This window comes from Octopus sinensis, unplaced genomic scaffold (genome assembly GCF_006345805.1).
Source record: "Octopus sinensis unplaced genomic scaffold, ASM634580v1 Contig09569, whole genome shotgun sequence".
NCBI lineage: Eukaryota > Metazoa > Mollusca > Cephalopoda > Octopoda > Octopodidae > Octopus > Octopus sinensis.
The window spans coordinates 251,910-323,998 of NW_021831847.1; the positions used below are offsets into that span (position 1 = coordinate 251,910).

The 72,089-nt window shown below is 38.0% G+C and overlaps 3 protein-coding genes across 3 annotated transcripts; 1 reads left to right on the plus strand and 2 right to left on the minus strand.

Annotated features, from left to right (window-relative positions):
• Positions 1–20,911: 20,911 nt before the first annotated feature.
• LOC115228125 lies at positions 20,912–21,970 on the minus strand. Its single transcript, XM_029798785.1, has one exon. It carries the CDS (start codon positions 21,968–21,970, stop codon positions 20,912–20,914), a length of 1,059 nt encoding a protein of 352 aa, XP_029654645.1.
• A 12,891-nt stretch (positions 21,971–34,861) lies between these two features.
• Positions 34,862–35,494, plus strand: LOC115228126. Its single transcript, XM_029798786.1, has one exon. It carries the CDS (start codon positions 34,862–34,864, stop codon positions 35,492–35,494), a length of 633 nt encoding a protein of 210 aa, XP_029654646.1.
• Positions 35,495–49,764: 14,270 nt separating this feature from the next.
• LOC115228128 (14-3-3 protein 3-like) lies at positions 49,765–60,175 on the minus strand. The gene is made up of 4 exons (XM_029798787.1): positions 60,059–60,175; positions 58,265–58,429; positions 57,875–57,993; positions 49,765–50,092 (listed from the first exon to the last, which is right to left on the minus strand). Exons 1-4 carry the CDS (start codon positions 60,173–60,175, stop codon positions 49,765–49,767), a joined length of 729 nt encoding a protein of 242 aa, XP_029654647.1.
• Positions 60,176–72,089: the final 11,914 nt, after the last annotated feature.

Genomic DNA, 72,089 nt, shown 5'->3' on the forward strand with positions numbered 1-72,089 from the left:
GACACGTCTTGGTTAATAGAAAGTCTACGTCCCTCAAATATCTCTACTTTGTTCGCAAATGAAAAGTCTTGGCGAGGCGCAGTCGCCCAAACTAACTTTTCCGTTTTGGGCATCAAGGAAGCCACAAATCTGAGAACTCGACTGAGACGAGATATCCTGGATTTGGTTCTTTCCTCCGTTATCCCAGTACACAACACCTGGAATAATCAGTCGACCACGACCTGTGATCGTATCTTTTCTTAGGCCGACCCAATAAGTCGAATTGTCGTCGATTGCTGCAATACTGTTGGATATTTTTCCGTAGTGGTTGGGATCAGACAGAGAGGCCAGACTGCCTTCACAAATCGAGAAGGCTTCGCTGTAGGTCTTCTTCACTTGGAAAATCCGGTAGCAGACTCCGTTGAACTCTTCGTAGTATTGAGGACATGTGGCTACAGAGATCTATCACACTTGTCTACCGTGGCATCCCGAGTGGTGGGGACCCTTCTTTCCATCGCCAGCCAAATTATATTTACATTTGCACTCAAAGTTGTGTTGGTCGACATTCCGACACTCAGCCAGACTGTGGCATGTCTGTGTGCTGTGGATTGAGCACGGCAGCTGGTCTCCTCTGACTCCACAGAGTACAATAACTAACAATCTAAGGACAGCCAGTGCGAGACTGATCTTGAGCATTGATGTGATTTGGACAGGTTACCTTATATATTGATACTCCATATGCCACACAAATCAATTGATAAAAAAAAGAGTATGATTAGCATAAGTTACATTTTATATTTCCTGACTCTTTGTGTTTTGAACAGGTTAATTTAATCAATACATGCACGACAAATCAAATCTCTCAGTCACAATTTTGCCAAGTACAATTCCCTAATGACACCAAATGTGGAAAAATATCAAAATTACAAAAAAAAGGACATCGATTTTATTTTATATGCACAAAAAACACTCACACGCAAATTGAGTTCAAAAGTGGAATTGACCACGTCAATATCACTACTTAGTAGATGACCTAGAATATTAATGAATGAGACAAGTGTGGGTCAATTAAAATTACCAATATAATTATCACTGAATTTATAAAATGTCATAATTTGGATAGAATGAAATAAATTAGTTCGTGTAGCCAGCGGTGCCTTATGGTGTGTGCGAATTGACTAATTAAATAGAACGTCAATTTTAACGGAGCATCCAAGCCAAAAGCACCAACCAGAGGACAGAACCAAGTCAAGGAGATCATCAAAATTCCAAAAAATAAAACAAAAAGAGAAAAATCTGAGCTGGAAGAATGCAAACAATTAGAGAAGATCTGCGACGTCAAACTGGACATGACTACATCCCGGGATGGGACAATCACCGTCGTCCTCAAAGGAACACCCGAAAAGGTCCGAGACTGCAAAAATGAATTGTCCAAGAGACTCGGGTCGTCGGATATAATTCACGTGCCTCGGAAATATTCTGGATTTGTGATCGGGAGTGGAGGACGAACCATCAAGTCCATCCAAGACGACACATCCACCTACATCACAGCCAAGAACGAGGACTCTGAATTGACAGTCTTCTCTATTCAGGGTGACCATTCGGGAGTACAGAAAGCCCGTCAGTCCATCCTCTCCATTGTTAATGACCACGTACTCTTATTTAGTCTATCTGTAGTCCGAAAAGGTTGTTCGGGATGTGGAGATTCCCTCGAATGTGAGGGCCCTCATATGTGGGGTCGGCCATGAGGGGTTTGATCGGTGGAGGAGTGAATTTGATGTTCGAGTCAAGTCCTCCGATCGGGGGGTCACTATTTCCGGCCGACATGGAGATGTGGATAAGCTTGTGCGGACAATTGAGGATAAATGTGAGGATTTGACACGTTCCTGCTACCATCTTGACTTCCCTCTCGAATATCGCCGATTTAGACAAATGTCTGCAAATTCTGCCAAATTTACTGCATTGAGCAGGGAAATATTCGATCAGTGTGGTGTTGCTATCAGTTGGGGGGACGGTTGTGTGTCTTTGGCTGGCAAATTGACTTGTTTGGGACAGGCAATTACTATTCTGCTCACAAAAGTCAATTCCAATGTTTTTGAAGACATCAAAGTGCCGACCTGGATGCACAAACACGTGAAAAGTCGTATCACAGTCAAATATTACCTTTCCAATGATCTCATTACTTTGGAGGGGCCACCAGACGAGGTCGAAACTGCCCGAAATGATTTGATGAGTGTCGTCGATAAATTGGTACAACATTCTAAAATAATCTCCAGAATTGTGATCTAACTAATGTTGGTGTGGCAATCAACCGCCGTCATCACAACAGGCTGATTGGAAGGAAGGGGGGCACAGTGAAAGATATTTCTAGGAGATTTGGAGTTGATTTGTTTTTCCCCCGTGAAAATGAACGTGATGTGGTTGTGGAAGTTGTGTTATTGTAGGATGTGGTTTATTTGGAAGGCAACAGAATGGACGTCGAGGAATGCACTGCACATCTTTTGGAGTTGGTCGACGACTTTGTATGATTTGTTTATTATTCAGGAAAACGAGACCAGTGCTGACATGGTTGTGCCCCGCCACCTGCACGAGCCACTACGTGAGAATATCCGAGGCAATGAGTGGAGAGTGTCTGTCGACTTTGGAGAGGGGGATAATCTTGTCATACGAGGACGTCCAGTAGCAGTCAACGAGTGTAGGGGCAGAATAAAAAGACTTGTGGAGTCATTGGAGCATATTTATGTGAGGGAGGTGGTGAAGGGGAGTGCATGTCTTATTTCTGCCTTGAATGTGAGCAAGTGGAGACCGATACTACAAGTCCATTTGTGCCATCAATGTAGATTTGTGATCGGACGGGGGCTCACATTCGCCACATCGACGGAGAATTCGCGGTGACTGGGAAGAAGGAGTACGTTGAACGGGCAGTGGCCAAGTTGAGTGAACTGAGGGATTACTATGTTTGACATAGCGGGGTGACCTTGGCAGGACTCGGGAGAGTCTATTCCACTCAAACCTGCTCTTTGGGAAGCGATGATACGAAATGGGGTGATCGGAGAATTGGAGAATAAACACACTGTTGACATATCAATGGAAAACGGGGATTGTCGAATAAAGGGGGAGTCCTCCAAGGCGTGTCTCCTCCACTTGACTGACATTATGAAGGGCGAGGAATACGAATATGCGGAGTACTCGTGTGCCCTCTTGTCGTCTGCCTACTATCGAGAGCAGTTGGAAAGGGCATGTGTTGTGAGTGATGTGTAGATTGGCGAGGAGAGTGGAGTGTGGGTGGGGCATTCCTCAGTAGTGGGGAAGAATGCTTGCCAAGTCGTAGAACGTATCAAAAAACTAGTCAGTGGAGTGGTTAGTTGTATTTGTGATGTGCAGACTAAATCAACCACGATCGAGTTGGCAGACAAATACTGGGCGAGGATATTCAACACTGTTTTGAGGGATAGAGTGGAGATGGAGACGAGGGTGGTCCTCCTAACTCGGGGATATACAAGAGGGAGACAGCAAGTGGAGATAATCGGGGAGTCGGAAGAGGATGTGGATATGGCATGCAAGTATATAAACGATATGTGTCGTGATTTGGTTAGTCGTGTGGGTTATGGGTAGGACAACCCACGGGAGATTATACTCCCGTTGGACAGACAGGTCATGGGGCATGTCATTGGAGTGAATGGGTCGAATATTCGCAGTCTTGAGTCTACGTTTGGAGTGAATATTCAAGTGGTTGAGAAGGGACAGACTCCGCAATTGCAGATCAGGGGATCCGACAAGGATTGTGAGCAAGTCAGGACAGAAATATTAGTATATTCTCTTCTTTGTCACGACAGACGTCACTTCCTGTGGTCAAGACAATAAAAGTAGACATGTCTGTCCATTCACGCTTGATCGGGACGAAGGGCAGTCGAATCGCCCAGATCAAGGAGGATTTCAAAGTTGGTGTGACTTTCCTGTCGGGGACTGAGGATGTGGAAGTGAAGGGAAATCCTGGGGATGTGGACAGAGCAATCAGTCACATCCAGGAACGAGCGAGTCAGATATTGGCATCCATGGAGGAGAGGGAGGCTGCGAGTTATTCCCAGACTCTTCGAGTGAGCAAGTCCTTTGTGGGGAGGATAATTGGGAAGAAGGGCATCCGAGTTGAGAGTTTGCGTCGGAAATATAAAATCACATTGAATGTGGAAGATGAGGGGGAGTATTCCCTGTTTATTCTCACGGGGAGGGAAGAGGGAGTCAATCAGGCGTATCAAAGACTGTGTGAGTCTGTGAATGCAATGGTGGTACTGTCAATACACGTTTTTAGGAGAGTGAAGTGACGGTGTCAGTCAATGTGCCTGCAGTCCTGCATGCTCTACTGATCGGGCGAGGGGGGAGGACGATTAAGGAGATGATGAGTCGATATTCCGTCTCCATCAGTTTTTCGAAGACTGAAGAGGACTCGGTGGAGATTGTCGGGAGGGCGGAGAACGCGAATGAGTGTGCCGACTATATCGAGTCACTCGTCCAGGATAATGTAGATTGGAAATGCTTGTATGATTAGATGGAATTCACTCCGTCCAAAACGACCGCTACTTGTTTGGGTGACTATTTATGATTCTAACATTGTTATTTAATTGAGAGGTATGACAATCAGAGCGAACTACTTCTCCTTCGATTATAGGGAGGGGTCTCCTCCGGTTCCCCCAGTTTAGTAATCCAGCTGTGCTAACACATAATAAAAGAGATTTCACCACGGCGGAAGAAGTACTCTGAAATCGACGCATGAATCCAGCGATGAGATCTTTGATGCCGTGAATGCGCTCTCCAATGGCGATTTGTTTGGCCTTAACAAATCCAACATTGAGATCAGCAGCCGTGCAGCCTCGAGCCATGTTTCGTCTCAGGTAGACATCGTAGTCACGGATTATGCGACAAATCACATCGGTGGTGGATATCCCCTCCGTCCGCTGAGTGGGGATGAACATTCCCCTCGCCTTTATATTCCTGTATACGTCCTCCACTCCCCCTGCCGTGTAAGGAATGTCGTCGTGTGCCACAAAGTCGATCTGTGTGCGACTCGGACAGTACTTTATTCTCTTCCAGAAAAGCGTCGGTGATTTCCCAGGGGGCATCAGTCAACACCTCGTCGACGTATCTGCAGTGACTGACAGCCGTGTATCTTTCTTGTTCGTTCATCACGGTCTGTCCTTTCATTTTCCACGTTAGTTTGTCACTGCAGACTGAGGACATATTTTTTAGTTCGAACCTCCCACAATCAGATAGGCGTTGGGCAGTGCGTTTTTTGCTTGCATAAACTGGCGAGCATGTCCGGAATGGAACATGTCGTATATCCCGTCCGCATAGATCCGCGGTCTTCGGGGAGCTGGGCTAACAATCACAAATCAACATTGTTTGGCCTCCTGAAAGGTAAACCGAATGGAGTAGTCCGTCGAGTCACGTTCTTGTTGTGCTTTGACATCAGTGCTATAGCAGGCAGGTGGAAGGTACATCTGATCGATAGTTTTGCGCATAATCGAATTAATATCTCTGCGGTCGAATGTCGGCAGGTTAATTGTGTCAGTCTTATTATTCATATTTTGTGGATTATGCAAATACTCTTTAATCTTAAGTCAAATAGGTTAACACATCATTCGTCTTTACTTTATTCGATTAGTTTCCCCAAAGAGACCCCTGTACGCCTAATTTCCGAAAGTTTAAAGCATTGCCTTTGGATACGCCCCTTCAGGTCAAAATATGCTTCTTTCTTAAAGCAAGAGTGCAAGCAGAATTCTCTCTAACCAATTTCATTTGAGGAAATTGTATAACTATATTTTCTGATACATATCATGGATTAATATTAAATTATTTAAAATCATAGTCTGATTTATAAAAGTACAAAGATAGCTAAGCTAATTAATGGCCTCACGAGACAACCGGCCAGCCTTAAATTATTTGTGTTTGAGTACAAATACTGATTATAAAAACATTGAAAGAAAATCAATTAGGAAAAATAATAATCACGTTTATTTTGCGTGTCTTGGAGAACTTTTTTGTACACTTCCTTGACCTTTTCCCGTCTCATTTTGACCTGTGCGAGTTTTTCCTGCATACTTTGATGTCTCAACTGAGAAATAAGAACGAGTGTGGAACTTGGAGGTCGTTAAATTGAGCTATAAACATTTCAGCTGATTCTCTCGATTTGGCTCGGCATTTTTGCACTGCAAAATTGTTTTTTGACCTCTTTTCCAAGTATTCAAGGCGACTTTTAGTGGTTACATTAACAAAATGGTGAGACTCTTGATTGGCTGACATACACACTGTACTAAACAACACAAGAAAATAAGCACGACAATTTTTTTACATAAATTTATTTAATAAAAAAATTATTGTACGGCATATCACAAATTTCCCATTCTCTGCCCATTTCAATAGTTAGAAAAGTATAAAAACCAATGATTAATTAAATTGTCGTACTTCGTACCAACACAGCTCGGAGTTGGTGTCCGAGGAGGCGCTGAGGCCGGGGTCCACGCTCTGCGTGAGTTTGTGTTTTCTTCCAAGGATTCCCAACGAATTCTGGCCAAGATCGATTTAAAGAATGCATTTAATTCTGTTAGAAGAGATTGTATTCTTGAAGCTTGTGCCAAAGAAATTCCGCACATCCTACCGATTGTTAATTTGGCATACTCCAAGCCTTCCGCACTTGTATTCGGAACAACAATACTTGATTCTGCCAATGGAGTTCAACAAGGTGACCCTCTAGGTCCTCTTTTATTCTCCCTCGCAATTCACCATATAACGAGATCATGTAAAAATGATCTTAACATGTGGTATTTGGATGATGGAGTAATTGGAGGAACCCCTGAGGGCATCTTGGAAACGCTGAAGTCTCTTGTTTTTAAATTTGGAGCGCTTGGGCTTGAATTCAACTGCGGAAAATGCGAAATCGTGAATGTCAACACGGACGAACTTTCCTTTCGTAAGTGGATGACCGAATTCGACAAACTGCTACCTGGATGCACCTTCCCCCTCAAAGAGGACTTGATTTTTCTTGGATCTCCTATTTTTGAAAGTGGTATCAAAGCTGTTATGAAGGCTAAAATTTCGGAATTTTCCCTTCTCTCTGAAAAATTACGTTGTGTGGATAGCCACATTGGTCTCTTCTTAATGAGGAACTGTCTATCTATTCCGAAGTTAACATACATTTTGAGGACGGCCCAATGCTATCAGGAAACAGATCTTCTCGAAGACTATTCCGATCATATGAGAGCTTGCACTGAGTACATCCTCAACGTTAGCTTCGATACGCAGTCGTGGAGACAGGCGAACAGCCCCTAAGCGGCGCGTGGCTAAACTGTTACCCTTGTAATACAACTGGCTGCCATGCATTCCGAACTGAACCAGATCATCTGTCGATCTCTTCGAACTGCTGGATTCCACACACAATTGGAACATGCAGGGATTTTCGTAGAGGACGGCAGAAAACCCGATGGGATGACCACATTTCCATTCCAAAGGGAAGTGTCTGGTTTGGGACGTCACGTGTGTGAACTCTTTTCTAAACAGAACATCAAATTATGCATCGAGAATCCTGGAGCCCGTCTGAACGGGCTGAGAAAAGAAAAAGCTGAGAAATACGCTGGAATTGGGAACGGGAGAGTGTTTGTCCCCCTGGCTGTTGAGACGTCAGGATACAGGGGCCTTCTACTCGGACCCTACTCCAGCGTATTGCCTCATTAATCGAAAGGGTTACCGGCGACCCGTGTGAGCACCGGTATTTAATCGAACGAGTATCTATAGCCATAGTCAGAGGCAATACTCTGGCTATCTGCCAATGACTATTTCTCTTTTAATTTGAAATAAATTAATCTAATTACTAAAAAAAAAAAAAAAATTAAGGAAAAGTCTAGTTTATGACGGTCATTCTTACAACTGAGGATCCGTTGCTGGATTGTCCTTAATCCAAACCCCAAGCATAACTTGATATATAAATGTCCCAAAAAGACTGCCAAGACAGAGAGCAATTGGGGGGATTATGCAATAAGGGAAGCTCCAAACAAAACTACCGTAGCCGACAATACTGGCCACAATTCTTCCGACAATGTCCAAGTTGGGGTGGATTGTGAGTGACCCGGTGGCGGAAAACGTGAGGAGTACCCCGGCAACCATAAGCCCGAGCATAAGTGCATGGAAATGGATGTTGGTCAGTGGGGACTTTTTGTCAATTATGGTCAGAACTCCAATCATGGTTGTCGCCATCGCCAAAAACTGTTCGAAGAAGATAGTCCAGGCGGAGATGCCTTCGTGTTGGGTTGTAGTCAATATGTGGATGCTGACTTGGTCGGAAATGTTGTTTAGCTTAATTCTCTGGTAATACAGTCCATATACAGTGAACGAGCTTACAAAAGATGCGACAAAATGTATTGCTGCAAAAATTGGCAGTTTTCTCCACTTCACGTGATCAATCGTGCAGAGAGCGAGTGTCACTGCTGAGTTGAGTTGTCCTCCCCCAACTGAATTAGCCACGTAGAAACCGACCATCACTCCGAACCCAATCCCAAGGCAAGACAGTAGCTTTAAATCAGCGGACGAAGTGACATTAACAGCAATGCATCCCTGCTTTGCTACCAGAAAAATGACAGTCCCCAAAAATTCGCCCAAATTGTCCTTGCCCAGTGCATTTATCAATTTTCTCACATTTTCTTGGAACAACATTTTATGAATATTTAGTCTTTAATGAGATTCATGTCACCTTTATTTCGTTTGAATCTTTAGATTATTTTCAGTAAAAGACATTTATTTAAAAGGAAATTAAGTTATAAATCGATTATTGATCTGATTGAATTGTATCTCGGTCATTTTACTCAAATATTAGCAAAATTGATTTTCTATATTTTAATTTGTCGCGAGCCGAGCGCGCGACCGAGCCCAGCAAGCGACTTTGACACCTGTCATACCTGTCATCCACCTGTCAGTCTAATTGATGAAAATCATCATATTCTATAAAATAAAATCATCATATTTTTTTAATAATTTTGGATTATTCTTTACGCTATTCACATTTAATTTATTTTTATTTCATACAAGATGTAGATAATTTTTTGCCGGCGTACCATACTCACCCAGATAAAATATTATCCACGCTAGCATAATTTTGTCTACACTTTTTTATGTCGGGCCAGCGTTTGTTTGTAAAAGATCAAGATGAATATAATTTCCTAGGAATAGGAATAGGAAGTTTTATTGGAAACAGAGAAGGGTTAAAGGTAGGGGGAGTTTGTATAATGAAACAATAGGACTACCCTATCGACTTCTTCCCAGAAAAAAAAAAGAAACCCTCAAGTAAATTTTTTTTTTTTTTTTTTTTTTTTTTTTTTCTTTTCTACCTCTGCAGGTACGTCCCAGTGACAATTGAGTTGGATTTATAACCACTTATAGCTTTTTCGACAGTTTCACCGACCATGGAGGATTTACTTTCAAGCCACAGGGGGATTGGATCTTCAACTTTTTGGTGGTAAGCAAGCTTCAAAGCGAGCCTGCGAGACTTTTCAAATTAGTTAAGATGGTGTCCTTCTTTTTAGAGAAGTACCATCCCTCTTTTCCGTATAGTAGTCCCGGTAGGATCACCGTATTGAAAACGTAGAGGAAAGTATCAGGCTCCAAATTTAACTTCCTCAGGCAGAACAGAGCATTAGTTGCTTTCCTTTTACTTAATTTTGCGTTTTCGAGATAGTTTCCCTTTTCATCGATGAACAAGCCAAGATATTTAATTGAGTTTTGTCGAGGTATGTTCTTGATCAGGCACGGTAATATAATTTCCTAAGGTCTATACTCAATAATGAGGAGGTCGATCTTTCCAAACATAAGAAGTATCGACTCAAAAAGAAAGCAGAAAATTTCCTAATTAAAGAGGGGAAACTATATCTTAAAGATGTAAACGGCCTACACAAGCTCGTAATTGCTTCCACGAGCTTAGAAGAGATGAAATTAATTGCACGTGAGATTCATGAAGCTAATCATTGCGGACATAATGCTTTGGAAGCCTTATGTAGGCGAAGATTTTTTATATTGAGAAGAGAGATCATTCGCCAAGTTGTTAAAGAATGCAATATCTGCAAATTTAGAGTTCCACTAAAACAATATGATGATTCAACTCATATTGTTGCTGATTTACCTAATGAAAGATTTCAAGTAGATTTAATTGATCTTAAACGGTATAAAAAATTAACTTATTTGTAGATTTAGCCCCTTTGAGAGATATCGTAGAATTCCTGGATTCAATACTGTTTCAGGAAATACTGATGTAGAGGCAGCTGAACTTCAATACACTCCCGAAACTAACAGTAAATGTTTTAAATTCAACTAAAGATGAATTCGAATTCAACTTCCCAAAAGTTAACTTGGATTCTCCATATTATGTCACATGCCTCAGGGATTACTATGCCCCACTCGTTACCTCCGAATTATTTCTGAGAAATAATTGATTAATGATTTTTCAATTTTTTAGAAAATCACAACGAAGGAATAGGAATAGGAAGTTTTATTGGAAACAGAGAAGGGTTAAAGGTTAGGGGGGAGTTTGTATAATGAAACAATAGGACTACCCTATCGACTTCTTCCCAGAAAAAAAAAAGAAACCCTCAAGTAAATTTTTTTTTTTTTTTTTTTTTTTTTTTTTTTTTTTCTTTTCTACCTCTGCAGGTACGTCCCAGTGACAATTGAGTTGGATTTATAACCACTTATAGCTTTTTCGACAGTTTCACCGACCATGGAGGATTTACTTTCAAGCCACAGGGGGATTGGATCTTCAACTTTTTGGTGGTAAGCAAGCTTCAAAGCGAGCCTGCGAGACTTTTCAAATTAGTTAAGATGGTGTCCTTCTTTTTAGAGAAGTACCATCCCTCTTTTCCGTATAGTAGTCCCGGTAGGATCACCGTATTGAAAACGTAGAGGAAAGTATCAGGCTCCAAATTTAACTTCCTCAGGCAGAACAGAGCATTAGTTGCTTTCCTTTTACTTAATTTTGCGTTTTCGAGATAGTTTCCCTTTCTCATCGATGAACAAGCCAAGATATTTAATTGAGTTTTGTCGAGGTATGTTCTTGATCAGGCACGGTAATATAATTTCCTAAGGTCTATACTCAATAATGAGGAGGTCGATCTTTCCAAACATAAGAAGTATCGACTCAAAAAGAAAGCAGAAAATTTCCTAATTAAAGAGGGGAAACTATATCTTAAAGATGTAAACGGCCTACACAAGCTCGTAATTGCTTCCACGAGCTTAGAAGAGATGAAATTAATTGCACGTGAGATTCATGAAGCTAATCATTGCGGACATAATGCTTTGGAAGCCTTATGTAGGCGAAGATTTTTTATATTGAGAAGAGAGATCATTCGCCAAGTTGTTAAAGAATGCAATATCTGCAAATTTAGAGTTCCACTAAAACAATATGATGATTCAACTCATATTGTTGCTGATTTACCTAATGAAAGATTTCAAGTAGATTTAATTGATCTTAAACGGTATAAAATTAACTTATTTTGTAGATTTAGCCCCTTTGAGAGATATCGTAGAATTCCTGGATTCAATACTGTTTCAGGAAATACTGATGTAGAGGCAGCTGAACTTCAATACACTCCCGAAACTAACAGTAAATGTTTTAAATTCAACTAAAGATGAATTCGAATTCAACTTCCCAAAAGTTAACTTGGATTCTCCATATTATGTCACATGCCTCAGGGATTACTATGCCCCACTCGTTACCTCCGAATTATTTCTGAGAAATAATTGATTAATGATTTTTCAATTTTTTTAGAAAATCACAACGAAGGAATAGGAATAGGAAGTTTTATTGGAAACAGAGAAGGGTTAAAGGTTAGGGGGGAGTTGTATAATGAAACAATAGGACTACCCTATCGACTTCTTCCCAGAAAAAAAAAAAGAGACCCCCTCAAGTAATTTTTTTTTTTTTTTTTTTTTTTTTTGTTTTCTACCTCTGCAGGTACGTCCCAGTGACATTGAGTTGGATTTATAACCACTTATAGCTTTTTCGACAGTTTCACCGACCATGGAGGATTTACTTTCAAGCCACAGGGGGATTGGATCTTCAACTTTTTGGTGGTAAGCAAGCTTCAAAGCGAGCCTGCGAGACTTTTCAAATTAGTTAAGATGGTGTCCTTCTTTTTAGAGAAGTACCATCCCTCTTTTCCGTATAGTAGTCCCGGTAGGATCACCGTATTGAAAACGTAGAGGAAAGTATCAGGCTCCAAATTTAACTTCCTCAGGCAGAACAGAGCATTAGTTGCTTTCCTTTTACTTAATTTTGCGTTTTCGAGAGAACGGGCTGGATGGCACAATGCAAAATACTCCAAAATCACAACGACATAAAATTCAACCTATATATTAGGTTAATTAGAGTACAATTTAATGATATACTAAAAGATGCTTTAAAACAAATAAATTAAAATAATATTTTTATACAACAAACCATTTTGACTGATAAGCACATTAAAACATATTTTAAAAATGTGAATTGTGTGAAACGCTTTAAAGGCACATAATTTGATAGTTTTATAATTAACTCTAACCAGTTTTTAGATAAAGGTATAAATCATCTGTAGATCTCTTATAAAAAACTCAAACTTTATCCAGTTTTTTAGTTTAAAATCATATATAGATCTGAAGTTTAAAACGAAAAATTAAATTTGTCCTTTTTTGATTCTTTTCATGTGAACAATCTTTGTATCTCCATTCGAAAATTCTACTTTAAATTTTTTCAAACCCTAAACCCAACCAATTCCCTAACCTTCACCCTAACCCTAACCTTCACCCAAACCCTAACCTTCACCCAAACCCTAACCTTCACCCTAACCCTAACCTTCACCCTAACCCTAACCTTCACCCTAACCTATACCCTAACCCTAACCTATACCCTAACCATAACCATGAGATAAAACAGCATGCTTAATTTATTGTTTTTTAATGATAATGGTTAAGCATTGAAAAAATAAAAATCCATAATATTATTAATTTTTAAATTAATAAGTAAATATATTTCAATCATTTAAATATTTTAAATTGAAATTTTAAAAATTTAGAGCAATGGTAACGAGCGGGGCATGGTAACGAACAGGGCATGTGACATATTATATGAGAATGAACAAAAAGATGGGAGTGCATGTGCCTAAATATGAATTAAACATTGGAAACATTGTATTTATTTTATAATTACTTAAAAGGTTCGCATTCAAAAAGATTATGGGACGAATCCTTCTTTGAGATTAACCAGGTTTGAACATCCATACGGGGATCCATTCACTATTGTTGCAAAATTGTCTAACAATTTTGTCAATGTGGAAAATAGTGATGGATCAGTAATGAAAGTACATGCCAAACGACTCAAGAAGTTAGATAACAGTCAGAAATAATAATTAAGTTAATTTATACAAACAAGACAAAAATTACAGATAGCTAAGTTAGTTAAAGGCCTCACGAGACACCCGACCAGCCGCGCGAATGGCGAAGACGTTCCCTCGGATCACAGCAATCGACAGACGTTCCAGGAGCCAAGAAAACTCCCTTGGATCGTGACTAGTCCTTGAAATCCGTCGACCGAGCGAGCGAAGGAAGCGGAGTGTCTTGGGACCGAAGATCCCGGAGGACTCCAAGGCAATTGAAATAATAATTGTCCTTGATCTATCAATAAAATAAGTTATTTTGACATTGATTGACATTGAGTAAATTTGATTGGTCGCGTCTAGCGCTCGGTCGCTCGCTCGGCTCGCGACATAATTTGACTCCCAATTTTAAAAAAACCTGTCACATCCCGTACTGGTTAAGTAACACGAATACTCTTTCTAATTAGGACAAAATTAAATCTGAGCTATTAACGACCACCTGTCTAAAAAGACACAGTTGTTGGTTAATAAAGATGCTTATCATCATTCCCTCAGTGAAAAAATCTTTATTACAACAAAAAAGGTCAGCTGGTTGTACGATGCGTGACATTCGGCGGACAAAATTTGACGATGGCATCTATTAGCTCATCGAAGGAGTTGTCTAAATGACTCACTTGAACTATATGTTTGACACCCACTTTTATAGCACACCCATGTTGTATTCTCCTGCTGTTGGAGAAGGGTCATAAAATGTCTGTTTTGACATTTTTTTTTCTTTAGGAAAGATTCCAACCTCTTGAAGGAAGGCAACTGACTCCATTTCAGTACGGGGAAGTTCATAGTCCTTCAGTTTTGCAAATTTTCGCATGACAACTGTATCATTCATCTCCACAAGTCGGTAAAAATTTTAATTTTTTTTAAAAAATTAGCCATAGATGGCGATTTTCCACTATTCAAAGGTCAAAACTGCTCAAATATTCCCGGAATCGATATCGTCAAAAACTGATGGATGTCCTTTCAGAATTCCTTCTACCCGGATGATAAAGGAACTCTTATCAGAAACCTATCTATCGGTCAGGGTACGAGACAAGTGCTCTAAGACATTTGAAACAACATCGGGGGCATCTTAAGGCGATTCTTTATCTCCGATGCTGTTTGTCGTATATCCGGAAGCTGCATTGAGAGATCTAAAACCATACTATTAAGGAAAAATCAATGTGATGGTATACGCAGATGACGGGCTAATGCCGAAGTGGTAATAAAGTCGATACCAAAGGATTACACCCCTTTTAATGCAGAAAGAGTGCTGGCCGTCCACCCAGACACTCCGCCATCAACGAGATCATTTTGGCTGCGTTACAAGCCGATGAATTCCTTACCGAACTGGAAACTGTTGGCCGTGGAAACGGGAAACGCCCCGGTAGAGTCACCATTTTCCGTGAATTAACGGGAAATATCTCACGTAGGACTCTACGTGCACGGACACCTTCTCGAAAACGAATATGGTCGACTTGCGCTCAGTCCAGGCTCAGCCGCCATAAAGACTAAAGAACTTAAAATCTCAAAATACTTTAACTTGACTGACAACGTGATCTTTTCCCCGATTTCCTTTAAAACGTCCTGAGCAATGACCAACAATCTCTGGATCTCGTTGTGAAAATCGGACAACTGATCGCCAGAAGACGACGAGAGAAGCAATGGCTGTTTCAAGGAATCTCAATTGCAATCCTGAGAGTAACGTCTTCTCGATCATTAGAAGTTTTAAAACGAAACCACCTTAGTTTAACCGTTTTTGAAAATTTGGTTTTCTTTAAATAATAACGGCATTATCTGATAGTTTAGCTGGAGAGGAAATTATTTATATGGATAATGCTCTAATCCATAAAAAAGGAAATTTTGAAAGCGTACGAGTAGAACATACTATACAAAGATTTGATTCACCATATTCTCCTCAACTTAATCCATGTGAAGGCTATTTTTCGATTCTTAAGGCTGGGATAAAGACATATTTATCTAATCATAACAATCCCCATAACGATGTCAATGCAGCAGGAAATGGAACCCTGACCGAATTTCGAGCACTATTATTACAAAATGCGTTAGAATATTCTCTGAAAAATCTAACTTGGGAGAAAATACGGAGTTTCTACAGAAATGCAGAAAAAATCATTGCAAATTGTACGATTGGGATTCAATTAACCTGATTAATAAAATTATCTTTATTAACTCTCATCTTGATTTAGCCGATTAGAAAAAGTCCTTATGAGTGTCTGTTATAAAAATATTTGTCAAATATACGCACTAAAATAATTTTTACACATGAAATGAGACAAAGTTTCTAATTAATCCAACATCAGACAAAAATGGCTCGCAGGATTAAGAGACAATTTTCCGCGTAAAAAAGCCAGCGAGATCCTCTGAATAAGGAATGTAAATTCTTTGGGATCTCTGGAACGAAGTGTAAACAAACTGCCAATTTTGTCAAAATTGATTATCGCATTGTTAAAATTTGTCTCTCTACTATGATATGGTGAAGATATCATACGAAGAAAAACCCTGGGAAACGCGGCATTACATAGGCTGAAAAATATATGGCTAAAACGGAAAGAGAATATGTGACATGGTTTGCGTGATACCTATGGGCCGCGCGATACCTGACGTGACCTTGCAGCTTAACTTAATGTCAATATTGTAATTAATATTAAACTTCAAAGAATAATAACTTGTTAATTATTTTTTAAGTCTGGACATTGGCACAATCGAAATTTCGCTCATCGAATTTTTTATCTATTAAATTTGAATGTTTAAACTACCTCAACGCGATTGTTTGATAAAATACTGATAATTTCTGCAGATGGATAATATGGAGATTCAAACTTATTCAGTCGCAATCTTTTCGGACTTGTAAACGAATAATTACAATCATCTACATATAGAAATTCAAATTACATGAATTTTCAATTGGACTCGGACAATTGTTTGCATCATCGACTTGATCAGGACTCAATAAATCATTACTTGAATTATCTAAGGAATAATTTTATAATTACAACCATAAAATATTGTATTTATTCCACTTATTCCCCGGTATCTTTCAAAAGGGCTCTCATTAGAAGATGAGTGGACAGAAATGTTATAACTGTACACTGCATTTTCTAATTTTTCCAGCCACTTTTTTATATCATTGTCGATCATTTTTGCCATTTTTCTTGTAATTGACTGGTTGAAGCGTTCGACAATCCCTTGTGAGCGGGGATTGTTTGGCCTTCCGTGAATTCGTTTGATATTGAATTCCTCACATAGATTGGTCATTTCACGATTCTTGAATTCAGTCCCATTATCGGACTGAAGAAATTGACACGGACCATTTAAGAAAAATAAGGTTTTCACAAACTTCATTTGAGGACTTAGTGTAGAGCGGCCTCGCAAATGCAAATCTATAAAAATTGTTAAAAAAACTAACCTGCTATATACGTCAATGACCGTTAAAATCCATTTAAAATTTTTATTTATAGTAGAAAAACTTTTCAGATCTATAAGATATATCTGAAATCTTTCATTTGGGCAAGATGCAAAGACATGGTTATTTATATCTCCAATCTAGGATTTAAAAAGTTAAAACTTTTAAGGGTCGCGCAAATTTACAAATTTCACAGTTTCGAATGACTTTTCGAATAATCTCATTTTTAACTGTGAAATATCGTTGTCGACATTCATATTCAATTTTGTTAACTCCTCCATGCAAGAAGTCATGCAAACTTTTAGCAACGATCTCCATTTCGGGTTCATTGTCTAGACAAATCACTAGCTTGTGATCTGAATTCGCACATTTAAGATACAATCTATACATTTACAATTTGTATGATACCTTTCATTAATTACAGTAAAATTTTCAATTTTCTTAACTAGTCTATATTTTTTTTGCTTTGTAAGATGTTCAGGAAATTTATCCTGTAAAACATCTTTTAAAATTGATATTCCAAACTATTCTTTACATAACCTTTGTACGAGGACATTGCTGCAAAACATACTTGCACGCTAGAAATAACTCAAGAAATTTAGGTTTCCCACCAAAAAAATTAATTTCTGATAATTAAATTCTTACAAATATAATTTTTTGTCAAAATGAGAGAGTCTTTAGCTAATTTAGTAAATTATTAAATGATAAGAATGAGTCGCGGTCTAATTAAAAGATTTATAATTTAATCCCATCAATGTCATAATTGCACATTTCAAGGTCACGTCAGGTATCGCGCGGCCCATAGGTATCGCGCAAACCATGTCACAGAATATAATGAAACAAAGGATAATACTATAGGATACATTTGTCAAACCAATCCTCCTATAAAACATTGGGATCTGGGGGAAAACAAGAGAGAAATTGGAGAGGCTCAACTCGTTTCACAGGAATCACCTAAGAAACATAACTGGAATGTCCTGGCCATCCAGGATCTTCGGAGTGGACTGTACGCCAATAAGTCGCGAGATCATTAGCTCTCGTTAAAGACTCTTTAGATACGTATTGAGGTTAGACCCGACCTTCCCTCCGAATATCGCAATGGAGGATTACTTCTCTATTGTAAAACGCTTTCGTGGAAGACCAAGAACTGCGGGAATCAAAAATTGATAACTTCACACTTATTGGTGTTTAGGGTTAGGCATAAAGATTTCAATTTGGCTATCAGACTTTTCAAACAATCTAGTACATTCTTCGAATAGCCGCCCAGGGTGCAATCATCCAAATACCATACCCTCAGGGGAGTGGAACAATATCTTGTGACATGGGCAATTCCCAGTTGAAAATTTCAAATTTAAAAGTAAAAACTTTTAATTTCAATTGAAAATTTCAAATTTATAATTTTGAAATTCAAATTTGCAGTTTATCAAAGTATTATGTCGCGCCCATAGCTGGCGACCAGAGCGACCTTCATTGTTGACAGAGTGACAATGACCTACAACAGAACCACAGCGGCAAGTGTGTGGAAAGCAGATGTCCAGGCCAAGTCTAAGAGAAATGCCAATCTGCACACTTTTTGGGTCCAGCAGGGTTCCCGTATTTCCGGAAGGGTATGCGTTGAGCCAAGCGCCACTCCATTCGGAGGATGCGGCCAAAAGACAAGCGCGCCGGTGTTGATCACAGGAGGATAATAGCGAATTGTATAACTGAAGAAACATTGTTTCCGTCCACGCCTTTGTATAGCAGGGATAGCAAGGAATGTCGAAGCCACGGGAAGACCAAACTTCGATACCATGAGAAAGCTCTTGGTCCAGAACGGATTCGGAATGGGGAGAAAGAATCCTAAGGACAAGCGGACTAGACGTTGAACTCGGACTGGCATGCTTTAACGGCACTGTCAATAGCAAGAGAGAACAGGAGAGGGCCAAGAGGGTCCCCCTGTTGGACTCCGTTTTCAGAAGAGATGGCTGAAGAACCACAAATCAAAGAACTGGGGGAACCGTAGGACAGATCAACATAACGGTAAATTGATGGACACCGAGACAAGCAAGCATCTAATAAGGCAGGCATTCTCAACCTTTTTTTGTTCATCGCCCCCTTAGATATTTTGTCGCCCCCCTTTGAAATTTTATCGCCCCCTTGTCCACCTACAATTTAAAAATTTTTTGGCATTGTCCCTTAATTGGTTGTTTTTTGTACATAACTCAAAAATCAAAATATAAAATTATAAATCAAATGTAAAAAATTGAATTTTTATTAAAAATTATTAGTGAGACCCTTGATATTGATGTTTACTCGCTAAATATTCTATGTCGGGTTTAATTCTGCTCAACTTTAGGCGTATATCGCCTCTATAACACACTTCCAGTCTATTTTTTTCACATTGTGTATTATGATTGACAAAACTAAATCCACTTTCAACCAAATAAGTGGTAGGGAATGTCAATAGTACATTACTCATTTCCTTCCATAAATTTGGAAATTTCATTTGTAGATCTTTTGATTGCCAAAATTTAGAGATACCATCCTGTTGAAATCTGTGAATATATTCTTCATTATATTTAAATTCAATTATCTCTTCTTGGATTGTTTCGTTCATATCTTCTGGCACACATGAAAACGGATCAATCATCCATGCTTCAAATTCCAAATCAAACAAATCTTTGAATCTAAGAGATATATCCGCTTCTAGTTCCGTCAAATGTTGACAATATGTCATAATATTGTTTTGACTAAAATATTTACTTATCTCAGATAGTTGTGAAATGTTTCCAAACTGATTTTAGAAAAATTATGTCGATAAAGCAATAATTTTTTTCAAATGTTTTCATTATTCTTTTGCAATCAATCATGTTGACAAAATTTCCTTGAAGAAGAATAGTAATTTCATTAAATTTTGAGTCTAAATTATTAGGCTTGCCATTAAAAATATTCTAATTAAACAATTTTTAATAAATAAATTTTATTTTTTATTAAATATATTATCGCCCCCCTGTACAAAATTATCGCCCCCTTGTACAAAATTTTCGCCCCTAGGGGGGCGATTCGCCCCCGGTTGAGAACACCTGTAATAAGGAATCACGTCGGACGCTGTTGAAAGCGTTAGAAATATCCAGTTTGACAAGGACTCTGTTCGGTGTTGCTGTAGAGAGATACCGCCTGGCGGCGTGGACAGCCGCCTCACAACCGGAAGGGACTCCGACTCCGACTTGAGTGGGGACGAAGTTTTTGCTCAGGTCGGGAGAAACAGACCAGCAGGCAATCTTGGACGCCAACCGACGAAAGACATTGCCAACCGCGATTGGGCGGACTCCACCATCCTTTTTCGAAAAGGGAAGAAGATTGGCCGAGGTCTCCATCCACTTTCCTGTCGCAAAAGCCCTGGCCGGATTCCCAGGCATTCTGAATTAAATTCCGTAGTAAAACATGCACTTGAAGCAGCCGGATTTCCCTGTCAGCTGGAGCCTCCTGGCCTTCTAAGGGAGGATGGTAAGAGACCTGACGGGGTCTCACTCTTTCCCTACAAGAACGGGAAAGCAATCGTCTGGGATGCGACATGCTCTGATACTTTTGCATCATCATGTCTTTCCTTGTCGGCGGTCGAGGTGGCTCAGCAGCCAAGAGGGCGGAGACGAAGAAGGCATCTAAGTACGCCTCCCTGATGGACCGTTTCATCTTCGAACCGGTGTCAGTGGAAACTTCCGGTGTACTTGGCCCGTCTACTCTCCGTTTCCTCTCGAAGATCGGAAGGTCATTGGGAAGGGCGAGGAACGACCCCCGTGAACTGATGTGGCTTTTTGAGCGCATCTCTCTCGCAGTTCTAAGGGGGAACTGTTCCTCGATCCTCCTCTCGGCTGCGGTTCCGCCTCTTAATTAGTGATTTCTTACCTTATAAACTCCTATCAAAGGATTGTTAATTTTAATGACCTACATGGTTTGACATTCAATTAAAAATTAGTGTCAAACTATGTAGGTCGCCCTGTCAATCTTGTCAGCAATGAAGGTCGCTCTGGTCGCTAGCGTAATTCGCGACATATTATTTATACTAACTATAATCATATTATGGGCAACAAAACAATTATTATTTGCTAAATTAACAATCAAAAAGGTCTTCACCACGAGTAACTCTGGGATAATATTCTTCAACCTGGTTAACAAATCCCATCAATTTTTCTGGTGTCAAAACCTTTTTTGCTTCTCCCACTATTTCTTCCAATATTTTCAGCCTATATTCAGAAATTGAAGGACCATCCGAAGTTTTGTTATATTTGAGAATTATTGGCATCTTTTCTCTTAGCATTTTTTTTACTTCTGCTTTGAAAATACTCCAGGCTAATTCAATTGGGTTTAATAAGTAGGAATATGGAGGCAATCGTAAAAGTTCAATATTTTCTTCCTGCTCCACAACTGATTCCAATTGATTGTGAACATGAGCATTGTCAGTTATAAAAGTAGGATTTTGTACGGATAAATACCTACATTCATTAATTAATTCTTTCATCCATTCTTTATAATCTTCTTCTCTGTAAGAACCTCTTTTGCATTGAAAATTAAGCAATGTTGAAGCAGACATTGCACTTATACAATATAAGTTAGTGACTCTCGAATTTGGAGTCAAAACCAAAGAACGAGATCCTATTTTTGATCGACCTTCTTTTCTCGTACAATATAAATTATAATTGGATTCATCGATCCAAATTAAAGTTCTTCCAGTCGATTTTGCTTTAGACAAGCAATCCAAATAATGTATTCTTTTTTCTTTATTTTCAAGAGAATTGACATTGGCCACTATAGGTCGACAGGTGTTGAGAGAAATCAATTCCCCATCAAGCCAATTTTTCACTGTTGTAACAGACACAGATATTGAATGATTATTTTGTATTTTCTCCGCACATTCTTTCAAAGTGATCTGAGGATCAGCTTCAATCCAACTGATTAATTCATTTACAATTATTTGACTTTTTTTTGAATGTCGTTTACCTCCTTTTGGACGTCTTTCATTATCTTTATTTAGAATCCACTGATAAGCTGTTCTCCAATGCACTCCAAGAGAAGAACATAGAGACTTCCAATCTCCAAAACTTTCGTGTGTTTCAATTATTATTTTTCTTGTATCATCACTGTACTTGCGATATCTTGTTCTTTCAGTCATCAAACAATTTTCGATGTATTTTACGAAAAATTTTTTATATGCAACATTGACTATCGTAATTACAAATTTGAAGTTTATAATTGGAAAATTGATTTTTGCGGTTAACATTTGAAGTATGTAATTCACAAATTGATTTTTGCGATTAACAATTGAAGAATGTAATTCACAAATTGATTTTGCGGTTTACAATTGAAGTTTGTAATTCACAAATTGAATTATGCAGATGGCATTTGAAGTTTGTAATGGACAAATCAATTATCAAAAGAAAAATGTTAATAGATTAATCGATTGAAGGGCCAGCGGTCTGACGGATCGCCAAACTGTTTCCCCAGATACGGCGATCGAGAACCGCTGGAAAAGTCAGTCCACATCCCGAGGATCGTGAGTGCGTATTTCGCCCCGAACTTGCGGAGAAACTTTTCCGTCTTTGGATCAAGAGCACCCGACGTCTCCACCGCTATCGGCATCACGAAAAACTCATCCGAAAGAACAGAATATTTGGCTAGCTTTAAATTTTCAGCCTTCTTAGCAGCAAATTTAGTTTCCAGACCATACGAAGTTAGGTGTGAAGCAGAAAATGTATCCCAGCAGGTTGCGTCCCATACGAGACTTTTTCCGCCCTCAAAAGAGAAAAGAGTCATCCCGTCAGGACTTTTCCCGTAACCGCGGTCAAGAACCGGTGGTTCGAGGACCGAAGGAAATCCCGCCGAGTCAAGGGCTCTCTGTATGATGTCAGTAATAGCCAAATGCCTCGGAAAACATCCGCCACTCCTCTTGCACGATAATGGATGCAGACTGAATGGGTCAACACTGCAGCCACAGCGACACACGTGCGGGACACTTTTCCTTAGCCCAAGGCGCAGAGATTTTAATCCTTACCGATTCATCGTTGAAGAGAGTGTCAGGCGTTCGGGAATGCACAAAGCCAAGCTCCACTGGCCGGGGATGCTGCGGAAAGAAGGCAAGCGCGGCGGTGTTGGTTGGACGACTCGAACAGCGGATTGAAAGTCTGCTTCATCCTATTCGATCCCAGGCTCGTTGAGACATTCGATCTTCGGGAAGGTCAAGACCTTGTTCCCTCCAGACTTCGCTGAAATGAGCCACATTTGTGTCCAAGGTAAATTCAAAAAAAGAGCGTAGAATTTCCATGACAAGAGCGTAGAATTTCTTCCATCTAGATTTTTTCGGACAGTAAAAAGTTGGGATTTTTTAATAAATATTTATAAATAGTATTATTATAAATAAAATTTTTAATGGTTAACATCATTAAATAAATAATCTTTCTACGTAAGCTTCTTGTGTATTTTATTGTCTGTGGAATGGATAGTCCGCTTACACCACATGTAAAAAAATATGATCTGTTTTTTGAAGCACCTAAAAGCTGCCCCCCTAAACTAACGTCAAAGTACAAAAGCACATCTCCACTTTACAACTGTGAAGAACGTTGTTATGCTGCAGAACGAAGGAGATATGTAATAAGTTCAAATAACACTGCAGAATTTCCTAAAGCGAGTGTCGAATGATTTATACTACCGACGGGTGAATGGCCAGGAGGACGCCCACTTAAAAAAGAGGGACATTGAGTACAGTTTTAAGTGTCGGACCCACGAAAACATGTCATTCAAGCAAGAGCGTGCTCACTCCTTTGTTGAGGACAGATTGATGGACATTCGGAATAATGCTTCCGTCCGATCTCGCAGATGTAATTAGTTTGATGTGTTTTGTTATGGGTAACGTGTTTTATACTCTCTTGTCTTGTATTCTTTTCACAAAAAATTATACTATTAGTGTTCTATTTGTCTATGTTTAATTAAGGGGATAGACTGAGTGGATTTGTTGGATATGGTGACTAGCATTAGGAAGGCTTTCTCATGTGTGAGTGAAGCAATTGGCAGTATAATTAGTGAGATAATTGCTTGGCAGTTCTTATTGATTCAAGACTGATTAATAAGCGCCTACGGAATTGTAAAATTAGACTATGAGGTCTAACTTGCACATCGTTTGTTCTTCTTCTGTTCAACTACTTTCTTCACGGACACTCAGTGATCCTCATTGGAAGGGAAAGACACAATGTTTACCTCAATTTAGACGAATTTCAAAAATTTAGTTAGGACGGGATTTAAAAACTATTATGACTTCCCAGTCAGGAATATGTATAGTTGACTATCTTATTGGTAGTTAGTCTGCTGATTATACAGACATAGATAGAAATAATAACAATCAGTGTTGGATCGAACTACACAGTGGTTGTACAAAATTAAAATATTATGGATAAGCGTTTTTAGTAATCCAAGTCTTAAGTCTGATCAATGTTAGATAGACACAATGCCTTGTTAATAAGAATTTCTCTAAAATATATTAAGTTATATAATAGTGCAGTTACTATGGAAAGAGATCAAGTTCCTTTATTAGATGATGAGGAGTAGAGGAGACCGAACCACCCAGGGAACATGTCCAACTCACAAGCGGACTACTGGGAACTGTACTACGACTCATTCGACGAAAGTGGAAACCTCGTCTTTGACGCGGCTTTCGAAAGTGGTACTCGACAATCCGGCATAGCCCAGGGAATCTGAGCCGAGTCGAGCAGTGTTCGAACGTGAGTTACGATCTGCACGTGCGGGGTGACACAAACAACGACAATTATCGTCTTTGGTTTTACTTTGGAATTAAAAACGCCAAAAAATCCCAAGTAAATATATTACTGGAGATTAGCATGTGATATTGAATATTGTCAACTTTTCTAAAGTAAAGTCCCTTTACAGAGAAGGAATGTCTCCTGTCGTGAAGAGTACAAGCCGGCCTTATTGGTACGTTTCTAACACTACCCTGCAGGGTCAGAATGCCGTCTAAACAAGTCTTTTACTACAAGAGTCCTGCCCATGGAAACAACTACGTTATGTCGTTTGCATTCTGCTTTGACTTGCCCTGTGATGTCTACTACTTTGCCTACTCCTACCCCTACACATACTCCCGCCTCCAAAGATATCTCTCTTCCACCGAGGAACACTTTTCTAACTGTTTTTTCCGACAACTGTTGGGAAGAAGTCTGGTAGGATTTCTATCTCAGGGCAGTATGGACGGAGAATCGACCTGATCCTCATCACCCACGACGTGCGACACATTCCCTGGACTTGTCGGAGGATCGTCATAGTCACGGCCAGAGTACACCCTGGGGAAAGCCCATCGTCGATTGTCTGTCAGGGTTAGTTTGCAGTTCTACTGAAGGGCTAATGGACTTTCTTGTGTCCCACAGTCCCGAGGCTACAAATCTGCTGAAACAAGTCATTTTTATAATCATTCCCATGCTTAATCCGGACGGAGTGCATGTCGGCAATTATCGGTACTCTTTTCCTGTCAAACAGATGCAACGTCCTGGGAGATGACCTCAACCGACAGTGGGAGAATCCACAACTCGACAAACATCCGGGAATATATTTGGCAAAAAAGTATGTGACGTACTTGGGCGGACAGGAGGTTTGAGTTGTTAGCAATGTAGAATTATAAACTGGACTTTTACATTGACCTGCACACTCATTCGACGCTCAAGTCGGGCTTCATATATGGAAATAAATACGACGATGTCCACAAATGTGAACAGCAAATGTGCTTCCCCAAAATATTCAAACTCAACGCACATGACTTTTCCGTAGCCAACACAACCTTTAACCGTCATTTCCATAAGCTGGGGACCGGGAGGAGGTGGATAGTCTTTTCATTTTTAGAACATTTGGGGGGATCCTTTCGGAAAGCTGTCTTTCATATACTCTCGAGGTGTCCTTTCATGGCTATCAGACGCCGGACCAGTCGACATCCACGCCCTACACCGTCCAGTCTTGTTGAGTATGTAAATTATTTTTATAGATTTAAACCTTGGGAAAAACCTGGGACTGACTTTTCTGGATTACTACAAAGCCAAGGGGTTTTATGGGGAGAATGAGGAACAACATGTCATGCGCAGAATCTCCGATCAAAATGACCACTTTAAGTGCTTTAATAAATTTTTGTAGTCACCCATTTTATAAATAAACTATAATTTAATGCGAATTTTTACGTTCATGCAAAAGTGGACTAAAACTCTCTTTGCTTGGTGGGTATTTTACTTAGTCAGGCATGAGCTGCGATATGAGACTTGAATGAGGCGAATGTGATTTGTTGGGGAACCAGTTGGGTATAGCGGAAAGCTCTAATTCGAATTTGCCTGATTTTGTTTAAAAATTAATTATAAAAATAAAATTATAGGGGTATTACTTATGATTTTGTAAAATTAATGTGTCATTTAGGTCAAATAAATATTCATTCTTTCAGTAAAATGCATACCTTTCTGCTTATATTAATCAACAGACAATCACTTGTAACCTCAGAATATTTAATATTTACAGAACCGATTGCACATACAACTCAAGATTAAATAATGATAATTTGACTTATATAGTCTTTTTAAAAAAAGTGAAATTCTCTAACCCTCCCAGATTTACTAATTTACTTTCTCTCAAAAAATTGTATGTATAAATCTCATTTTAGTTACTGTCGAACCGATACTCTGACCAAAATAGTAAATGTCTCTTTTGGCGGACACAAATCTTTGTCTTTGATGTAAATCTAATGTATATCGAATTTTAGATCTCTGGTTTCATGCCAAAAACTTTACTATATTCACGTCGATGCATTTTCTCAGATTCCATCTCTCTCTTCTTTGTATTTTTGTTTTGTAATTTTAGATACATGCCTTTTAAAAGAATTTTCATTTTGTTCAAATTCAAGCCAGCACAAATTGCGTATGGTTACTAACTCATTATAGACTCCATTTAACTATGTCACAGATAATGTGCCTCTCGGAGAAGAGTGCTCAACCAATTTCGTAAACCAAATTAATAATTCTAGAATTGTGACTACGAATAAAAGTGATTCTGAGAAGAAAATATATGTCACAAATCATACCATCTTGTTGGAAAGGTCAGAAATGAAAATCGTGGAGGCCTACGGTCTTTTATAATTAACAGTTTATTAGAATGTAACAATTGTCTTCCTACACTGACAAATAACATAATTTGTCCCCGAAATATTTAATTAACTTAATTTCATTCTTTAATTAACAATTTTATTCTTATTCAACAAACCACATGAAATAATTAGCAACAACGCTTCAAAATTAAAAAATAATCAGATAACTAAAGACCCTCCTCCAATTCGATGATCCTCTCCGCCATGTTGGCCACAACCGACCGGAGTTGCCTGATTTCCTCGATGAGCTATAAATTGTGGATAAACAACAACATCTTGGTTTTCGGAGAGCGACTCACTCAAAGCGAGTCTCCTTTCTTCTGCTAATTCTTTCCAATAGTCCGCAGACCGGCCTAATACTTTATTAGACATGATGCTGACTGTCATATAGCACTGAAATTATGTCCGGCTGATCAGGTTTGGCGTATTCAAGCACTAAATTAGGAGATGTGGGTTTGCTGTGTTTATCGTGGATTGTTTTGGGATGTGGTATACATTCAATGTTCTCCTTGTTGTACATTTGCCATTAGTACTATACTTTGTCGGGATTCTCTGCTAGGGGGATATTCTTGCTATATTCCATGTATTCACAACAGCACAACAACAATGTAAAAATAGCCGCGCAAACTATTTTATTATGTAAAGAATCACTAATTATTTATTTATAACAAAATAAATTAATTAAGTTAATATTAAATTAATATTATATCAATATTCTGATCATTTAGACATTTGAATAATATGGAATGCAGAGCTTTACATTCGATCCTCTTGATTAACCAAATTAATACATCCTTGAAACTTTCTCTTTATTTAAATAATGTGAATTTAATTTTTGGTTCAAGATGTTGAAATAATCGTAGAAATTGATCTTAAATATTTTTAAATTTTAAATGTTTCGTAGTGATGTGGGGCCTCAGAATAAACGTAGAGAAATCATTAACTGTTTATCGAAATCACACATTTTCAATTGCAATCCAAACAAGGAATTAGTGTCTGAACTAATACGTGTAATTAAAGAAGGCCGCTCTGAAAATATCGACATATCTGAATTCCCCTTTCTCCCCACAGATCTCGTGCATTCAATATCAAATTCCCCCCTCCGACGATATGTCAGGTAGGCCCTAACAATCCTTGCCAGGATCCACGACTCCTCCCTCTCCATCGCCTCCCCTTCCGAGGTACAAATCTCCCCCTACTCCAGTTCCTAGCCCATTTTGAAAAACCACCTAAAAAACGTGACCTTTCATACAAAGAGAGAATAAAATATCGAAAAGACGCGGAAATCCACGACCTGTTAACCCGGCCGACTGGGAAGGTAGAGTAGAGTGGCCATACAGGAACGACTGAGGAGGAGAAGGCTGAGGAATGTGGAAGGACGAGTGCAGCATTTCTGTGGACACTGCACTCGGGAGGACTGTCCGGACAAGGATTGTGCCAAAGTCCACTTTGTCAAAATAATGACGAATTACACGGAGGGTATGCACGTGGGTTGAGTGACAGAGACGTTGGGGGACTGTTCGTATCTCAATACTTGTTTCCATATGGACACATGCAAATATCTGCACTACCAAGTGGAGAATGTAGGGAGTGGATTAGTAAGGGTAGGTAGCCAAGGAGAGGGCGAGAGAAGGAGATATGTTGTGTCGTCCTCCACAGTGGATTCAGTGTGATATCCGATCATTTGATTTGTCTATTTTGGGACAGTTTGGGGTCATCATGGCCGACCCTCCCTGGGATATTCACATGGACCTTCCATACGGCACAATGACGGACGATGAGATCAGGAACCTTCCTATAACAAGACTGCAGACGGAGGGGTTTATATTCCTGTGGGTCACTGGTCGGGCTATGGAGTTGGGGAGGGGACTACTCCGTCAGTGGAAGTGCGTTTGTGTGCTTATTGGAGGTACCGTCGTGTGGGAGAACTCGTTTGGGTCAAGACCAATCAGCTGCACAGAGTGATAAGGACAGGGCGGACGGGACATTGGTTGAATCACGCCAAGGAACATTGTCTGGTGGAGTGGGGGTTGAATGATCTAGATTGGGCAAAAGGGGGAGTTCTGCAGTAATCGGGGACTGGATTCGGATGTGATTGTGTCCGAGGTGAGGGAGACGTCGAGGAAGCCCGACGAGATTTATGCACTTATTGAACGGTTGTCTCCGGGAACGAGGAAGCTTGAATTGTTTGGTCGTCCCCACAACACGCAGATCAACTGGCTTACTCTCGGAGACCAGATTGATGGGGTCAGATTGTCCGAACCCTTTTTGGTTTCCGCCTATCGGGACAAATATGATAAACAGTGACAATTTAATTAGTTTGGCGAGTAATTTTTATATTGTGAGTCTCCGTGGTGAATTTGTTTATTTTTAATTGTATTATTTTGGATGGAGGTCTGTTGAGGTTACAAATCAATTCGAGACTGTCTTAAATGTATAACTAATGTAAATAACGAGAAACTGAACGAGTGGCAAACACTATGAGCTGACAATTTTAGACAGATATTTAAGTCTTTAAATGCATCGGATTGTCTACAACTAAATGGATTGCATAATAGTTGACCCCTACGTTCATTGCAGAACACTTTTTGATTAACCTGAGTTATAAATTAAGTAGCTAATAGGATTATTAAAGAGTCTTAAAAGTGCTACTTATAGTAATAATGAGTGTTTATCTGCCGAAATGATTACTCTATGTTTGCTTTCTTTTATTGCAAGTGTGGACATTGCTTACACAGTCCGTGAACAGTCATCAGTCGGACAAGTAATTGGCAACATTTGCAAAGATTTATTCAATTCAATGTGCGTAGGAAACGTGTTTTGCAATGTCCAGAACGCCGAGCAGTACATATCCTGCGACAATTCAGGAGATGTTAAAGTTATCATTCAAGTTATTACTCGTGTAGGTTGCTAAATATATATTTTTTGATCAAATTGCCAAGCCGACGACAACCTCTTTTGATTTGAATGTCGAAATAGCAGTGAATGGAGTTCAATATAATATGACAATAAAAGTAAATATATTTTTATACTAATTTCTTGGTTCTTGAACTCGAAAAAGACCCCCCGGTCTTTCCAAGGAATCATCGATTAATCCAATTGCCTGTACTTTTCCGCGGATTTATGTTGCATCTCCCGAAAGCAGTGGGAGAGGTTAGAGGAGATAAGGCACTAATGAACTACGAACTGATTGAGAATAAGTATTTCAGATTAATGACAAACGGATCGCCAGTTCTTATATATAACCACAGTGAGAGTGTTCTTTCACAGGCGATAAAATTGAGACTTTTCGCTTTCGACCGTCAAAATAGAAATTTGTGGACTTATATGGACATAACATTGCATTCCAACTCTGCTTTGAAGATGTCAGCACAATTACACGATGTGGTACTCTTAGCTCAACCAATCAACGGGGCCTCGTTGGTCACTGTGAAGAGCACCGAGGATTATGTCACCAAATACGGAATGCCGCAATATAAAATGCAGATGACAAACGTTAATTACAAAATTGACAAAAATACAGGAATGATATATCAAGCAAATACAGGATCTCTCGTCAGTGATCAATTTATCATTGAATGTTACTCTCCCCTCACTTCCCAAGTCGAACTAATTACAGTAAAGATCCAAATTTACGACCCTGTAAGCATAAAAATCACTGCAGACAAAAACATGCCCAAAATCATAGACTCGTTTGATTATCTCAACTTCAATACGATCAGAGTACAAACCTCTGACACGTCTATCGTCGTAAAGTGTACCCTGAACACGGATGAGATCGTTCTTGTTCCCACGTCGAATTATATTTATGACGTGAACTTACCGGACTATAATATCGGCATTCCAATGGCATTTTCGAACGTGACTTGCATTGCAGTGGAAACAGATTCCTGTTCTAAAAGATGGTATCCAAACCAAATCAGGTCCAGTCTGACACTAAAGGTGCTATCTGGAAGATTATTTGGTAGAACGTCAATTTCTACACCGCCAATACCCAACAAATATTCAAAGTCTACGAAAACCTACCCGACCAGAAGATTTATCTGCCGTTCCTGGAAGCTTTTTCGGCCGTGTTGGCTGGGAATGGGACAAATATTTTCGATAATCAAACATCCTGTTTCAAAACTAAATTACCAGCGGATTATGAAGAGCAAAAACAATACGATATGGTATTCACTTCTACAACTACGAACATAACATTTTCGCACAAAATTGATATTATCGACGTAAACGACAATTCTCCAGAATTTGTTGGCCATGGCTGCTACACCAAGACTGTTTTAAACAAGAAAAATGGTCAATATTTAACGACTGTTCTTGCCATTGACGCAGACTCCGAACTGAATGGCCAAATAGACTACAGCATTGATTCGGCGATTGACATGAATGAAGAATTGAATTCCTGCAACACACCAAACGACCACAAAAGTTTATTTTTGATTGACAACAACGGAAATATATATGCGAGAGGACGTCTCAAACCCGCATACTATCTCATACAAGTTAGAGCTACTGATTCTGGCCCTCAACGTCTTTTTGAAAATATCCACTGCCTTGTTCACGTAATTGAAGAAAAGAAAGAGGAAAGCACCACAAAAAATGCGAAAACAACAACCTCGAGACAGCCTCAGAATGATCAAAAAAACATCGAAGAATCAATATCCACAGATTCTCATTACATAAAACTGGCCTACATTTGCATTGCTGAATTCTTAGCGGTTATAATCATAACACTGATTGTCGGAGTAGTTAATTCTTGCTGTCGGCCCAAACATACTTTGATTTGACAGAATTCGTGCTTAATAATTCACACTAACATGCAATTAATTCATTTTACTAACAAAGTATTTTTCAAACAAACTAAAAACCCACGCCTAACCCAGCACTAAATTGTTCTGCTCGATTTCCTGGTCTGCCAACAACGGAGACACGGCGTCACCTACGACCAACGTCTCCAAACAGTCCACAATTTTTTGGCATGGCTGGGATTTGTCTTTAAAGTCGAATAAGTTGTTGATTTTTGGGTTTCGGTGGACTTTTGGTAGGTCGAAATAAGAACGATTATTAGCAGACATTCTACAGACTTGTCGACGTTGTGAATCCGTGGCAGTAGAAAACTGAGATTGGGGAGGATGGAATACGATGTTTGTGAATAAGAAAGAGTTCTTACAAGGTTGTTTTATCTCCGAATTTATAAATTCCTTGAATCCTGATAATACAAACAGTGCAATTCGAAATCTCACTAATCTACTTATTTGATAAAGCACATTCTTCCATAGCAAATTTTAAACACTAACTTATTCAGAAACAATTTTCATCTACAAAATACCGTTCTCTTGTAATAGAAGAAATAATTACTGATTAGTCTCCCTTTTTTGAAGATTCAACATGGGATTCCTCGAGGACCACTAGGGATCGAATGACCGGAAAGTTAGGAAAACTAGACAGCCAGAATATATAATTGTTGATTTTCTTGTATCAGTCTTGCAGATAATCTGAATTGTTGAACAATGTACACATTCTTGGAGTAACCAAGTCACCTGACAATCTCCATCTTAACACTCCCATCACCAAATTATCGACAAAAGAGGTAAATTATGAACAATCAACAGAAAGCACCCTGAGACCCCTTTTGCCTGCGACAGTCATATCCATTCTGGTCTTGCACCAACGAATGCACTCCACACTCATGTCCTCCAACTCCACGACAGAGGGACCCTTCTCCTCCCAAAAATAAATCCGAGACCCCCCGGTCGACAGAACCAGTCTCTGCTGTGTGTGATGCCAGGAGGCCACCACAATTGGCTGACACTGCCACAACACTCCCACCAACTGGAGAGTAGTCATCGACCAAATCCACAAAATGCACGGAAATGAGTCTGGACATGAAAACGGACAAACACCGTTCACGGACAAAAGATACGTGTCCTCGGGAGAAAACTGCAAAAATCGGGTTCCCGTCTTGGGGGTGGCTCGATTGGGGTCACTGGGCACCGTCGGGAGGGTCACGGCCGTCGAAACACACTCGTCTTTAATAAAATACAAAATGAGGACATTTCGAACACGTTCCGTCGACGGTGACTTCGCGGAAAACGGGAAACAAATCTCCCCTCACCTTCCGTTCATATTCCCACTCGACAATCACCCGCCACGTAAGATTGTTGAGAATCCTGACCTTAAAAGTGTCGGAAAATCAACAACTGTCTTGTCGAAGGCTCCCACGGCCAGGAGTTGTCCCGTCGAATTCCAAATCACGGATTTGACTCCGAGAGCATTTTCATACGGACTGAATGTGCCCAACATGTTTCCCGAGCAAGTATAGATAAGTACAGTGAACTATAAATAATGACAGGAAAGTACACTGAGACAACTCGTCCATGCACAAATGACCCTTCCTTGGGGACACCAGCGGATTCCGTTGATGTCATCGTTTTCCGTTTTGAAGGACTGTCGGTGAGACACACCGCTTACTTTGAGCAACTGCCATTTCCAGCAACCGAATATGCTGATGTGGTCCTTCAGTTCCCGTCGTTCTACCACTGCCAAATATTTCCCGTCAGGACTGAAATCCCTCCCTGTCGACTGGGGAAATGGCCTTACCATTTGTACAATTCTTAGGCCAGTTGATGTAATAAAAGTCGTGACTAACAATCGACCAAATCGTTATTTTACTCTATCAATGATTAATATATAAATACATATAATTCTGCAACTGTGAGTATATGAGAACTATCCGGGGCCCAGAGTGCAGAGTTCAGTCCGACACTTCCCTCATCAATTCTGCAAAACCAGTCGGGATCCTCCAATCGGAAAACTTGGACAATCCCTCGGTCAGTGAGCCCGCACAGAATAAGCTTAGAATTGGGAGACCACTTAAATATTCAACTTGACCAAACCTCCATTTGTTGGATTTTATCGAGGCACGTGAATATCCGTTCGATTTTGAGAGTGGACGTGTGGACTACTGTCAGCTTGAACTGGAAGACATATGCCTGCAGTTATAGTCCTCGAATAAACCAGGAATTTGCTATTGGGCGAGTAGGCGTGCAGGTTCTTGCTTATTTTTATTAAATCACTCACAGGACGTGCGACTGTCATAGTTATTTGTTTTGTTGGAATTTATTCAGAAATAATAATTTTTTATTTTATACAAAAATTAGTGTTCTTCACTGAGAGCGATATTCCTCACTTTACTACTGTAAATATTTCTGAGTGATACTTATTCCAGGAGGCCACCACACTCATCCCGATGCAAAAGGCCAACAAAACCTCCGGACCGGTGGAAAATCTCTGTCCCGTAATACTACTGAAACCCTAAGAAAACTTTTCTCACTCATTACACTCGGTCGCATAACCCGAACTGTCAATGAATATCTCTCCCCCAGTCACAGCGGATTCAGGGCTGGAAGATCCACAGCTGATATAGTCTGGAGTCACAGATGGCGCTGCGCTGTCCAGCAAAAATTTAAAAAATCTACGGCTATCCTTGGTATCGATATGTCAAAGGCTTTTGACTGTGTCCGTCGTGACCTACTTATCGGGGTTCTGGAAAGCTTCCTAGAGGTGGATGAAGTGAGAATGATACGATTACTACTTGCTAAGACAGAACTTTCTGTTCGTATTGGGTCAGTCTCCTCAAGGCGGTTCAAAACGAATGTCGGCACGCCTCAGGGAGACTCTCTCCCCCCTGCTATTTGTAATCTATCTGGAAGATTTGAGAACTTTCTATAATGATTCTATCACCGAAATTGCATATGCCGACGATGTGGACTTTGCCTCGGACAACATAGATGATCTAATCCATCTACTAAACAATTCCCACGGGTGCTTAACAAATGGTTTCTGATAATTAACACTTCCAAAACTGAATTGACGGAGATAAAACGAATGGACACCAGAATTGGCGAAACATGGAGGAATGCCAACAAACTCGGCTCCCTACTTGGAGATAGTGAAGACATTTCTCGTAGAAAGATGCTTGCTACCGCGGCTCTGAGCAGAATACGTAAAAAATGGCTCCAAGCTTGGCCGATAAATCGGGCTCTCAGATCAAGGCTTTATAATGCATTCGTAAAGCCTGTTCTACTATACAACTCGTCAACATGGGGGATCTCGGACACTGAACTGAAGACTATAGACTCTTTTCACCGTAAACAACTACGTCTCTTACACGGAATACACTGGCCATCAAAAATTAACAATCTATCTCTGTATAAACATTACGATGCTACGCCGTTGTCTCAAGAAATCGTTGGAGGCCGGTGGAAATTATTTGGCCATATTTTGCGAATGGACCCCAGAGCTCCGGCCAATCGGGCAATGGACGATTATTTCTCCGAACATGGAGACAAATATCGTGGAAGACCTAGATCCACTCTTCTGGCAGTTCTGGCGAGGGATCTCAAACTTCATGGCAAAAGTTTCAAAAACTCGGACGACCTAGAATCTTTGCGGGATCTCGCCCGCAAACCAAATTCACTACATCTAAACCAAAAATGCATCGAAATCTTTAATAAATAGTAAATTTGCATAAAATAAACTGAAAAATAAAAGAAAAGGACCTTCCTACAAATCATCGAAAATCGATCTCTAATATGTCGATAATTGTGGAAAATGATGGAATGATGATCCACAAAATGTGGGAATGTTATATTTTGTTCACAATCAAAACCTATTCTGTGACACCATCTAATCAGAGTGCAATCATTGCAACTTTGCTGAATGAACGTTGACCACTTGGCTACTGGTTGGATTTTCAACAGTGATTATTTCCCAAGACACAATCGAGTCATCAGACGGATGCATATGCATCTTAATGCATCGTAATACACTCAAAGTAGATGATAATGGGTATATTCTAAGTACTTTGGAAAGGAAAATGCCAAACTATTATGGAAGGTGAATAATGAATTGAGTGGATTTACGGTTATTTCTAATTAATTGACTGGAAATTAAGTTAATACGAAAAATAAATGTTTTCTTTTGTCGTTTTTTGAAGCAACAAAATTATTTGTAACAATTTTAAATTTTACATACTCTCATATTATCTTTTTTGTTATTAGAATTTTCATTTATAAATGCATTATCATTTTCTTTTTTTCACATTCCAAAATTTGAAAAATCATGCGGACTCCAAGTTCCACTGCAATACCCACTGCGGAACCGGATTTTCTTGGGAGGAACTCACACGCAAGAAAAAAGAATAACAAGTGAAGGTCATTTCCTTTGTCCTCGATTAATTAACATTATGTAGTCTTTACTTATATAAAGTGTGCTTTCTCCCTATTCGGGGCTATAAATAAACTCTCGTGATAAGGTTAATAAACTTCTGTTTTGGGGCACGAGAGTTTAGACTGCAATTTCATTTTTTACAATTTTAAAATGCCTCAAAATTTCTGCAACTTGTATCGATTTGTCATTTTACTCTGCCAAAATGTTGGTAAAAAACAAAATGCCTCAAAAGCCGAAGATGCCCTACTCTGATATCTGGTCCAATTTCGAATCATACTGTATCTTTTTCAGGAAGGATTCATTCTGTATGTTTACAAATTTCCATACTAGGTCCTATGAAAAGCTAACAGAGCACGTTAAAGTTCCATAAATTGGCCTAAACTTGTTCATGAAATACATTTTTCAATTGTAGCGTTTTCTATGAATTTTTGATTTGAAATATCGGGACATTTTTAGGAAAAAAATAACATTCTTTCCGTTAGATCAGTAGATAGTCCTAAAAACATTTTTGCTCAATTTTGATATTACAGATGTCTTTGTTATTGTGTTTAAATTTCAATTTGCACCATAATAAGTGAACATATGGTCTCAAAGCTTCATTCCAGAATTCCAGAGTTTTTAAGAACTCCAATTAAAAAGTGATGATTCACAAATCTTTCCTAATGTTCACCCAAGAAGTGAATAAATAATTTTTATTTACTTTATTCAATGATTTGCTAAGAGTTTTATCTTTGGCACTCTGCCTCTCCTCTCTATTTCATTCTCAGGTGTATCTCGGCTGTCGGCTCTTTTAAAGAAGCCGCAAGCCACGATAAAATACAAGAAGGGTTCCCTGTGCTTTTGGAGTTCCTGCCATTGCTTTTTCCAAGAGCCTATGTATCTAATGCTTGGAAGATCACCGAAATGAGAATGAGTAAAACTTAAACTTCTGATGCATTCGCTTGATGCTAAAATTGTCGAGACAAATGGAAATAATTATGACGATGCTTTACAACAGCAATGGGTCTTTCACGCTGCTCTTAGCTGCTGTGCCTGCATACTAAGCATGCAATTAACAGTTATGAATGTGACTGATGACTGCAAGTTAACTTAAAAAAAGTGCCCAGTTAGTAAAACTTCATGACTTTGATTAATAAAGAATTATTAATTAAACACTATTAAGACTATCCTCGTTCGTCGAGTTTGTACATATTTCTTAAATCGGCAGCACTAATTAATAATTAAATGATTCTTTACTTTGGAGGAGGATCTACAAGTTCAATGTTCCACATAGAGTTAACATCTATTAGTCTGATAAACCATCTCAAACCTGCACGTGTAGTCCACTTCCAACGACACGCAAACAGGACAACAAGTATCATTGATATGCCAAACAGAACCGTGGCTCCAATATTGAAATACCACGTAGTCTGAGCCGTATATTCAATTACAACGGTATAGGCATTCTTTTCAGGACCATAAGAAACCATTATCTCTTCAGATAAGTAACTCACACCGAGTGCAGGACAGTTGATGGAACATTGGTAGTTTCCTGACAATGTCTCATTCTCCAACACGTTTACTGTGTTGATTGTGAGTAGACTAAAAATATGTAACAAAACATACCCAGAGTTGTTAGAATTAATATTTAAATGATAAACATGTGATTTATTTATTGGCTTAGAATCGAAAAGAAATTGGAATTGGCATTGATTTGCAATGATGCCGTTGACAAATCCGGAACAATAAAATGTGACTTTCTCATTTCGTGCTATCGGAATTGACGAAAAATTGGTGTCAAATTTAACAACATCTACAAAAAATTACAACAAAAATCGACCGTGGTTAATTATTCTAGCAGAAGAGTGAATATTAGGGCTATATTTATAATTAGTTTTACAGCTGACGGATCCACTTGTAGTCCTTTTAGTAAGAAGAAACAAGTCTTTGGTTTCATCTGATGAATTAAACATTGAGATATACCCTGAGTAACACCATCAACAATCCAGGAAATAGGAGAATTAAGAAATTCTCCATTACTGTTATCGACAAATCGGCACAAGAACGAACAAGTCGAATTTTGTTCGTTTACGACACAATCTTTCATTGAGTCTTTTGTGAGGGAATATCCTATTGGAGTCGAATTATAATCTGTTACGTGACTGGAAGAGTCTATATTTTGCTTCGAAATTTCCAAAAGAGCAAGTAGTCACGCCATTGTTTGTTGAATATTTGATTTCGGAACGATTACTAGATTTTCAAAATATATAATTTACGTCATTCCACTGAAAAAACAAGATTCGAAACGATGCCAAATTATGTTATGAATTCCCTCAGCAGGAGGATACTGAAAAATGTTGACAATGGCTTGATAATCAGAAATATAGCAAATACCGTTTTGTTTAATAACAGTATACAAAGGAGAAGTCAAAATGGAGTCTGTTTCTGTCGTTAATGAGCATTGAAAAGTGACGTACTGCCTCTGGTTAAATTTAAATCTGCTGATCATCAAATATCCTAAAAATAATTGACTGGAGTGAACCTTTTTTAATATTTGTAGATATAAAGCTTTCGGAATATATACTGCAGTGCATAACAAAGTCCACCAGATCAGGTACAGTCACAATCCTGAGTTCAATAGACCCTCCATCGCTCAGTAAATACTCTGAACTGGCGGTGAAATGGAATACTATATTACATATAATAATCTAACATGTATTTCTGTGAATGTCATATCTCGGACCAATTAAAGTACTACAATTGTTTTGTACTTGACAATAAAATGGGCCTTCTTTTTGGCTTTTTGTCTCCCTAACACTTAGTTATGAATGACATTACATTCCAGGATCACTAACAATGGGGCATTCTATTTTGTAGTCCAATGTATTTGAGGACCACACATCAGTGATTATTCTTTTGTTAAATGAGAGTGGGACACAATCTAAGGAGTCAAACAAAGCCAGTCACCCTTTAAAAATACTAGGGAAGGAAAAATTAATAAAAAGAACATTTTTTGTATTTCATGACGCTATTTTTTTAATAAGTGAATTTTATTAGGAAATAACAACAAAGGAAGTACCTAAAATTCCTAATCAAGAGTTAATCCCAAAAATGCTAATTCTTTCAACTTGCTAAAATTAATTAAAGACCAAGTGGTGCTTTCTGTACTATGAATTTTTGTAGCATCTGCAATACTTCGAACAGTCGAAAACGCTGGATTTACAGTGCAACCCGTTCAAACTCTTCCTGTGCCAAAATGACCAAAAGAACGATGCCTGCTATTTCCACCTCGAATTGTTTTTCATGCTTGGGAATAGACCGAAGCAATCCAGTATGTCGTCTGAACCCTTCGGACTGGGTGCCGTCCGACCCTATTTCCATGCTGAAGCTCAAATCGGAAAGGCGTAAATCTCGCAAAATCCCTGTGAAGATTCCCAAGGCACCACGAGCTGCTGTAGCCGATGCTTTATCAACATGCATTCCGATTTTGTCTAAAGACGGACAGGACTGGATCCATCTTCTGAGCTTTGCTCTCTGGGTTCTCGGTGCCTCTATGAAATCTGATACGACATCTTTAGCCACCCGAATGAAAAAAAACATCTACTCCTTCATGGCTCGGGAATACTGCTTAGACTAGTCCCCGCCTCAATCAATCATCAAAGTCACACAAACAGACTCAAAGCCACAAACATAAAGGCCCAGAGGCCCAACAATCTGCTTACGCAAAATAATCCAGCCAAAATGACCAAAAGAACGATGCCTGCTATTTCCACCTCGAATTGTTTTTCATGCTTGGGAATAGACCGAAGCAATCCAGTATGTCGTCTGAACCCTTCGGACTGAGTGCCGTCCGACCCTATTTCCATGCTGAAGCTCAAATCAGAAAGGCGTAAATCTCGCAAAATCCCTGTGAAGATCCCAAGGCACCACGAGCTGCTGTAGCCGATGCTTTATCACATGCATTCCGATTTTGTCTAAAGACGGACAGGACTGGATCCATCTTCTGAGCTTTGCTCTCTGGGTTCTCGGTGCCTCTATGAAATCTGATACGACATCTTTAGCCACCCGAATGAAAAAAAACATCTACTCCTTCATGGCTCGGGAATACTGCTTAGACTAGTCCCCGCCTCAATCAATCATCAAAGTCACACAAACAGACTCAAAGCCACAAACATAAAGGCCCAGAGGCCCAACAAATCTGCTTACGCAAAATAATCCACTCGAAACTTAGCGAGGACAAGGTACGGGCAGCCCTCAGAGTTATCTCGTTTGACAATGGACCACTCAATCCGTCTCGGTCAGTCCTCAAGGCTTTACTCTAAAAACATTCACTTTCACCCTCGGATCTACGCGTCTATCCCAACCCGGCCAAACAACCGCCTTAATTTTTTCGGACGAAGATGTTTCTATGGGGATCCGATGGACTGCGCCCCGACATCTGAAAGACCTAATTTCCCATACCGTGGGTGAGCTCGGCACACGTCTGCTCAAATCAATTACTTGCCTGATAAGTCTGCCGGATGCTATTCGGCATATACTCCTCTTAGCCGATCTCAAAAAATGCAGAGGGATCTGCCCAATTGCGACCGGCTTTGTCTTCCATCGACTTGCAGCAAGATTGCATGCAAGAAAATTATTCCCTCCATCGCTGCAAAACTCAGCCGAGTCCTGGAAGTTGCGAATCTGCAGTTCATGCTATTCCCACATTCTCAGATGCATGCAAGAAATCTTCATTTCCTAACATATTGATCAAACTAGACATCAGAAATGCTTTAAACAGTATCCAACGGAACCGAGTTTTGGAGGCTTGATCTGAGCATTGTCTTTCATTATTTGACCTAACTTTCCTGAAGTGTGGAGGGAACAAGCCCTTGACTTACCTGAGGATCGAATGTCTCAAAGAGCCTGGATCTAATAGAATGTATCAAACTTTCAATCTGCTACTCAAATCGTCCAACGAACATTGCTGCGCTTGGCTATTTTCGGCAGCATTCCCGGCTAGTAAAGTTTGGCTTTGCGTATTCTCGAACGCCTCATCCGGCACCCTTGATGACGAATCGGTAAGGATTAGAATATCTCTGCGCCTTGGGTTAAAGCAATGTATCCTTTCGGATAAGTTTTTAGTGCTGCTGATTGTGGTGGAGACATCAGTTGCTCTTGATCCAATGACGGACTTGATAAAATTAAAATGATTGCTGTTTTTTCGAATAAATTTGGAAAAGTCAATTTAGACGTTAATTAAGACTAATATTGTTTTAGTTAGTTACCCCGACCTCTCTAGCTTGTAGGAGGCCCGCTGTCCTCAGGCGCTCAGCAGCGAATGCTGATCCAGGCTCGTTGAGACAATCGCTATTTTCGAAAAAGTTGGAAAAATTCAGATTTGAATTAAAAAAGCCAATCAAAAGAATTCTTGATTACTTTGTTAAAAAACTTGAACAAATGTAACAGAATATTCACTGTACTTGTTTCAAGCACCCGGCATGACGTACTACAGAAAAGACAAACTTGAAAAACCATCCGATTAACATCAGTATATTCTTTGCAAGCAGAATTAAAAGGCCCTACTAAAAAATTAGAGGTTATATGGTGAATTTGAAACCAACAGCGATTATAAACTTGTTGTTGCTTGGCTAATAGTTAACAGAATACGTAAAAACTCAGTGGCATCGTTTAAGTACGATACGGAAAGGTATTGCGACAAAACTTTAACAATCGTGGATATTGTATATCTCTGAGAAATTTCATCACCTTTATTGACGAAGAAAATATGGAAGGAAATACTCGTCGCCTAATAAAGAATCTGATTTTTGAAATTTGAGTTCACAGAACAACAAACCGACAGTGATTAATTAGACTATGGTCTTTTCTTGTTGTTAACACCAGTATCTTTTACTGGATATGAAATCATTAACTTCGTTATACTATTCCTGCTGATCAAAACACTATCTATCACTCGGTAATCACTCGATAGATATCAGAACTGCAAATTTTTTAAACAAAAATAATTGGTAACTTAATTTTCTTTTGAAGATATGACTCATTTCGGATTTGTCACTAAAAAAACATTGTTAAAATCGGTTTAATGTCAAGTTTTTATTGCATTAGTTTTCTTCTTTGAATCAGTAACGACTCTATAATAAAATATATGGGTGAAGTTGTTAAAATTTTCGTTCTTAAGTCAAATTTTAAAAATTAGAAAATAATAATTTTAAAAGTTAATAAGTTTTATATTTTGAAATCGACTTGAAACCAGCGCATCGCTTTGGCCATTGTTCGCGGCAACGCACACTGCGTCCTTGCCGCTGGCACATAACGCTTTTCTTCTATTTCTGTGTTTAGAATAAATATTTCTCTCAAAAAAAACTTGAAACATAAAGTTCAATCCATGAAGAATTATCAAATCACAACCAAGTTAACACAGAGAGACCTAAGCCCAATAAATTTTGAAAATATGGTATTGGAACCAGCACTGTATCGGATATCCAAAAAAACTCTAAAAAATATTTGGACATATATGATGCCAATTGAAACAGAAAGAAAAAACGTTTTGAAAATAATTTAAGTTTGAAAATCTAAATAAACTCATCTGTGAATGGCTTTAGAGAGCTAGATCTTTTCACTATGTGATATCTGGACCTATTATTTAGGCGAAGGCACGTGTGACACAGAAAATCCAGCCAGGTATTTCAGCGTGTCTTTTTGGCAATTGTATACGAAAATTGTATTGCAATTCGCTGCGCCTAAAGGTCTCATCTTTTCTTTCCCATTAAATATCTTTTTTAAAATAAGTATAGAAATTGAACAACATATTAAAATAAAATTTAAAATCCAAAAGAAGTATTTTTGTGAGTAAAAAGTGGGTTGTCCCCAACGTATTCTCCGGTTGTCATCGAATCACAGTTATTAAGGAACTCAGCACTTCCCCATTGAGGAAACTGCATTCCATTGACAGGATAACTCTGAGGGGCGTAGTAATACAAGTCTTGGTATAACCCTCCCTCGGTGTAATACTGGTAGGGATAATAATAGTTGTAGTTCATTTCGTTTGTATAATTTTCGTGCAAAAAATTAGTATTCAGGGTTAATTGAGAAGAATTAGTGTCCGCAAGTGATTGAGCGGGAACTGAGGGATTTCTGATACATTAAAACAACTAAAATCTTACTTTTTTTCTAAGTTCAAATTTGAAGGATATTGTTCTTTTAATTCTTGATTTTTAATTAATTTCTTAGAATTTAAATATCACGTGGAATACTTTATTTTTTCTTGGTTTTTTAGGACCATTTCTTTTCTCGTAAAAGTATACTTTTACTAAATTTTTAGAGTTTATATAAATTGGATTTGTTCTGGAAATTTCAGACATTGTGGCAGGTTAAGTGCACGTTATTTATATAACAAAACGAGATGTAAGGAAGTAAATAAATTTAATTCCTTCCAACGTTTAGGTTTCCCAAAGAATTGATACTCAATAATTTAATTACGTAAAAATTTGAATTTATAATTAATGTAAATATAAAAATTTGTCAAAATTATTTTTAATGAAAACAATTAAAAAAATCTAGCTATTAAATACCGGCTCGCAGGATTGAAAGACAATTTCCACGTGAAACAGCCAGCGAGATCCTCTGAATAAGGAATATAAATTCCCTGAAATCTCTGAAGCGATGGGTGCACAGACGGCCAAGTTTCTTAAGATGAGCAAGCGTCTTGGCCCCAAAACACAGGAAGTCTCGACAGCAATTGCCCAAAAGTAAGATCGATCGTGCAAATCCTTGTATTTTGTCAATTTTATGGATTCGGCCTTTCCGGCCATTACAGCTATATCCGTATAATGGGTATTTTCTATAACGTATTAAAATTTCATCGCCACTTTCAACTTTATAATCTTTCCATTTTCTTGCTTTTCTATCTTTTCCATCTTTCTATTTTGCAATGTTTGCGAGGGCAGTTTTTCTTTTTTGCACAACTTAATAGCCTAATCTAAATAGACAAATACACTATATCGATGAATTCTAACTTTAGTTCATTGTCTTCGATATAAAAGAAACGGAATTTTGAGTCATTTTTTGGTGTAAGTATCGTTCTCTTTAAAACTAAATTTTTTTGATATATCACTGTATTCTTGCCTTCTCTTCCGAAATTATAGAATTAGAAAAGTGACCTGATTCACAATATTCCTTAATTTTTCCAATGGTGTCATGATTTAGTTAACTAAACCAATCATTAATTGTAATCCTTTAAACTTTTTAGAGCTTTTTATTGATTAGTTTTTATTTTGTTAGATCCATCGGTCAGGGTTCCATTGAGGTGTCCCCAATGTTGTTTCAAATGGCCTAGAGTACTTGTCTTTTACCCTGACCGATAGATAGGTTTCTGATAAGCATGCCCTGATCATCCAGGTTTTTGACGATTGATCAAGTTAAGAACTCTTGACATATCGATTCTGAGATTTTTTGTCGCATTTTTGAACCTTTAAATAGTAGAACATCGCCACGTCGTAGAAGAAGAGTGCTTATCACTGTTCACGAAGATTTCTATCTGCCAGAAGACGATAAAAAACATTTTAAAACGCGTATATATTTCGAGACTGAAAAAGCTTAATTGACTTTGTTTTTGACATTTTTTGTTTTTTATGTAAATTTTGAAATCTTATTGGTTTTTAAAATTAGGGCTTTGTAAAAGTTAGGGCTCAATAGGCGTTTTTGAGGGTTGGCTTTTAAAAATAAGGTTTAGTAAACATTAAGGTTTTGTTTGGTTGGGTTCGGTAAAAATTAACGTTATCTTAGGACTTCTGTTGGATAATTTTAATTTGTAGTTTTTTCATAAAAGTGATTTTTCTAATTAAAACTGAGTATTTTAATTGGAAAACCTTTAAAAGTAATAAAAACAATAACAAATCAATGGTTTTTCAAATTTTAAATTAGACTGGTTTTGTTCTTTGTCTAATTTTTCTAAAAGTCACAAAAACCATCCAGGAAGACACTGAACATGTTTAAAATCGGCATAGTTCAATTTTTTAAATTTTCGATCTTATATTCATAAAAATTTTCATTAATTCATTTAGAGGCTATTTTCGTGCAGGATGAAATGCAAAAGTACCAAAAAGTCTAATTTCCACCACATCGAATGTTGATATGAATTCTTACAAGGACAAAATAACAGGATTGTAACAACAATTTGACACACGTTTTGAATTTTTTCGTGAACTTGAAAATGAATTTACTGTTTTTCGATGACCATTCACTGCAAATATTTCTGATCTTGCAACTAACTTACAATCGGTTATGATTGATTTGAAATACGACTCAGATCTGAAAAATAAAATTACCATGATAAGCTTAGACTGCTTTTATAAATATTTCTTGCTGAAGTATCCCAACTTTACAGTTTTGAGAGTTTATCAAGCTTTGGAAGTACATATTTATGTGAACAACTTTTTTCTTCAATGAACATAAACAAAGCAAGTTTTCGATCGAGGCTCACCCACACTCATCTAAGGGAGATTCTAAGATTGACTTCAATGCCATTCTACATGGTCTTGATGGACATGTCCAAACCGTGTGAGTTGGTCAAGTATGCAATGCGGGGGGAGTGTGGTGGGGGCACTCAGTCGGGTGGGGCCCACCATGGTCAAGCTAATTAAATATAATTATTAGTATTAATTAAGTATTTTAAAGATTCTCTTTTCCATAATTATCTGCTGAAAATGGGTAGGTCACGTGTACTAACAATTTTCAAACGCAGCCATTGGGCAGAGCCTTTCAACCCAATCTTATTATAATTTTACTAATAAGTGACAATATTTTAGTATTTCTTTTATATTTAATGGTCTATTTTTTTTCTTCAGTATTTAAAAAAACTAATTAAACATTGATCTTGGAATTAAGCCTATTTATGTTCAATTTTCTTGATTTTATACTATTCGGGGAATAATCAACGATGGAAATATTAATAAATATTACTGGCTTGTAAAATATCAAGGATACTGCTGGGATTTAAACGTTTTTAAATAATTAATGAAATTCTTGCCTATAGAACATAGATTAGGACTGTTGTCCCTACTCCATCATTAAGGTTGTAATTTGCATATAGCGTTAAAAATATATTATTCTACTCTAAAGACAGTCAAAATTAATGACAGAACTGCATAAGCCCTACCTCCAAAAATTGTACTGTATAATGGACTTGATGTAATTAGGAGTGCAAAAACTAACAAAAATGAGACTGGGCTTTATAAATATCTACTGCAGAGGTAGTATAGACATACAGATATGTGCCACAACACAGAAATTTCTGAGTACTGTTCACATAATAGGAATTGATCTCTTCTGAGCGTAACCGTGCCACTAATCATTAAGCAATTATGTTTAAAATAAGCCGCGGCTCCTTTCAAGGTAGACAACGCACAATCCTGCCACTATTCATACAAAATGACCTGAAAATGCTGAAATCCTATCAAAAAAGACTGCCGACCTCCGACAGATCGCAACCTCAGGAGATTTACTACAAAACCCTCCAAGTACCTGGTTACGAATAGGCAACTTTCCCACAGCGATGTATGTAATAAGAAGTTCAATCAAGTCTAAAATTAGTCAAACTTGACCACGATAATAGACACTACTGTGGATGCCACGTTCACATTCTTTTTCTCCGTAATAATCTCACTGGTGAAATCTCCAGGATACACAGTCAGCAACGCAAGAATCTCGAAAACACAACTAATTATTAGAGAAAACACAACTCCCAGACAAAAGAGAACAACGGAAAACATTGCCTAACTTATTTCTAAGACAATAAATAAAACATAAGTTGATAATCTAAAAGTGAACTGTTATTAGTAAGAATTGGTGTTAGTTAGACACGCAACTCGTCGAGGTAGGGAACTCGGTGAATACCGCCCACTGCTGACATGGCAAACACCCTCTCTCGTGTGCTCAAAAACTAAACTGACTGACTCATCCAATACTTTCTGAAATGTAGAAAATGCTACATTGTCAATTTGCCTCCAGACTTGCCCCAATTCGCTGATCGGCAAACCAAGACCTACCAAAGGAAAAACCCGCTCAAATTTCCCGCCAAAAACAGTTTCCTCTCTTGCCAAACAACTCTTAAATTGTCTCCTACACATCGGACATTAATCTCTAACTTGGCAACTGCAAATTCCTCCTCAGTGACATGTCCGTCGAGAACAGAAATAAACTCCTTATGTGCCCCCATGACCAACTGTCCATAATAACAGGAATACTAACATTATTCATATCTTCTGCCCCTCCACTCACAATATATCCCAACATCCCTGCATCCGAATACGAAAAGCTCACACCTTTGCACTACTCAGAGTTATCTACCCAAACAAACCAGGAAAGGCCGACTCGACTGACTCATCAAATATTCAAGTCTGGAAGTAGTCGAAGACCCGACAACTCCGACTTGTCCACCGAGGATAAATCTGAACAGTCCAGCACACCAAAAGTCATCCCCCACACCCAAACTGCCAGTCACCCACCACAACTAACCTCACACCAGGAATGGCCACAATTGCATGACCAATCGGACTGCAAGAGGGGACCCTTACCTCAGCTTCAATACTGATTATAAATATATCAACAATTATGAAATGAACTCTTCTCCGCCTTGATTCCTTTACTTGTCCGAATATCAAGCAGTCGGGCAAACCGTTCCACGTCGTCTGAACTGACACCACACCCAATCACCGACATATTCTCGGCTATGAAATGCTGAGACACAAATTGTTGGATCTATCCTCTACTGAGGAGATATTACGTTGGGGGATGTGAGGTTGTGGGTCATATACGGAGAGGAGTGGACTGAATTGCCCAAATTCCGATGGAAGGCAGCCTCGTGAATCTTTTCAACACAAACAAGCCGGTCGTTGGAATTGGCGATGGAAATGTCCCTCAGAAGAGGAGTGATCATATCCGACACTTCCCACCGCTTAAAAACGGGGTGGACAGCAGCGAGGGCAAGGTAGGGGGCCATTTGATCACTATTGACTCAACACAGTATTCATACAGCACATCCCTCGTGCAGTCCACATAGTAGTACATTGACTCACGTGAGACCACACAACTTGGAAATAACACGACTGATTAACCCGAGTGAGGCTCCTCTTTGCTGGACTGATCGAATAAAGTTGAATCCTGTGCAATCCACTTTGCTCTACGCTCACAAATGTGTCAAACTTGGTCAATCATGAGTCGAAGAATGTCGCAGATGCCTCGCTGAGTGGTCGACTCGTAGCGTGGGCCAGTTTGGTAGCAAATGGCGAGTCTGGCCATTGGGGATTGGTCGTCCCGTGAGGCTACTTTTATTCCATTTTTTAAAGTGAAGGACTATTTTCGGTTATTTGTTAATCACCTTCCACGGCTCTGTTTTTAGTGTTGAGGGTGATTGTTTTATGTTTGGCAAAGATGAAAGACTCCTTCTCTGTTTTGTGTTAGCAAATGACAACATAAACCATATGACAAAACTAGAATTGATTTAAATAAATTTTTAACAATTATATTAATAGCAGTTCCTCAAAAATTATTATATAATATATCTCAGAATTGTTGCAGTCGAAAACCTTGTAGTTGAAATCAGTCTGCTTATACGCAGTCGCGTGGTTGTAGGCCTTTGGCGTGCTCAGACTATTTCTTTACCCTAAATAATATCTCAACATGAATTGTGTGCTGGAATAGAGCAATTGTAGATATTTGAGTAAAGCAAGTAGTTATTTCTCTGTTTTATCATTCTTCAGAATTTGAAATTATTCTAACTAACCGGGCAGATGTAATGACTACGTGTTTTTAATGACTATTTATGCTGTTTATTGTAGAGTAATGTTCTAGCAGTATTTTGTGAGTGCTGAGTTATATGCATCGGAGTTCTGTTTTTCGTGTTTTGAACAGAGAGATGTCGTATTAGTATGTCTAAAGTTGAAAAGCGTAGGCCGGACGTAATCTTGGGGCTGTAAAGCATATTTAGTAATCATAACTAATGTTAGATGTATGCCTACTCAAACACGTCCATTCCTAGTTCTTAATACTATTCAACAGACATGTAAAACAAACATAGTTGTAGTTCTAAATAGAGACTGTAGAGGAAAATATAAAATACGTGGAGGACTGAATTGAACATTTTGTTTTTTGGCCGGTCTTTGTATTAAATCTTGCCAGTTGTCCATTAATCTCTCAATAAATGTTATCAAAAATGTTTATGTTACAATAAAAATGCGTGGCTAGAAATCAAAAGTCGTACCCCAAAAGTCAAAAAGTGGGCCTATTGTAGTGAATCTGACAATACCTAAAAAATAAAAAAATCAATTCTTAGAATATAATAAATAACCATTCGTGACATTGCTAATGATTTTTGTCAAAAAGTCAAAAACATAAATGTAAAAAAGAGACTTTCAAAAACAATAAATATAATTTAAAGTATCTTTACTTCTACTTAAAGGGAGCAAATTCGCAAAAGAAAGCCAAACCACATGAACCACAAAAATAATCAAAACAGGAAAGCTTAAACGTCGTCTGTCGAGGAATCCTCCTCCGAGTCCTGTTCCTTTCGTCCTTGGAATATATCACTCAAAAAAACCCCAAAGATCCAAATTGTCCTTCATCAACTTAAGAATATTGGTAGCATCGTTGTTAGTGTTGTCCCAATCCTCGTCATAGTTCGCGTAGGCCTCCGCAAATGCCTCACTGGCCACCTGAATTGCCTTCTTGGGGTCATTCATGATCTCGTAGTAAAACACAGACAAGTTCAGAATCAGACCCAGTCTGACAATATTCTCAGGAGGCAAATCCTTCGACAGAGTTTCTGCCCGGGAATATGCCTCTTTGCTGGCCTGGAGAAACTCCTCACTCGAAGGGACCACTTCAGCCACATATCGGTTATAGTCGCCTTTCCTGCAATATTACTGCACAATTCACATTTTATAGGCAAAGACTTGGACTTCCACCGAAGGAGACAGTTCTAATAGTCTATCGGCGTATTTGCAGGCCAGGTCTTTGGTCTCCATAATTTTCTCGACACAGAGAGCTCTGACCTCGGCAATAACCCTTGCCGCATTGTTGTCGGAGTACTCCTCCCTTACCACAATGACGTCCAATGTGCGCACTGCGTTCCTGTATTGGGAAATTTTGTTTTTGCAGCAGGAGGAAAGGCAGCTTCGAACACTCTCGGAAACGTCAGTTAAAGTAGTGTCAGAAAGGAATTGTTCCAGTAATTCACAAGTATCTAAAAGTCGAGATAAACTTGCTGACCATTTGTACGGAAAACTTGGTCTGTGACAAAAATTCCCAATTCGAGATTGCTCCACATCATCTCTCTCCTTTTTGATATTTTATTATATTTAATATTTTTATAACAAGTTAATTTTCATGAAGTATTACTAAAAATCTATAATTTTAAATGTTAATAATAAACCCATATCTCACTAATTTATATCCCCAAAAATGCATAAAAATTAAATAACAGTTATCTTGGTTTATTATAGTGATATAAGAAAATTGGTGTCTTTTTGTAAAGTCAAAAATAGCCCATAACGAGTCCAGTAACCAAGTATTATTACTTCACAAAACTCACAAATGAATATTCGCTTTTTCCGACTGAGAGAAATAAGAGTTGTCTCGGAATGAAGTAAAAATCAGCATCGCAACATTCCATAAATACTAATATAATGTCTGCTCTTATTTTTAAAATAAATATAATTATAATGAACGTGGCTCCAGGTGCTGTATGCTTCCCAGGTTTCGTTTTTAAAGATTAGTCGAATAAGGGGAGGAACTGTCCTTCAAAAATACTCACCAATCCTCTGCAGGGACCTACGAATTCTTCAACTCAATCCACGCCTCCTTACACGGGACAGTCCAAGTCACCACAGAGAAAGTAAAACACAATTTAACACAAAGTCAATTTCCGTCTCCCCTTTGACCAAAAAGGCAATAATTCCTTCGGTTGATGACACTGTTCTTGTCCTAATCACCCACGTTTCTGTCAGATTCTGCAAATGTAGCATCCTCTGTGTGAACTACGAGAAAATGAACTATCCGCGAAAAGGGCTTCTAAGGTAGGATGTTCTTTGTGGTAAAATTCAGAAAAGAGGACGTCCGGGCCACGGAAAAGGACAAAGTTGATTTGTATGCGTCCTTCCGCTGTGGAGACTATGTTTTGGCCAAAATAGTATTTTGAATATTTTTGATTTGTAGTTAGCAATTGGGGAGACGATGGCCTTTCTGTTGACGACGCAGGAGGATGAGTTGGGGGTTATTTATGCTGATTGTGACCCCCCGATCCCCTCGGCGATGATTCCTATCAGTTGGATGGAGATGCAGTGTCCGGTCACTTTTGAAAAGCAGAAGAGGAAGGTGGCTATGACGAACGGACAGGTCATTGAAAAGTGGTTTTCTTCATTTGCGACTTTTTGATTTTTCATTTTCTTATCTTGTATACATGATTGGCCCAACTAAAACTGACCATCTGTCTTTCTAATTCTATCAGGTGGGCCGATAGGATTCAAAGCATATTTAGTTTGTCGTTTGGTTGAGTAACTGCACAAATATATCGGCCATGTCCGTTTGTAGAGCTCGCAGTGTTGTCTGATCTAGTTTAGCGATTTTTTGAAAGTTGAAGGTTCATTGTTGAGTCCGATAATATCACCATTTTTCAAAATAAATGGATAAAAAAAACTTTTATTAGCAATAGGTCACAGAGACTGTTGTTCCTGGTAGTCGTGCTATAGTTTACTAAAAAAGACAAATTAAATAGATTCAATTAAGTGATTCTGGCTTTGCTGCTTGTTCGACTTTTTTAAATTTGTTTCTAAGAGGCAGAGAACATTCAGAAATAAAAGTGTCATCGAACAATCTCGACAAGCACCGTAAACCTTCAATTGGGTATAGAACATTTTGTATATCCTTGTTGTCACGGGGGAAATGATGGATAGTGGCCTCTGACGTATGAACAGATATAGCAAATATGCTCACATGGTTTAGAAATATTCGTCGAGCCGTAATTATAAAGTATTCTTTGCATTGAAATTATCGATAACAAGGCAGTGATAAAAATTAATTAAGTCTCCCGGTAACTCTGCGTGAACAAAAAGGTTTTGAATACAATAATTAATATTAAGGAACAAAGTTAGATGCTGACCCTTAGCCTCTCGACTACTTTTTCAGCCTTCTTGTTCTGGAAATTACGGATTAGTACAGCGTTCCTAAAGTAGATGCCCGCCACCTTAGGTTCTCAACAAATAACGTGCCGATTCGACATCTATAGTGCTATAGTTATTTTTTAGCATTTTTTTGTACATTTATTATATCCGAATTAATGAACATCAAAATGTTTGATCGAAATAACTCTAAAGACGATCATTCGAAAGTATAAAAATTAAGATTAACGATAAAGAAACGAAAATAGCGAATATCTGTTGTATGTATTTTCAAAGTGTGGTGAACAGCCTTTATCGAAAGCCAAATGTATGTTTTGTCACAAAATATTGTGCAACGCTTCTTTTGTTTCTTCTAAACTTTTAAATTACTTGAATTCTCACTATCCTTTATACAAAGATAAAAATCTCCAATTTTTTGAAAAAAGTGTCTCATTTGGTACTCGCCGATCCAGTTTTTTCCTGATATTTAGTCAGCAAGAGAGACTGGACTGCACCTTAGATAAAGGCTAGATAAAATGAGGAAGAATGGATGGACGTGGAAAACACAATGGTCCAATTCCTAACTCGCTCTTGTCAAAAATTATCTAGTAGAGGGTTAGAAATTTGTGTGCCACTTAATTAAGGTGGTTTGATCGAAGTAAAAAATCACAAAGAAATGTACAGTCAATCCAAATTTCTGTATTTAGGTGACTACAAAACTTTCAAACACTTGTTATTCTCCAGAATTGTCCTCAAAATGGCATTAGTCAACTTTGGTGTCAAACAGAAAAAGAATTTATTTGTAATTTCTTGTAGGTTTGGAGACACACCTGCTCGTAATAGTCGTCAGAAAAGAACGACCTGAGTTAGAAGAACAGATGAACGTCATTTTCCAAAACATAGCAAATGGAAAAAAGAAACTCCAAGGACTTAAGATAAATTTTTGATGTCGCCAAAATAATATAAAAAATAAAACTGAAGGAAAAACTTGTGGAGATTCTTAACAGTTTAAAATCTATCCCATTAAAAGTGCCTAACCAACTAAACGTAGCCCATTAGACCGAAGAAAAATCGATGGCATCAGAGAGGTAAAGTTCCTTCCAGATCCCCAAAGCTTGAGGAGCAAATTTCGAATCTGAACGAATACCACAATTATCTCATTTATAAGTTTGTCGCTGTACCATATTCAGTACAACATGCCGTTGCCTATTCGAGTGACACAGACTACTTTTTTTGTTCCAGATTTGTGTGAGAATAATGGAAGCAACGGGCAAATTAATATGGACGAATATTACTTTTTCTTACTAGGGGCGAAATAAAAAAATAGTTTATTCACTTTTTCAGTCTACAAACCGCGAATAACAAATGGATAATCCATGTTATCATTGGCTCCCGGAATCATCGTGGGATCAGGTGACGAAATTAGACAAACTTCACCATTTTAACCAGGTTGTGGTGTCGTCTTTTAATATATTAGGGAGTTAACATCGAGATTGTTACCCTTGACAGGAATACTGGACTGGCCAGCAACAAAACATGATAAAGAAAGACAATTTATTACAATTTAGAATAATTAGCAGAAATGAACCCAAAATTATCATATAGTCTAGAATGGTGTGAAAAGTGAATTTCATAGTCGCTGTTAGGAACATGACAAACAAACTGAAGATAGCGAAAAGGATACATACAACCATCATCAAAGGCTACCAATACCCCACACCCAACAACCTGTCAATTCAAATTCCTCAGGCACAAAATCGTCCAAATTTGTGCGATTGGTCTTTGGTCTCAGCCAGGAAAGAGTGGCACAATACTCGCTGTTTGTGGGAACACAAATGCACTTTATTTGTGCATAATAAGTGACCCCTCCATCAACCACCGACACAATATCCCCGACTATGTATGTATTGCCCTTATTATATGTATATTTATACAACTTTGTGAGTAGTCGAGAATAGCTTGTTAACAGTGCTGGAAAGCGGATGGAATGAATTGGGCTATAAATAATAAAATCGTAAAAACGTCATGTTTGTAGTCTTTTAGTGGTGGATTATTACTAGTATATATGTTTTGGTGGCAAATGTGGCAGAGTGTGTGTCCCTGAGTTCTGTTCCAAAATTGTGCCTCTTGGACGCCACATTGGTAACATTCTTGTGTAGAATCGAATTTACTCTAAAAATGATTGTTATTCCAATTTGTACACACAGAAAAAGTACTCGACATTATAAGAATTTATTCAAATATTTTAAATTAATGTGAATATTTTTAATTAATCAATCTTTCTTTAATAATAACAAAACTCAATCACAAAGTACGCCTCATTGGAGAACACCTGCCTTTTCGTTCCTCCGGCTTTCGAGAGGAGTGGGATAATAGGCCCAAAAGGCCTGAAGTTCCTTTCGGAGATTGGCTTGATGATCTCAAGGAAGTGTCACGAGAGACGTTAGTCTAAATGACCATTCAAATAGATCTCTGTCGAATGGTTAAAACTTGGGCAAGTAAATTTTCTTGTTTTTTGGTCATCCTGAAAAGTATTCCTTCAGAATTTTTAGAATTTTGTTTATGCAGCCCAAAAAACATTGAAATAAAGAGATAAATCACGCTGTGTGTAATGTCCATTTTTGTAATTCAATTATTTCCTTCATTTGAAAAAATGACGCGTTTTCGTTTTTTAACCCTGCTAACAACTGTAGAGCGTGTATTTTATTGATTTTAAAGAATTTTCATATACGATGTAAAAATATTAAATTTAATATTTTTATGTTCACAAAAAGTTAATGTTCACTATTCCTCAAAAGCAAAATGGAACTTACCAAAAGCAAACTGGTACAAAAATAATTTCTGTTTTTTTTAACAAAGTGACATTCAAAAGTGCAGTGATCAATTGGAAAAGTGACTAAGCAAAAACCTATATATTTTGATGTTTGGGTAAATATTTCATTTTTCATTTGTATGCTTGCAATAATAATAAATAAATCAATACAGCCGTTCCGCGAGATCGCAACTTAATGTGAAATCTCGCACTGGCCAGCCACATAAGATCAAGATAGAAAGAGAAAACATGTTATTAGGAACTAACTAATCCAAACGAACGAATCCAAACGAGCTGTCCCCCCGCATCTATTTTTCTCTCGTGCTGTGGCTGATGTAGACATCCGGTTCCGCAGTGAAATCACTGATGACGGCGTCACTCGTCAATCCAGGGTGCATGTAGTATGCATGGAACCTTCGGCCGGAATGATAGCAGTGAGATTCGAACCCAGAGCTTCGCGAAACTGCCAAATTCTTCAAGCACTGCACCACCCGGCTTGCACGAATGCTTGCACGAATAAAAAATTCTGAGGCTGCAATTAAGAAAAATATTATTATCGGGGCCCATGAAAGATATGGTGAATGAAGGAAACTTGGTCTCTTGGATTGTTACATTATGAATTGAAACGTGGATCCTTTAATAAAGAATCTGCTCATTAATGGTTGAGAATTTGTCTACGGAAACCCAGGCAAGCTTAAAATTTCTTAGTAGTGGTAGTAGACAATGCTTTATGCTATTCAGGAATGAAAGAAATTATCACAGAAAAGGAATTCATAGAAAATAAAATTTTAAGATTGGTTCCTAATGCTCAACACAATTGAGAATATTTAGTCAGTATTCAAAACTGACATAAAAAGACACATCGCAAAGACATAAAAATATTTTGAATGGTGTAGAAACTTTTCCATCAACTGAGTTTTTACTTGAAAGAAACTAGGATTAAACTAGTATAATCACTCCATCTTTATGCAACACCGTAATTGCTAGAATTCAGAGGTTAGCCCCATCGGTTTTAAATAATAATGACATGGTTAATTAAATAATTTTATTGTTCCACTTTGCTTTTAAGAAGATCCACTTTAAACCTGAAAAGGTGTAGAATAAGTACCAGACTTGAAAAAATTAATTAAATAAATAAACCAAATGTTTCTGGATTGTTCTAGAACTTTGTCTACTTCCGAATTTTTGGCAACAGTATTTGATCCAGGTAATTACACGAGGTTTATTCTTGAGCATTTTGAAAAGTACAAAAATTGAGAAAGTTTTGTTGTTGTTAAAGATAAGTATAAAAATTGAATATTTATTTCACAATTGAATTTTCAAATATTGTTTAAGGATGTCCAAAGTCAACAAATAATCAAATATTGGAGTATATCAGCCTATCTCTATTCGCCTGACCAGATTGGAGTCACTGAGAAGGTCTCTTTAAAACCCTTTATTCCCCTACAATTTTTTAACAAAAATTAAAAATAATTTTTTTAGATTTAAACAAAGTTTTTGTATAAATTAAATAAATAGATTAACGTTTTTTTAACGTGCGACTTTTATTCTAGCTTGCCTATGGGAAAGACAGATGCTAAATATGCTGCTATAAAGAAAAAGAAAACGTAGTTTTAATCAACAATATAAATAGTATTGACCCCTTTTTGAGGAAGGAATGGTACAACGTGAGTGCTCCTCCCTATTTTGAGAACACAAAAATCGGAAAAACTGTCGTAACAAAAACCACTGGAGAAAGTACCCGAGTCTTTGAAATTATTAGAACTCGCATCTGACAACTTGAAAGGGCGTTCATACAAAGTGTCTTTGGCAGATCTCGATAAAAGCGAGAATTTGTGCTACAAAATATTCCGTTTTCGATTCCGTCGAAGGGAAGAACTGCTACACCTCCTTTGCCGGAATGGACACAACCCAAGACAAAATACAAAGCATTGTCAAGAAATGGCACGTAGGCTTTATTTTGTAGACCTCCATTTAGACTTTGGTGGATGCCCACGCCTCTGCGAGCACAACCGACGGATATAAACTGCATTGCTTTATGGTGGGTTCTACGGGGAGGAACAAGAACCAGATCAAAAAGACCAGTTATTGTCAGAGGAGGCAAGTGAAGCGAATAAGGAAGGTGATGGTGGACACGATGACCAGAGGAATTGCGTCCTCCGACTTGGCTTCGTTTATCAAAATAATGTAATCATTCGGTTTTGATTTTTAGTAAAGCAGAGGCGATGGCTAAGGATGTGATTAAACGGACAGAGAGGATCTATCCTTTGGGCAAGTTCTGTTGACTAAAGTCAAGTTTTAAAGCGACCTAAATATGACAGTTTTTGTTTTGGTGAGTTGTAGAGTCTCAACTTGAACAACTGTATTCGACTGGTGCTGATGTTCAGCCTACGGTTGTGGATAGGCCTGTTGAGCACGTAGAACCTCCGATTCTTGATAAGGTTTAAATATTGTGAACTTTTTTATTTCTTAATAACGTTTTTTCCTTTTGTTTTTGCCTTAAAATTTTTAAAAATGACATTTTTTGGCTAAAATATTCGATTTTTAATTTAATAAAATCTATTTAACTTTTGGTAACAATCCATTTTTTATTTTGCTTTGGACACATTAGCTACTTAGACTATCATGTCCGAAATTATTGTTTCATATCGAATTCTACAAAAGTATCAAATCTTTAAAACTATTTATTGTCAAAGGAAGCAAACAAAAATGTGGTGGACTAAATACCTCTGTTTATTGCCATTCTTCAATAGAATCATTTGTTTTAAGACCAGCAATGTTTGCTGCACATCAAAACAATTCTTTGATTGGCGGAAAGAATCTTCAATCCATGTAAAAGTCATTATCTTAAGACGAAAGGACTATGTGATTGAGACTTATTCGAAAGAATTTTTGTTTTAAAGTTTAAAAAGTTTATTTTAATTAAGATTACCGTTTTGTTATCTCTAATTTATTGACTATTAAAAATTAATGTTGTCGTTTGTTGTTTTTTTTCGAAGTAACAACATTACTTTTAACGAAACAAATACTAAAATCATTGTTCCAACAAATATCCCGACAAATATTCCAACAAATATTTCAACTTGAATAAACTAATATTTTTAAAATTTTACATACCCTCATCTTGTCTTTTTTATTGTTAGGATCTATAAATTTATCATGATTTTCTTTTTCGCATATTCCAAAATTTAAAGAATTAATTTTCGGACTCCACGTTCCATCACACGAAGATATTCTTGAAAAAGCTACTAAAACCTTGCTTAGAGGTGCGTCAGAATTATTCTTAAAATTAGAATACCACAAAAATGCCATGTTTTTAAAAGTCTTCACCGATTCATATCTATAAAAAGTATAAAAACACATCTACATTCCAATTAGCGAATCATGGACGATAGTCTCTAAATTAATTAGTAGATGAAATCTTACTTGAAATAAATTCATTTTCTAATGTAGAATCTATACTGATCGGATACGCATCAAACTCGGCGCATATATACTTATAATCATAAAACCAAAATATTTGTTTATTAGAATATATTCATGCTCCTCAAATTGAAATTTATTTGTTGTTCCTTTTAAATTATGATGAATAAGTTTTTTAGGCTTGTCTATTTCAGAAAGTTGATAAGTTTCGACATTATTAGAAATGTTATCTAAGTTTAATCAATAAATTGACCTATTTCACAAACAATGTTTCCATAAGAAAATAATGTAAATTTACGAAAGATGAACCATTTTTGCGTACAGTGATCAAGTTTTATTGCATTGTATATATCTTCACTATTGACGTCACTAAGCATCCAGTTTGTATAAGTCTCTATATAAACCAATAAAAAATTAACTAAAGATTCATAATTAGCTATATTCACCAACGTAGAATCGTTAGATCTTCTTTGTATTCCAAGTACAATATTTTCACCACTTGCCCCTTATTTATCTTTATTTAAAAAAACCAGCAAGAAATTGGTTTTCTTCTTCTGAATCTACAATTACTGGATAAGCAGCATATTTTCTGCATGCTGCAGAATAAAATGAACCGGCCCGTGCATAAAGGAAAATATAAGTATGATTATTAAAATTAAGTTTTTTCCCTATATTTATATTCAAAAAATACATTCTTGAAAACAAAAAACCGAAGAAATAAGTATGTAATAATTTAACAGCATCACAGTGTGATTATAGCAACAAATCTTTTTTCTGAATATATAGTCCGATGTTTTGAGGTCAAATATTTAAATTCACGTCAAATTCTTCGAATATTAACAAAATTCGAAGAACCACCACCAGAAAAATCAATGAATATCACCAAGAAAAACGTAAGATTTCGCTAGGAACATCACCCCTGTTCCGAACATAATTAAACAAAAAAACAGAAAGAAGCCTCCGTAAAACTCCATTCGTTCTCTCGTATTCAGAGAAATCATCCCATACATAAAACCACTCATTGGGACTTCTTACAACCAATACTCAATATGGAAAGAAATACTCAAATCTATCCTCCATTAGCCTTAAATTTTCATAACACATTTTTTTACTAGTTAAAATTAAGTACATATGAATAAAATAAACCCCCAAAACATAAATACATATAAAGTCAAACATCCTGATCGTCGAGTGACTCCCTACTACTGGGACCAGAAGTTCTCCTGTACTCAAGCAGATCAGTCTCGTCAACAAAAATAATATTTTCATACTCCCGAGGCACTCTTATCGCACTAGGAGGATCTGAATTGGCCTCGTTCAGACTGACCACCGACCGAGACCTGACATACTGAAACTCCACATGCCGAGTACTGCTGTCGTTTCTCTCCCACGAAACGTGAATAAACGGTCTTTGCACATAATTATAAAACACTGCCACGATATGACAACGTTCTTACCCTCTGTCCGCCTGCTGGGGTATGTCCTCACCCGATCACGTGTTGTGGGGTGGTCTTCGTGAACTATTTTGACTTTCTTAAAACCCCGCATTTCAAGGACTTGTTTGGCCATTATTCGGTTATCTGCATATTTGAAAAATTTAGACATTTCTGTGTCGTGGATCACTTTTTGTTAATATAAAAGGAAAACCTTCCACTGGGTGATTAAATGGCCTCTCTCCTTCATCCAACTCGACATAATCCGAGTCCCGCATAATGGCTATATGACTCTCTCTTTCTCCCCTTATTTTTACTACCTCAATTTGAACCTTGCAGAGCAGTCTAGTAGTACTTTTAGTAATTGTGTATTCAAAAAGGCATCAAACCGTCCACGAGCCCCAATATTCGAAAATTCGTGCAAAAGATCGCCTAAAAATCCATTTTATCTGCTAAACCCAAATTTTCACATCTAATCGTGGAACTATCAAATGGAATCATCAGGTAATCACACGCCTCTTTAATGTCCAAGAGAGAAAGAGCAGTTGGGCAGTAAATTGTGTCGTGGAAGTAAAAACCCTATGATTTAGTGGTCCTGTCTACCAGAGTGATTTCAAATATATCCGCAGGAATTCCCAAAGCTAGCTCATACTCGCCATTCTCGTTTTTTACAATGTTATTTAGTTCTTGCTCATTGTTGAACATTCTAAGGTTTCTTTTGAAGTAGTTACCTTCCAAGCATAGAATTGGGGTAGCGTGTGAGGGCTGTGAGAGGGACGTCAAAACGACGGTGGTCGATGAGAAGTTTTACTACTTCTGAATTCGCAGACATTTGTTGTTAAGAACAAATGTTAAAACACCACATGAACAAATGGACTAATATTTTATTAATAAAAAAATATTTTTTGATTTTATTTATAATTAAATATAAAATTAATTGATCTTAAGAAACTGAAGTTATTGAGTCTAGTTTTTCGAGTCTAGGTAAACAGATACCAATCCATAAGGATTCGTCTTCCAGTTATAATTCAGTGCTTTTCGTATTCGGCTGACAAATGCAGTTTAGTGGGGGCAGATGATCCCAATCGAGTGAAGATTGTGTAATGAATACTCCCAAATTCGCCAAAATTAAAGATTACTAAATTGATAATGAAGAACAAATTATCTGAAAGACAGGTCATTCAAAAATACAAAACTAGTAAAGGCATGATTTCGCCAATAAAAAAAAACAATTTTGCCTTTTCTTGAACAATGAACTGTAAACACGGATGAAGATCCGATGCCTTATTGTGAGAAATCTAAATTTGATGATCAAGTTTTTGAAATATTTCAGAAACTACGGGAAGATAAAGTTCCAATATCAGGTCCTTTCATAAAGAAAATCGCCTTATATACGGCTTCAAAGATTGGATTTTATTCTTTCAAAGCTTCAAACGGCTGGCTTGACAGATTCAAAAAGCGTCATGAACTGAGATTCAAATCAATTTATGGATAGAGAAATTCTTCTGACTTAACTTACATCAATGAGTTTTTTAAAATCCTTGACCAGAAAATTACGGAATATGGAAGAGAAAATGTATTTAATTGTGATGAAACAGCGCTTTATATAACAAGGACACCGAGAAAGTCGTTTGTCGGAATAAATGACAATACTTTTGGCTTTAAACAGGGAAAAGAAAGAGTCACCGTACTTCGTTGTTGCAATTTTATGGGAGAAAAATTAGAGCCATTGATTGTTGAAATTGAAGATAGCATTACACAAGAATTAATCAACAATGCCGTAAACGAAACATTGAATGGGAAAATTACGAATTCGTCGATAATATTTATAACGAAGGTTTAAAAAAAGATAACATGGAAACAATTCTAAGAATTGTTTCCATTAGAAAAAAAAAGCACGTGCACGTTGTTGTTGTTGCTTTGTTGCTATTTCTTGTATTGTTGTTCATTATATTGTAATATCGTTCTTTCTGATTTCCTTGTATCTTATATTCTTGTACTCATTGTTATATTCCTCAATTCTTGTATCTAATCTGTTTATGATCCCATCTCTTATTCAATCGTTTCAAACATTCGAATGCCTAATCTGCTCAACAAATAACACTCGCAAGAAGGCGAGAAAGTGCTTTGACTGTCAGAGAGATGTGCACCTATCTTGTGCCGGCTTAACAAAGATGTCATCTGCAGCCCTCGCAATCTGGAAATGTCCAGCGTGTCTCAGTGCTTGTCCCCTAAAGCCAGCACCCCTTCAAAATCCCCCACTCCCGTCTCGTCCGGTTGTTTGTGACATCCCCTTCGAAGATTTGTTATCCTCTGTGCCGGTCTGCGCCGCGCACGGAAGATATGCATAAAAATTCCGAAAGCAGCTCGGATTGCCGTCGCCGACTCGCTCACGAAGACCATTGTAAACGCCCTCGATTCTGACCAGCCTGCTGATTGGCTGAAATTATTTTGCTTTGGTCCCATGGCAATTGGCACACACCCTACAGGGAACCTAATTCGAAGCAGCGCGGTTCACTGACTTCGCAATTAAAGGAAAATTTGACTCTCTTCGACAAAAATCCATTCACGGTCCTTCCTACTCCCCCCGCTGAATTTGAGACCCCTTTAACGAATAAACTGAACGCACAAACCTTCGTAATAAAGTCCACGCCAAGCTTATGGAAAACGATGTTAAAGCTGCTGTTCGCCTTGTGGCTTCCGATGACGTTGTTCTACCTCCGTCGGAAGAGCTTCTCGAGGCACTCAAACTTAAACATCCGGCTGCCCCCACCGACCTCCGTGCTTTGCCAGTCCTCTCTGGAACCCCTACACATTCCTTTACGCCCTCGGAGATCTTAAGCTGCATCGCGAGTTTCCCCCTCAGCAGCAGTGGTGGCGTGGACGGTCTTCGTCCTGGCCACCTACGTGACCTGACGTCCCCGGTTACAGGCGAGGCAAGAACCCGCCTGGTGAAGGCAATTACTGCTCTTTGCAATCGGTTCTTCTCCGGCGACCTTATCCCGTATGCACGTGACTTATTCTTCTCTGCCAATCTCACTGCCTTGAGGAAGACCGATGGTGGAGTTCGCCCCATCGCTGTCGGAAATGTCTTCAGGAGGCTGGCTGCTAAGCTTGCTTGCAGGCTCGTCTCTACTGATCTTGGCGCATTTTTCGGACCTGTTCAAGTTGGAGTTGCTGTCAAGAATGGATGTGAAGGCGCCGCCCACGCAATGAGATGTTATATCGCCAATGCGTCAGCCGATTCTCGCCATGACAGGGCACTTCTCAAACTTGACATCAAGAACGCATTTAACTGCATCCGCCGGGATCACTTCCTGTCAGTTTGCTTCGACCAGTTCCCCGTTTTGTATCCCCTGGCGCTATTGTCATATGGAAGACCTAGCTCTCTAGTATTCGGTTCGGATATTATTCCTTCAAGTACGGGAGTTCAACAGGGCGATCCACTAGGTCCCCTTCTCTTTTGCCTTGGGAATAAATGGAATAGCTCGGTCGGTTTCTTCCGAACTGAATATTTGGTATCTGGACGATGCCACTATTGGCGGCTCCCCAGAGACGATTTTAAGAGACGCTTTGTCGTTGGCACCTGCACTTCTGAGGATTGGATTGGAGATTAACCCCACCAAATCCGAATTAGTCGGTGTCAACATTCCTGATAAACGCCTTGACGACCTTTCATCGTCCCTCCGCACTGGTCTTGGCCAAGTGCGCGCGACTGACGTAAATGATCTCCGGATCCTTGGATCCCCCATCCTGCCGACTGCTATTAAGACTGATCTTCTTACCAAACATTCCACGTTAACTATTTTGCTGGACCGCCTCACGTTTTTGGACAGCCACGTCGGCCTGTTTCTTGTGAAAAACTTTTTCGCCCTGCCTAAATTACTCTACTCCCTCAGAAGTGCACCTTGTTACCTACATGAGGACATTCTCACTGATCTCGGCGACTCCCTTCGTTCGAAGATCGAATCAATATGCAATGTCGAGTTCGACTCTTTGGGGTGGAGTCAAGCTTCACTCCCCGTACGCCACGGAGGCCTTGGAATTCGGTGTCCGAATGATGTTGCACTGCCTGCCTACCTGTCGTCACTTTCTTCATGCCAGAAACTCATGGGCACGGTTCTTCCAACCGATTTTGAACATTACGTGCCCTCTGAGTTATCATCGGCGGTCGTAAAGTGGCACTCGCTAGGACTGGAAATCCCAGAGGATCAGCATAAGCAATTTGTTTGGGACGAAGTCCGCCTACAATCCCGAATCCAATCTTTACGTACATCTTTCGACCAACACCGCTTGGCCTGCTTTGAGACGGCATGTCGCCCTCACAGCGGAGCCTGGCTAAATGCCACTCCACTGCCGAGCATTGGGAACCTTCTGGACTGCGAGTCCGTACGCACTGGAATATTGAAAATTCGTGCAAAAGATCGCCTAAAAATCCATTTTATCTGCTAAACCCAAATTTTCACATCTAATCGTGGAACTATCAAATGGAATCATCAGGTAATCACACGCCTCTTTAATGTCCAAGAGAGAAAGAGCAGTTGGGCAGTAAATTGTGTCGTGGAAGTAAAAACCCTATGAGTTAGTGGTCCTGTCTACCAGAGTGATTTCAAATATATCCGCAGGAATTCCCAAAGCTAGCTCATACTCGCCATTCTCGCACTGGAATTTTTTTTTAATTTTTTTGGGGGGAAGGTTTTAAGGACTTCATCATGTAAGTCGAGGACATTGTAGTTGTTCATTTTAACCAAAATGCAGAAAATTTTTTTTAATTTTTTTGGGGGGGAAGGTTTTAAGGACCTCATCATGTAAGTCGAGGACATCGTATTGCCAATTTGAAGTTGGTGTGCACACACAGACAGACAGACACACACCATACCATTTTATTATTAAGATTAATAAAAAATTTAATTTTTTATTCTAATTCTTAAGTATATTAATTTATTTATGCGATTTTATTTCAATATAAGGAATTTATGCGACGCCCGCGAATCGAGATGGTTTTTCGAGCGGATATCCCTTGCGATAGTACGCTCTAATTCTTTCTCGATCGCGTCGGCTTCCCGCACTTGAAGCTTTTAATTAATTAACTTGTAGTTATTGGTTGGTTTTCAAAAAAAAAAAATTCTAAGAGAAACGCAAGATTCTCTTGATCAGTAAGAGAAGAAAATTTTTCACATATCTCCTGAAATGCTCAAAGAATTTTACGATTTTCGACTTAATTTTATGAAAAATGTAAGAAGTAAAAGGAAAACTGGGGATAAATTAACTGATTATTTTTCTAAAATTGATTTTTGATGTTTAAAAATCTCTGTTTTTATTAAACCTTTGTTTTTGGGGCACTTGGTGCCCCAATTCGGGGTCGGACTGTAGTTGAATCGATCTGATCGTACAAGGGGTATTTTCAATTATTTGGATTTGCATCAATATCGTGTCTGAGTAGGACATTATCTCCTACGGCTAAATCCTCATCAAATTTCCATTTCCGCCTCCTTTTAATTTTTTCTCCGGCGAGAACATGGCTTTCATATACACTTTCTTGATTCAATGAATCGTCCTCGTTTTCGAAATAATCGGATCCAATTATCTCTGATTGACTTAATTCGACCGCTTCATTTCCTTCGAATAATTTTAACGCCGATCTTATTTCCTCCGGGAATAGATTATTTCCTCGCATAAAAATTTCAAAAGGTGTCCTCTTGGTCGTTTCATGCTTCGCCATATTATATTTATAAACATTTCTTGATAAAAGTCTTTATAGTTTCTAAAAGACCCATTTGAGGCACTAGTGGACCTAATCCACCTTTTGAAAAGATATTCTTTAATTTTCTAGTAATTTCGTCCGCTGATTTCCGTTTGCCAAACTTTACAGCTGCGAATTTGGAAAATGAGTTCTTAACCACAACCAACTACAATTTATTCAAAAAGAAATACTTATCCATTATCGCTATTAAGGCTAGCATACCTTCTTAAATCCACTAAATCTGCAATATAGCGATCTTTAGGCCCTCTTGCAATAATAGGAGTGATTGTTGGCTTAGTCGCCATCAACTTTTTTGACTACAAATAATTCAATACATATGCACTTGACAGTCAACGCATTTTGAGTTCACAGCAGTAATTTCGTCTCGGGTTACTGCATAAACATTCTTTCTCAGTATCGAAGGCAACTTTCTCTTCTAAAATGTGTCCTCATATGTTCAATCTAAAATAATTATGTAACGATCACCTCGATAGTTTTTTGTTCAAGTTCCTTTTCTTCTTGGAGGGAAAAGCGTAACCTCTGGTTTTTGTATTTTATGTATACTATCCCTTCGTCTTCAAAAATTAACTGTTCTGCTAATTTTCTGTATCTTTTTGTTTAGATTTCTGAAATCGGTCCATATAAAAACATCTAATTGAATATTTTTGATTACTTCAAGTTCATGTTTAGTAAGGTTCAGTAAAACCATTTCTGAAATCTTCAGCGGAAATTGTAGTCTCTTAAATCTATCGCAGGCCCTTTCATGGTCCATAATAACGTCGACCGATTTATATATTCTTTCTCTGCCAGGGATTTTCATTAATAAATCTAAATTTATATTAAGTACCTCATCATTAAGTGGAGCTAATATAGCTCGTTCACGCAGCCAGTCGAAATTCACGTAGTGTTCAGATAGTTCGGAATAGACGGCATTCAATAATTCTTCTGCTGTTTCTACGAAAATACATAATTCTTCCGGTAGCCTAATTTTCTGGTCGTGCATTTCTGAGTGATTGCCCCATTTCCAATATCTAGAAGGATTTGTGGGAATATGCTATTAACGCCTTGTAAATGTGCATGTACATTTACATCTAAGCTTACCTTTTTCACGTGTGTCCACAAATATGACGATTTGAGGCAGGCATTCAATTCATCCGCAGGCGTCCCTCTTTGAATAATTGGCAGCGTCTGTCTAAAATCACCTGCCAATACAACTAATGCTCCCCCAAACAAATGGTCGCTACAATTCTTGATATCTCTATATGTTCGGTCAACTGCTTGAATGCGCCTTTATGAGCCATCGTACATTCATCCCAAACAATTAACCTAGAATGCATAATTCTATTACCCGTAGTTGAGTCTAACAGCAGTCCTGACCTTGTTCAGCTGTTGTCTAAGTTCCCTCACCATTTAAGCACATCTTCCCTCGTTTCTCTTTTTTTGTTATATGGTTCATATTCTCTTGTTTGTTAACATTCTCAGATCTCTCTTTATAGGACATTCTTATGATTTTGTAAACGCGAATCAGTAATTTATATTAAATTTTCTACGTAAATTTATTTAGTGAAATTTATGTAAAGTGTATTATCCAATCAAAGCCATTATACTTAATTGCCTCTATGTTTAAAGGAATTGAAACTTTAGCATAATCGAACTTGTCTGTTTCGGTAAAGAAAATGATAATCAGCTTCATCTTTGTAGTATTATAAGGAAAAAAATTAAAGCCTGTTAAATCAAGGAGATTTAAATATAGGCAAATTGAAATTTACATGACTAATTTAAATTTTATTTGCCTCTATCTTTTAAGAAATTTAAACATTAGCATAATCGAATTTGTCAGTTTCGGCAGTTAAAAAGAATCAATTATGTAAATCTCTAATAATTTTTGCTTTTTCCTTTTTAGTGGTTTTCAAAATCTGATAATTGCACAGTCTATTCATGGTCGATAACAATTAGAGCTTTTATTTTATTTTTTTAACGAAAATTTAACAAAAAAGAATTTATGTCATCGAAAAAAGATAGCTAAGCTAATTAATGGCCTCACGAGGCTTGAAGGTTGTGGAGGACCTCATCATGTGAGTCGAGGACTTTCTTGTCGTTCATTTTAACAAAAACGCAGAAAATATTTTTTTTAATTTTTGGGCTTGAAGGTTTTGGGGGACCACATCATGTGAGTCGAGGACTTTCTTGTTGTTCATTTAACAAAAACGCAGAAAATAATTTTTTTTAATTTTTTGGCTTGAAGTTTTGAGGGACCACATCATGTGAGTCGAGGACTTTCTTGTTGTTCATTTTAACAAAAACGCAGAAAATAATTTTTTTTAATTTTTTGGCTTGAAGGTTTTGAGGGACCACATCATGTGAGTCGAGGACTTTCTTGTTGTTCATTTTACAAAAACGCAGAAAATAATTTTTTTTAATTTTTTGGCTTGAAGGTTTTGGGGGACCACATCATGTGAGTCGAGGACTTTCTTGTTGTTTATTTTAACAAAAACGCAGAAAATAATTTTTTTAATTTTTTGGCTTGAAAGTTTTGGGGGACCACATCATGTGAGTCGAGGACTTTCTTGTTGTTCATTTTAACAAAAACGCAGAAAATAATTTTTTTAATTTTTTACCTTGAAGGTTTTGGGGGACCACATCATGTGAGTCGAGGACTTTCTTGTTGTTCATTTTAACAAAAACGCAGAAAATAATTTTTTTAATTTTTTACCTTGAAGGTTTTGGGGGACCACATCATGTGAGTCGAGGACTTTCTTGTTGTTCATTTTAACAAAAACGCAGAAAATAATTTTTTTAATTTTTTAGCTTGAAGGTTTTGGGGGACCACATCATGTGAGTCGAGGACTTTCTTGTTGTTCATTTTAACAAAAACGCAGAAAATAATTTTTTTAATTTTTTGGCTTGAAGGTTTTGGGGGACCACATCATGTGAGTCGAGGACTTTCTTGTTGGTCATTTTAACAAAAACGCAGAAAATAATTTTTTTAATTTTTTAGCTTGAAGGTTTTGAGGGACCACATCATGTGAGTCGAGGACTTTCTTGTTGTTCATTTAACAAAAACGCAGAAAATAATTTTTTTAATTTTTTAGCTTGAAGGTTTTGGGGGACCACATCATGTGAGTCGAGGACTTTCTTGTTGTTCATTTTAACAAAAACGCAGAAAATAATTTTTTTTAATTTTTGGTTTGAAGGTTTTGGGGGACCACATCATGTGAGTCGAGGACTTTCTTGTTGTTCATTTAACAAAAACGCAGAAAATAATTTTTTTTAATTTTTTGGCTTGAAGGTTTTGGGGGACCACATCATGTGAGTCGAGGACTTTCTTGTTGTTCATTTTAACAAAAACGCAGAAAATAATTTTTTTTAATTTTTTGGCTTGAAGGTTTTGGGGGACCACATCATGTGAGTCGAGGACTTTCTTGTTGTTCATTTTAACAAAAACGCAGAAAATAATTTTTTTTAATTTTTTGGCTTGAAGGTTTTGGGGGACCACATCATGTGAGTCGAGGACTTTCTTGTTGTTCATTTTAACAAAAACGCAGAAAATTGACTTGAAGGTTTTGGGGGACCTCATCATCGAGGATATTCTTTCTTATTAAAATTTTTTGACAGGAAGGTTCTTAGAGGATATCAACCTTTTATTGTGCCTCATTATCGAATAACTACAAAAGGGAAGGTTTTGACAATTTGATCTGGTTTGTAACAATTTGAATGTGGGTGTGCACAGACAGACAGACAGACACACACCATACCATTTTATTATTAAGATAAGAAAATGCAAAAATATGTAGTCGATCAAAGCTAATCAAAACAAAGCTACGAATAAGGTTATAAACTCGTATATAAAGCCTGTACTTGCGTATAACTCGGGTACATGGGGAGTCAGATTTAGAACTCAAGACACATTTCATCGAAAGCTATTAGGCCTAGATTGACCAAAGAAGATTTCCAACAAGAAATTGTCTCACTATTTCAAATCAACTTAAAAATAGTCTGCCTTGAGTAGCCCTCTGGATACCACTGTACTGGAGTATAAATTCGTTCACCACTCGTGGTCCACTTTCTTTGGTAGGCTTGACTTAACCAAAATAAGTTTTTTTTGCCAGTAGACTAATCTCTCAATACTTTCAAACACGACATCGACGTTAAGAGATAGGAGAGTGGAGTTAGTTTGCAATCACTGTTACGTCCAAAGTCAACATGTTCTAAATCAGCGGTTCTCAACCTTTTTTAGACTGGGGACCACTTTTGCACTATAAAATTTTGTGGGGACCACCTTAAATAAAATAAACATTTTTTGGTATTAGCGCACAATTTTTGGCCTCGTCAGGGCCAGGTTTAGACATGTTCGAATATTTATTATAAAAATAACATGAACATTATGAAAATAACAGAAAATTTAATAGTAATTTAGTGAGATTTCTGATCTTGTTTGCTCGGAATAATTTTACTTATATCAGGCTCTATGTTCGACAAAGCTACTCGCATATCATCTTGTACCCGTAGTCTATTTCTATATTTTGTTTTTAGAAAAGTCAGACACGACATCGCCATTTCACAGTGATAAGTAGTGGGGAATACAAGTATTGATTCCAATGCAGTTTTACTAAAAATGGGGAATTCTTTATATTGTTATTTTTCGAAAATTCCTGGGGACCACTAAAAATTTTCTGGGGACCACGATTGAGAACCGCTTGATTAATTTCAATGTTTTTGATTTATACTTAATTGTAAAATTAGTTTTAACTTTAATATATTTTTATTTTTCGAAAATCCTGGGGACCACTAAAAATTTTCTGGGGACCACTAGTGGTCCCCGGGGACCACGGTTGAGAACCGCTGTTCTAAATGATCCAGTATTGTAGAGTAAACATAATTCTCAAAAGATGGCTTGATGCCCGAATTTCCGTATTATATTTAATTCAATTAAAGTGACAGAGATTACAAAACGATAGTGTGGCCAAATTGAAGTATAGAGGGACGTTGGCAAGTCTCAAAACAGCATCCGAGATCGAAAATCCAGCTTCCTTTCACCGCAACCAAGCCTCGTCAAATACTGTGTCAAAGTCCAGTAGAGTGACGTAGGACTTCCTGGACGAAATGACTGTAGATATCACCGTAGTTCCTTTTCACAAAATAAGCTGTCTCTCTAAAATAGCAAACAAGTCAGGTGATTGTAGACAATGAGGCAATAAGTGGAAGGGTGGTAGTTAATGCTGCGGATATCAGCGGTCACAAACTCGATTGACGGGGATTGTATTCAAAATGGTTGTTCTCAAACTGAAAACTGGCTGCAGTTGATAGATTGTGCCATCTGATCAATGTCGAGTCCATACACTTCAATTTTCAAATAATAAAAAGTGCCAATTGTATGATTAACATTAAATGAAGTCATTACTGTTATTCCAACTCCTTAAAAGATCGGATATCTCACTATACAGGTTATGGAATTTCCAACACTGCCTAGTTAACCATATCTGCCTGACAGTTGAAGAGAATCTCACTCAGAGTGGAAGAAGATTTCTCTAGCATAATCTGGTCGTCATGTGATGAACATTTCCAATGCTGACATAATACTCAACTGAGTGATTGTAGCAAATAAGTGTATTTAATTGGAAATTGAATGCCATTTTCGTGTTATTCAGCCAATGAAACGCCATTTTCCATTTTTGGTTGCCCCCAAAATATTCTCTGGATTTGTGAGATCGTCCCCACTTTTCAGTCTGAGATCGTCCACAATTGATACAATATCGACCAGAGTGATTCTACAGGCCATTCGGTTTGATGTAATGTTAGAGAGGCAAGTGGAATAACTCTAGAACTCAAAACAACAAACTTGACTGGCTGACATGACAAAGTGACTATACCGAGTAATTAAGGTAGAGATATATAGGAAAATCGACACTCCAGTGTTTGCAGACCTGGTTTCCCTTACATTCCTCAGCATTGAACGTCCAATGCCGGTCAAAACGGGTAGTTTTCAGGACAATAAAAGTCACAGTCCAACTCAATTACCAAAAACCTCCATTCTGCCTTTCACGGACACTTTTTTGCCAAAATATCCGAATAAAATCACTCAATGAAAATCCCTTTTTTTGCATTTCAAAATTTACACGCATACAAGCAGCCAAATGTTTATTCTTTCCCATTAACAATAGTTTTACTTTGAATAAGTGAGAAGCTTGATTTCGCTTCGTCTGCTTTGCTTCCCTGATGCTCCATCACTTGTGAATAGAATAGAACAAAGCTGGTAACAATTGATTTTTGGCCATTTGTTATTATTTTATAGACAATAAGAGATTGATAAACTAGTATCATACTCTGTGAGGTTATTCTCTTT

What these genes read in the sequence shown, in the direction of transcription:
- LOC115228125 (XM_029798785.1), bottom strand. Translation starts at nt 21,970, where the DNA reads ATGACTGAAAGAACAAGATATCGCAAGTACAGTGATGATACAAGAAAA.
- LOC115228126 (XM_029798786.1), top strand. Translation starts at nt 34,862, where the DNA reads ATGGACACCAGAATTGGCGAAACATGGAGGAATGCCAACAAACTCGGC.
- LOC115228128 (XM_029798787.1), bottom strand. Translation starts at nt 60,175, where the DNA reads ATGTCTAAATTTTTCAAATATGCAGATAACCGAATAATGGCCAAACAA. An exon ending in ACCCCACAACACGTGATCGG is followed by an intron (nt 58,430 to 60,058) that starts GTGAGGACATAC and finishes TCTAATTTTAAG; the next exon opens with AATAATTCTGACGCACCTCT. An exon ending in ATAAAAAAGACAAGATGAGG is followed by an intron (nt 57,994 to 58,264) that starts GTATGTAAAATT and finishes TTTCGTCTTAAG; the next exon opens with ATAATGACTTTTACATGGAT.